The sequence below is a fragment of the Triticum aestivum genome, chromosome 7D, assembly GCF_018294505.1.
Source record: "Triticum aestivum cultivar Chinese Spring chromosome 7D, IWGSC CS RefSeq v2.1, whole genome shotgun sequence".
Classification (NCBI taxonomy): Eukaryota; Viridiplantae; Streptophyta; class Magnoliopsida; order Poales; family Poaceae; genus Triticum; species Triticum aestivum.
In genome coordinates this window covers 395111085-395183173 of record NC_057814.1, presented here as the reverse complement: position 1 = coordinate 395183173, position 72089 = coordinate 395111085, and the positions used below count along the sequence as shown (strand labels likewise).

The following is a 72089-nucleotide window of genomic DNA, read 5'->3' as shown; positions in this document are numbered from 1 at the left end:
TTGGTGTTTGCGTTGAGCATGAATATGATTTGATCATGTTTATTGCAATACGGTTACTCATTTAAGTTAGAGAATAATTGTTGTTCTGTTTACATGAATAAAACCTTCTATGGTCATACACCCAATGAAAATGGTTTGTTGGATCTCGATCGTAGTGATACACATATTCATAATATTGAAGCCAAAAGATGCAAAGTTAATAATGATAGTGCAACTTATTTGTGGCACTGTCGTTTAGGTCATATTGGTGTAAAGCGCATGAAGAAACTCCATGCTGATGGTATTTTGGAATCACTTGATTATGAATCACTTGATGCTTGCGAACCATGCCTTATGGGCAAGATGACTAAGACTCCGTTCTCTGGAACAATGGAGCGAGCAACTGACTTATTGGAAATAATACATACTGATGTATGCGATCCGATGAGTGTTGAGGCTCAAGGCGGATATCGTTATTTTCTGACCTTCACAGATGATATGGGTATATCTACTTGATGAAACATAAGTCTGAAACATTTGAAAAAGTTCATATAATTTCAGAGTGAAGTTGAAAATCATCGTAACAAGAAAATAAAGTTTCTACGATCTGATCATGGAGGAGAATATTTGAGTTACGAGTTTGGTCTTCATTTGAAACAATGCGGAATAGTTTCGCAACTCACGCCAGCTGGAACACCACAGCGTAATTGTGTGTCCGAACATCGTAATAATACTTTATTAGATATGGTGCAATCTATGATGTCTCTTACCTATTTACCACTATCATTTTGGGGTTATGCATTAGAGACAACTGCATTCACGTTAAATAGGGCACCATCTAAATGCGTTGAGACGACACCATATGAACTGTGGTCTGGCAAGAAACCAAAGTTGTCGTTTCTTAAAGTTTGGGATTGCGATGCTTATGTGAAAAAGTTTCATCCTGATAAGCTCAAACCCAAAGCAGAGAATGGTGTCTTCATAGGATACCCAAAGGAGACAGTTGGGTACTCCTTCTATCACAGATCCGAAGGCAAGACATTCTTTGCTAAGAATGGATCCTTTCTAGAGAAGGAGTTTCTCTCGAAAGAAGTGAGTGGGAGGAAAGTAGAACTTGATGAGGTAATTGTACTGAGGGAGTCCTGGACTAAGGGGTCCTCGGGCGTCCGGCCTGTTATCCATAGGCCGGACTGATGGGTTGTGAAGACATGAAGGCCGAAGACTGTACCCATGTCCGGATTGGGATCTACTTGGCGTGGAGGGCAAGCTTGGCGACCGACTATGAAGATTCCTTCTTATGTAACCGACTCCATGTAACCCTAGATTCTCCCCTCCCCCCCCGGTGTCTATATAAACCGGAGGGGTTAGTTCGGAAAATTTATTCATTACCAGTCATATAGGCTAGGCTTCTAGGGTTTAGCCATTACGATCTCGTGGTAGATCAACTCTTGTAATACTCATATTCATAAAGATCAATCAAGCAGGAAGTAGGGTATTACCTCCATAGAGAGGGCCCGAACCTGGGTAAACATCGTGTCCCCCGTCTCCTGTTACCATCGATCCTAGACGCACAGTTCGGGACCCCCTACCCGAGATCCACCGGTTTTGACTCCGACATTGGTGCTTTCATTGAGAGTTCCACTGTGCCGTCGACGAAAGGTTTGATGGCCCCTTCGACCGTCTATAGTGACGCTGTCCAAGGAGAAATCTTCCTCCCCGGACAGATTTTCATGTCCGGCGGCCTCGCACTGCGGGCCAACTCGCTTGGCCATCTGGAGCAGGTCGATGGCTACGCCCCTGGTCATCAGGTCAGATTTGGAAGCTTGAAAAACATCGCGGATATCCGTGGAGACTTGATCTTCAACGGATTTGAGACCGCGGCGATCGCTCCCCCTCGCTCCGATAAACATGACTTAAATCTGTCATCGGATCACATCCAGGAGATGATTCCTGTCACTGCAACGGCCTTAACACCAGAGCATGTTGCGCCATCCGAAACCATGGAGTCCGCAGCGTTGGAGCCGCGCACGGACTCGACACCCTGCAATTTTTGCATCAACGGAACTTCGGACTCGTCTCCGGCTATAAGTTCCGGACCATGTACGCCTACGGACACCGAGCTAGATCGGTTATCGATCTTCAAATTCAGCACCGCAGACGTTTTCCAGCACTCACCTTTGGGCGATGTCCTGAAATCTTTAAAGAATTTCTCCTTAGAGAAGGACTCACAGCCGAACTATATTCGGTTCGAGCTAGAGGCCGATGATGGGGAATTTCGTTTCGCCACCCACTTCATAGCCACTGTCGACGACTTAACCGATGTGCTTGATTATGACTCCGAAGACATCGACGGTATGGACGACGATGCCGACAAGGAGCAAGGCCAAGACCCACCATTCACTGGACGTTGGACGGCCACCTCTTCATACGATGTGTACATGGTTGAAACACCTAAAAAAGCTAGCGACGACGATAAAGAAGACCCAGTTGCGAATAAACCTTCTGAGACACAGTCCAAGCGCCGGCGTCCTAAACGCCGTTCTAAGCCCCGTTGCTCAAAAACGGCAACACTGGCACCGGAGAAAATAGTACTCTGGGCGACGCCGAAAACAATGAAGACCCCGTCCGGGCTGCATCCGAACAGGAGGAACAAGACAACGGGCAAGATAACCGTGATAAACAGGCCATGCCCAATGACCCAGACGGTGATAGTTATCGTCCAGTCTCCGAGGATGATGAGAGCCTCGGAAATGAGGACTTCGTCATGCCTGAGGCACCCCTCGAGCAGGAGCGCTTCAAGCGCCAGCTCATACCACTACAAGAAGCCTGAAGAAGAAGCAACAACAGCTCCAAGCTGATCAAGACCTGCTCATTGATAGGTGGACTGATGTCCTGGCAGCCGAAGAATACGGCCTCGAGCGCCCAGCCAAGAGTTACCCAAAGCGCAGACTGCTACCTTAGTTCGATGAGGAGGCACCAGATCGTATACCTCCCTCGCGCAATGCGGACCGACCACCATGTGGTCGGGATAGTGCGGCAGACCGACCACCCCACGGTCGGGATAAAACGGCAACTCAGGCTGAACAACAGCCCGCCCCACCACCTCGCAAAAACAGGGACAGAACAGCTCGGGACCATACATACGACCTTCGACAGGACCTGGACACCCTCTCTACTTCACAGATGAGGTGTTGGATCACGAATTCCCCGAGGGGTTCAAGACCGTCAATATGGAATCATACGACGGAACAACCGATCCCACAGTGTGGATCGAAGATTTTATTCTCCACATCCATATGGCCCGAGGAGATGACCTCCACGCTATCAGGTACCTCCCATTAAAGCTCAAAGGACCAGCTCGACACTGGCTAAACAGCCTGCCTGAAAATTCCATCGGCAGCTGGGAGGACTTGGAAGAAGCTTTTCTTGACAACTTCCAAGGCACTTATGTCCGGCCACCTAACGCTGATGACTTAAGTCACATAGTTCAACAACCTAGAGAGTCCGCCAGAAAATTCTGGACTAGGTTCCTAAGCAAAAAGAACCAAATCGTCGACTGTCTGGATGCCGAAGCCCTAGCGGCCTTTAAACATAGCATCCATGACGAATGGCTCGCCCGCCACCTCGGCCAACAAAAGCCAAAGTCCATGGCAGCCCTCACGGCACTTATGACCCGCTTTTGCGCGGGAGAGGATAGTTGGCTGGCTCGCAGTACAAACACAGCCAACAAAGCAAGCCCCTCCGAGGCCAAAAACAGCACCGGCAAGCTTCGGCGCAACAGACACAAACGCCGGAGCAATGGCGATAACACCGATGACACTACAGTTCATGCCGGATTCAGTGGCTCCAAGTCCGGCCAGCGAAAGAAGCCCTATAAAAGGAATGGCGGAGGACCATCCAGCTTGGACCGCATACTCGATCGTCCGTGCCAAATACATGGCACCCCAGACAAACCGGCCAACCATACTAACATAGATTGTCGGGTCTTTAAGCAAGCCAGCAAGGTAAATAGCGGAAACAAGGAAGGGGAATCGCAGAGCGAGGTTGATGACGAGGAGCCCCGGCAGCTGAACACTGGGAGGCAGAAGAAATTCCCGCCTCAAGTCAAAACGGTGAACATGATATATGCTACACACATCCCCAAAAGGGAGCGCAAACGTGCACTCAGGGACGTCTATGCGGTAGAGCCAGTCGCCCCAAAATTCAACCCATGGTCGTCATTCCCGATCACCTTTGATCGTTGTAATCATCCAACTAGCATCCGTCATGGCGGTTTGGCCGCATTGGTACTCGACCCAATCATCGACGGATTTCACATGACACGAGTCCTAATGGACGGTGGTAGCAGCCTCAACCTGCTCTATCAGGATACAGTACGCAAAATGGGCATTAATCCCTCACGAATCAAGCCCACGATAACCACCTTTAAAGGAGTTATACCAAGCGTAGAGGCCCATTGTACGGGCTCGATCATGCTGGAGGTGGTCTTCGGTTCCCCGGATAACTTCCGAAGTGAAGAGCTAATCTTCGATATCGTCCCCTTCCGCAGCGGCTACCACGCACTGCTCGGACGAACCGTGTTTGCTAGATTCAACGCGGTGCCACATTATGCTTATCTCAAGCTCAAGATGCTCGGTCCACGCGGCGTCATTACAGTAAATGGAAACACAGAACGTTCCCTCCATACAGAGGAGCATACCGCAGCCCTTGCAGCAGAAGTACAGAGCGGCCTTCTGAAGTGGCACCATAATCCGGCCGCCGAGACCCCGGACATCGTTAAGAAGGTCTGGACTACACTGCAATAGGGCAGCTCGGTTCTTCAAGAGCTGAATTAGTAAATTAGGCCTCCGTCCCAGCCCCGATGAGGAAGGGCATCCGTACCACACGTACATAACTACGCACTCAAAACCCCATGGGTACCGACGGAGGCATAACTCGCTCGCGATCCACAGTGCGGCTTGACCGACCCTGGGATTCGCACACCTTTAATTTTTCTTTTTATTACGGGTTTTTTCTCTTTTCGAGGTCTATGCGGACGACCCGCTTGCAGAACACACCAAGGAGGCAAGGAGCTCTGGCATACAAGGGAATCCCCAGGTGATCTCTACTAAACGATTGCCATACTTGTTTTACATACCCGCACGCAGCTCGCCCTTGGTTGCGGCATGTTAAATAGCTTTACTTGCTTATCGCATTGCTTGCACAAAGTACGCCTCGACGTACTAATTACATCACAATGGTGAATAAATGGTGGCATCAGCTTATTACTTAATTCTCCTGTTTCCTCACCTTTGTATATATAACTTATTGCACACGTACACCATGGTAAGTATTACTACGCCAGGGGCTTCATTACACCCCGCATTACGGCAATAAAAGTCCGAACACTTTTCCAGTATAGTTCGGCACCCCGAACTTATAGCATTATATGCATCAGCTCCGAATCATGTCTATGGTCAATAGTTGGGTTGCCCGGCTCCTGTGCTTACTACCTTACGTTCCGCTATATCAGCTAGGGTAGTAACGGGAGAACTACTGCGATTGTGTCCCGGTTCTTCCGGACGAGCACCTCAGTAGAGAAAGCCAAAAACTGACTGTCATGATGCGGCGAGAGCTGGTCAGCTGTTCGAGAGGTTCCAAATCGTTAGAGATCTTTTCCGCTTCTTGCGAAGAATCGGTTCCTCCGATTAGGCGTGTACAATGACCCTAGTTCGGCCTTCCGAATACCAGGGGCTTCGCCAACTTTTTTAATTGTCAAACTCCTATGGCTAAGTGAGGGAGGTAAAGGCCGCATAGTCTGATTGCCTTGTTCATTGCGCTAAACACCTCTTTTAAGGACCAGAATGTGGAGTAAAGAGTGTTTAGATTTATCCCGAACACCCCTGTATTACCTATGTGGGGGCAGAAGCCGACGACTGGTCAACCCTCAGATTTCATAAACGGCTGCACAGGAGGTAAAATGTAAATCGCAAGCATTATAATACATAACATCATTGTTCCATATTACAGGACAGGATAATACAAATGTTCTCATGGGAATATGACATCCTTCGAACATTGCTCCGCCACAAGGCGAGACCCCTCCAGGATACCATCAAAATAGAGCTCGGGTCGACGATGCTCCTTGCCCTCCAGCGGCCCCTCAGTCATCAGCTTCTTGGCATCCATCTTTGCCCAATGCGTCTTGACGCGGGCAAATGCCATACACGCACCTTCAATACTGGTCGACCGCTTCACGGCTTCGAGCCGCGGACAGGCACTTACAAGCCGCTTAACAAGTCTGAAGTAGCTGCTACGTATAGGCTCGGCAGGCCACAGACGGACTATCAGGTCCTTCATGGCTAGCTCTGCCGACCTGTGCAGCTCGACCAACTGCTTTAGCTGGTCGCTGAAGGGCACCAGATGTTCGGGTCCAAGATATTGGGACTAGAATAGCTTCTCCATAGACATCCCTTCTTTGGCTCTATAATGCTCGGCAGCGTCTGATATACTGCGCGGCAGATCCGTAAACGCCCCTGGAAAACCCAAATTCGGATAACTACAAGGAACGTTTCTTCTACATACTTGTTTTGCAAGGTGAAAGACTTACCCGCCGCAATCTTCTTGGCCGCCTGAATTTCCTGGAGGGCATTCTGGGCTTCAGCTCGTGCATCCTGTGCGCTCTGGCAAGCCTTCGCCAGTTCGGACTCTTGCGCCTTACAATCGCGCTCCAAGGACTCAAATCTCTCGATCGTGCCCTGGAGCTATTGATGCGCCTCGCCAACCCGGGCCTCGTGCTTCTCGCGCACAGCGCGTTCCTTGGCCGCTTTGTCCTCGGCCTCGGCCAACGCCTTCTTGAGGGCTGCCACCTCGGTCATGGCCCCTAATAAAGTTGATGACACCTTAGTCCGAGCGGAATATTCATTTTTTCTTAAAATGTACCCGCATGTTACTTCATACCTTGGCTATCCTCCAGCTGCTTCTTCACGAGGCCGACCTCCTCCTCGGCCCGCTCCAGTTTCCGCTTCAGTCCGGAGACCTCCGCAGCATGAGCGATGGCAGCCTGCAGCGATACCTGCTTATTCACATAGACAACTTATGTTAGACTCCTGCGATATTTCTTCTTGATCCTCTGTTCGGCTTTTTCTTCCCGAACACCAAACAGAGCATCAGGGGCTACTGTCTATACTGTGATATTCTTCCTACAAACACATTACTTTACCTCAAAGCCCGATAGAAGGCTAGTGCAGGATTCAGTCAGTCCACTTTTGACGAACTGAACCTTCTCTATTACCGTGCCCATAAGGGCGCGGTGTTCATCCACAATAGAGGCGCCTCGTAGCGCCTCCAGCAGATTATCCGGTGCCTCTGGTTGGACAGAGGTCACCGGCGGAACAGACACATTCCCTCCTTTTGGGGAATGCCGTTCGCTGGACTCCGGAGCTGCTTAGATCTCCGGAATGGTATCCGGCTCAGGTCCGAAGGGAACTCGGCCCCCGTCACCAGTCCTCATAGTGGCTTTTTCCCCCATGTGTCCGGTGACTGAGGAATCGTCCTGGGGTGCCACCAGGACGATCTCCGGAAGCTCCCCCCGGTCGGGGAAGGTCTTTTGCGACACCACCTCGTCATCACCCTTGGGAGAGATGGAATGCGCAGGTGGCGGAGACATGCTAGCCATCTCCTTTGAGTCTAGCGATCCCTCTGTCGAGGATCGCGGGGAGCCATCGCGTGCCAGACTGCAATGATAAGGTTTGAGATATATCAATATTACAAAACCAGGAAAGCCAGACATTTTCGGATTCTGGTACTTACGAAGCGGCCCGAGGCTTGGTCCGGCGAGGTCGCTCCGGACTGCTATCAACATCCCACGCGAGGTTATCCGCGAGGGATCCTTTAACCCTCTTAGACGCTTTCGCCTCTGGGCTTGTGGGGGCCACTCTCTTCTTCCTCCCCACTTTAGGTGGGGGGTCGTTTTCTTCTTCCTCTTCGTCGTCGTCATCAGCAGACGAAGAGGAAGTCTCGCTTTTGGATGTCACGTCTGGAGTGCCTTTTCGGCGAGGGCCCTTCTTGGCCCCTTTGGCCGCCTTCTCTGGCACCTCATAAGGTGCAGGGAAAAGCATTTTTGTCAGTAATGGGAATTCTTGGTCTTCGGGCAGCGGAGCCGGACAATTAATATCCTCTGCTACCTTGATCCAGGCCTGAAAACAGGGGTAGGAGAGCTCAGGCTTTTTCTCAAAATATGCTAGTAGAGAGTACTCCTTGAAAACATTAAAGGAACTTACTGAGTTAGCCTGGCGTTTCAAGCTAAGCCCGCGATCTTTGGTCATGGGCGGTGGCTCTCGCCGGCCTTGAAGAGCACTTTCCAGATTTCTTCGTGCGTCGTGCCAAAGAGCTCTAGCAGCGTCTGGTGCTTGGTCGGATTGTACTCCCATAGATAGCAAGTCCGGCGTTGGCACGGAAGGAACCGACGAATGAGCATGACCTGGACCACGTTGACGAGCTTGATCTTCCTGTCTATCATATTATGGACGCACGTCTGGAGCCCAGACAGCTCATCCGAGGGACCCCAGGTTAGGCCCCTCTCTTTCCAGGAGGTGAGCCGCATCGGGATTCCAGATCGGAATTCGGGGGCCGCCGCCCAGTTGGCGTTGCGCGGCTCGGTGATATAGAACCACCCCGATTGCCACCCCTTCACCGTCTCCGTGAATGTGCCTTCGGGCCAGGTAACGTTGGGCATCTTGCCCAGCATGGCGCCTCCGCACTCTGCTTGTTGGCCGCTCACCACCTTTGGCTTCACATTGAAGGTCTTCAACCATAGGCCGAAATGAGGCAGTATGCGGAGAAAGGCCTCGCACACGACAATGAATGCCGTGATATTAAGAATGAAGTTAGGGGCTAGGTCATGAAAGTCTAGCCCGTAGTAAAACATCAGTCCACGGACGAAGGGGTGAAGAGGGAAGCCCACCCCGCAGACGAAATGTGTCAGAAACACAACCCTCTCGTGGGGCTCCGGAGTAGGGACGATCTGTCCCGAGCTATCTCCTTGGCCAGATATCCGGCCTCCCGGAGCTCTTTGATATCGCTCTTCTTGACGGAGGAGGCCATCCACTTGCCTCCAGCCCCGGATCCGGACATCTTGGGGGTACTTTCTCGGACGAGGGAAAAACTAAAGACTTGGGCGCTGGAGCTCAAGGACGGAAGGACTAAGGAGGAACCGAGTTGTGGGAGAAGAAAGGGAATTCTCATCCCCTTATAAAGGCCATGAATATAAAGCGCCTCCTCGCTCGCCTTAAACTCGCCTATTCCCAAGGGCCGTGCGAACGGCACGGTTGGGTCACCGACACCCGCATTGATGAGAATCCCGCAATATGGGGACACGATCTCTGCTTCAACAGGACGTGCCAAGGGCAACTGCGTCTCGAAACGTGGAGTGGCAGAGGAAAAACGGTTCGAAATTGTGACCAGTCTGGCGTGATCTCGCGCTGCAAAAAAGTTGTCAGCGGATGGAACTCGTGTAAAAATATATTCTCTCTGCGGTTGTGTATGGTGTGTGACAGGTTCGGATATTATCATCGCATCCGAAGACTATCTTGGAGTTCGGAAAAAGGGGAACCCGCCTTGCAATGCCGAAGACAATCAGCGCGCCGGACTCCTCGTCATTGAAGCCAGGTTCAGGGGCTACTGAGGGAGTCCTGGACTAAGGGGTCCTCGGGCGTCCGGCCTGTTATCCATAGGCCGGACTGATGGGCTGTGAAGACATGAAGGCCGAAGACTGTACCCGTGTCCGGATTGGGCTCTACTTGGCGTGGAGGGCAAGCTTGGCGACCGACTATGAAGATTCCTTCTTATGTAACCGACTCCATGTAACCCTAGATCCCCCCCCCGGTGTCTATATAAACTGGAGGGGTTAGTCCGGAAAATATATTCATTACCATAGTCATATAGGCTAGGCTTCTAGGGTTTAGCCATTACGATCTCATGGTAGATCAACTCTTGTAATACTCATATTCATCAAGATCAATCAAGCAGGAAGTAGGGTATTACCTCCATAGAGAGGGCCCGAACATGGGTAAACATCGTGTCCCCCGTCTCCTGTTACCATCGATCCTAGACGCACAGTTCGGGACCCTACCCGAGATCCGCCGGTTTTGACACCGACATGTACCTTCTCCCGAATTGGAAAGTAGTTCATCACAGAAATCTGTTCCTGTGACTCCTACACCAATTAGTGAGGAAGCTAATGATGATGATCATGTAACTTCAGATCAAGTTACTACCGAACCTCGTAGGTCAACCAAAGTAAGATCCGCACAAGAGTGGTACAGTAATCCTATTCTGGAGGTCATGTTACTTGACCAAGGCGAACCTACGAACTATGAAGAAGAGACAGTGAGCCCAGATTCCGCAAAATGGCTTGAGGCCATGAAATCTGAGATGGGATCCATGTATGAGAACAAAGTATGGACTTTGGTTGACTTGCCCGATGATCGGCAAGCCATAGAAAATAAATGGATCTTCAAGAGGAAGACAGACGCTGATAGTAGTGTTACTATCTACAAAGCTAGACTTGTCGAAAAAGGTTTTTGACAAAGTTCAAGGTGTTGACTATGATGAGATTTTCTCACTCGTATCGATGCTTAAAGTCTGTCCAAATCATGTTAGCAATTGCCGCATTTTATGAAATCTGGCAAATGGATAACAAAACTGCAATCCTTAATGGATTTATTAAAGAAGAGTTGTATATGATGCAACCAGAAGGTTTTGTCGATCCAAAGGGAGCTAACAAAGTGTGCAAGCTCCAGCGATCCATTTATGGACTGGTGCAAGCCTCTCTGAGTTGGAATAAACATTTTGATAGTGTGATCAAAGCATATGGTTTTATACAGACTTTTGGAGAAGCCTATATTTACAAGAAACTGAGTGGGAGCTCTGTAGCATTTCTAATATTATATGTAAATGACATATTGTTGATGAGAAATGATGTAGAATTTTTTGGAAAGCATAAAGGAGTATTTGAAAGGAGTTCTTCATAGAAAGACCTCGGTGAAGCTGCTTACATATTGAGCATCAAGATCTACAGAGATAGATCAAGACGCTTGATAAGTTTTTTCAATGAGTACATACCTTGACAAGATTTTAAAATAGTTCAAAATGGAACAGTCAAAGAAAGAGTTCTTGCCTGTGTTACAAGGTGTGAAATTGAGTAAGACTCAAAGCCCGACCACGGCAGAAGATAAAAAGAGAATGAAAGTCATTCCCTATGCCTCAGCCATAGGTTCTATAACGTATGCCATGCTGTGTACCAGACCTATTGTATACCCTGCCCTGAGTTTGGCAAGGGAGTACAATTTTGATCTAGGAGTAGATCACTGGACAACGGTCAAAATTATCCTTAGAGGACTAAGGAAATATTTCTCGGTTATGGAGGTGATAAAGAGTTCGTCGTAAAGAGTTACGTCGATGCAAGCTTTGACACCGATCCAGATGACTCTAAGTCTCAATCTGGATACATATTGAAAGTGGGAGCAATTAGCTAAAGTAGCTCCGTGCAGGGCATTGTAGACATAAAAATTTGCAAAATACATACGGATCTGAATTTGGCAGACCCGTTGACTAAACTTCTCTCACAAGCAAAACATGATCACACCTTAGTACTCTTTGGGAGTTAATCACATGACGATGTGAACTAGATTACTGATTCTAATAAACCCTTTGAGTGTTGGTCACATGGCAATGTGAACTATGGGTGTTAACCACATGGTGATGTGAACTATTGGTGTTAAATCACATGGCGATGTGAACTAGATTATTGACTCTAGTGCAAGTGGGTGACTGAAGGATATGCCCCAGAGGCAATAATAAAGTTATTATTTATTTCCTTATATCATGATAAATGTTTATTATTCATGCTAGAATTGTATTAACCGGAAACTTAGTACATGTGTGAATACATAGACAAACAGAGTGTCACTAGTATGCCTCTACTTGACTAGCTCGTTGAATCAAAGATGGTTAAGTTTCCTAGCCATAGACATGAGTTGTCATTTGATTAACGGGATCACATCATTAGAGAATGATGTGATTGACTTGACCCATTCCGTTAGCTTAGCACTTGATCATTTAGTATGTTGCTATTGCTTTCTTCATGACTTATACATGTTCCTATGACTGTGAGATTATGCAACTCCCGAATACCGGAGGAACACTTTGTTTGCTACCAAACGTCACAACGTAACTGGGTGATCATAAAGATGCTCTACAGGTGTCTTCGATGGTGTTTGTTGAGTTGGCATAGATCGAGATTAGGATTTGTCACTCCGATTGTCGGAGATGTATCTCTGGGCCCTCTCGGTAATGCACATCACTATAAGCCTTGCAAGCAATGTGACTAATGAGTTAGTCACGGGATGATGCATTACGGAACGAGTAAAGAGACTTGCCGGTAACGAGATTGAACTAGGTATTGAGATACAGACGATCGAATCTCGGGCAAGTAACATACCGATGACAAAGGGAACAACGTATGTTGTTATGCGGTTTGACCGATAAAGATCTTCATAGAATATGTGGGAGCCAATATGAGCATCCAGGTTCCGCTACTGGTTATTGACCAGAGACGTGTCTCGGTCATGTCTACATAGTTCTCGAACCCGTAGGGTCCGCACGCTTAACGTTTGGTGACGATCGGTATTATGAGTTTATGTGATTTGATGTACCGAAGGTAGTTCGGAGTCCCATATGAGATTGGGGACATGACGAGGAGTCTCGAAATGGTCGAGACGTAAAGATCGATATATTGGAAGGCTATATTCGGACATCGGAAAGGTTCCGAGTGATTCGGGTATTTTTCGGAGTACCGAGGAGTTACGGGAATTCGTCCGGGGAGTCAATGGGCCTTAATGGGCCTTAGTGGGAAGGAGAGGCAGCAGCCAGGAGGTGGCGCGCGCCCCTTCCAAGCCCAGTCTGAATTGGACAAGGGGTTTGGGGCGCGGCCCCCCTCTCCCTTCCTTCTCCCCCCCCCCTCCTTTCCCCCTTCTCCTAGTTGGACTAGGAAAGGAGGAAACCTACTCCTACTAGGAGTTGGAATCCTACTCCCTTGGCGTGCCCCTCCTAGGGCCGGCCTCCTCCTCCCTCCCTCCTTTATATACGTGGGGAGGGGGCACCCCATAGACACAACAATTGATCATTGATCTTTTAGCCGTGTGCGGTGCCCCCCTCCACCATAATCCTCCTCGGTCATATCGTAGCGGTGCTTAGGCGAAGCCCTGCGTCGGTAGCATCATCATCACTGTCATCACGTCGTCGTGTTGACGGAACTCTCCCTCAAAGCTCTGCTGGATCGGAGTTTGTGGGACATCATCGAGCTGAACGTGTGCTGAACTCGGAGGTGCCGTACGTTCGGTACTTGGATCAGTCGGATCGTGAAGACGTACGACTACATCAACCGCGTTGTTCTACTGCTTCCGCTTTCGGTCTACGAGGGTACGTGGACAACACTCTCCCCTCTCGTTGCTATGCATCACCATGATCTTGCGTGTGCGTAGGATTTTTTTTTGAAATTACTACGTTCCCCAACAGATGATACCAGAGGAGTGGACGTGACGTTGTCAACTTCAATTTCTTCATCTATCTGCTCTAACGAAGCAGCAGAATGATCTTCTTCATTGGACTCGCTTGGAATCACATATTCCTCACCAAAGGGAACAATCTCCTTTGATGGCATGCTTGAAACAGGAACATCATCTATGGGATTTTCATAAGAGCTTGTCAAGTTCTTCACTTTCTTTGGAGCTGAAGACTCTGAGGAAGCAGATGCTTTCCTTTTCTTCACGGCTGCTCGCTTCACAGTTTTGGTTTTCTTTGCTTATGATGCAGAAGGAAGGATAGGACTTGGTGTTGGTGCAGGAGGAGCAGAGGAATCTGGTGCATTTTTCCTCAGGCGCAACGGATGCAGTTGCCCTGGCTTGTTCAGTGTCTTCAGGCTCAGCAGCAGATGCTTCGACTGGCCTGGCTTGATCTTCAGGCACAACACTAGTGGTTGCCCTGGCAGTTTCTTTAGTGGCTGGAATAGCTTCATCAGCCCTGGTGCTCTCATTTTCTTCAGCAACCTCATCTTCATCAACGGTGCTGGCATGTTCTTCAGTAGACTGTGCAGATGCTTCAGCCTGAGGAGATTCACGTTGCATTGGGGCTGCAACATTTGAGGTGAATTTTTCAGCCATTTTTGACAAATCTGACTTTGGCTCCCAGCCAATCTGCACAGTAGGCGTCAAATTCATCATTGAGGGTTTTGATCTCAGCTTGCATAGTCACAAGTTCATCAGTTGTCATTTTGACTACATTCTTCTTCAGAAAACGCTCCTTCTTGTACCGAGCTTTCTTGAGCTGCCTAGCCTTTTCAAACCTCCATTTTTCCTCTCCTATGAAGGCAGTCAGCATGCGACTTTGGCCAGGTGTGAGCTTGAAGTCGGGCATAGGAGTGTTGGGGTCCTTGTGCCAGAGATTAATGAAATCTAGGATCAACTTGGGATCCAACAGAAGAGGCACATATGTGCCTTCGGCTCTAGCGGCCCGTTGTTGTCTGTCTCTGATGATATCAGCAAGTTCATCATCATCAGCTTCGTCTTCACTTGACGGAACGTGGAAGGCAACCTGCTTCTTGTGAGGACTTGGTCTAGTGGCTCGTCCAGTAGTGGCCTTGGTCTTCACCAATGTGGGGCCTGTTGAGGACTGAGGAGGAGCTGAAGAACTTGCAGATGCTCCTAAAGCAATTGAGACGCATGTGGTCCTTTGGCAAGAGGCGAGATGCACAGGTGCTGAGGACTTTGCAGGAGCAGCTGAAGATTTTGCAGCTGGAGGAACTGGTGCAGCTAGAGGAATTTGCTTTGAGGGCACAGAAGAGCTTGGCCGTGAGGGCATTGCTGAGGAACTTGGTGGTTTGCGAGCTGGCTTCTTAGGCATAGCCTTCATGGGCTTGCTAGCAGAGGCCTCAGCAGCGGCGGCAGCAGAGTCTTCGTTGAATTTCCTCACTGCTTCCTTAGCCAGTTTGGCCAATTTTGCTTGCCGCTTGGCCCATTCATCAGGATTATCCTCACCGCGCTTGAGGCTAGTGGGATCAGCTTCTTGGCCAGGTGCCAGTGGAGGTCTTGGGCAAGGAGGGTGTACTGCGAATTTCTTCATGTACTTAGGAGTGACATATCTGTACTCCCTCCATTCTCGTGCCCATCTTCTTTCAATCCTCTGAATGCGCACCTTGCGCTCATTCTTCGTTTCCTTTCCATGAATTTCTTCATCGGGAGTGCAGTACCCTGCATAGATATCATCAGGGATTTCAAAGGCAGTGTTCACTTCCAGTTTCTTGCCTCCCTTCTGAAGTTTCTTGCCATCTGCCATTATCTTCAGCTGAGGATTTTGAACAATTGAGTTCTCTAAAGAGGTATGCAATTTGTCTTCAAGGAACGCTGCAAATGAGTTAAGTTGATGAGAACCTAGTGATTCAGTAGCAGACATGTGTACCTGTGGACAGAGTATAGGTGCGAAGAATTTGGAGAGGTCATATGCGTTCTTAGAAGTTTTTACAAAAATGAACAAGTTCGAGGAATTTGACCAGAGGTGTCTTGAGGAATTTCACTAAGCGTTCTTTAACTTAGGTTCCAGAGTTGTATAGATTGAAAAATCCACACAATTGAGGAATCTTGAAAAAAAATGTTGCTTAGAGAAACAGATCAAGAACAGATGCTTGTGTGAGGTGTTTAAAGTGTGGAAGTTGAAGAATAAACACCTTTTGAAGATTTTGTGGAAATCATCAGAATCAACAAGGGCAGTAAAAGTAACTTTTAATTACCCTTGACGAAGAACACGACGAACTGGGAGTTGTAGATTGGAAGTTCGTCAGTCCAGATCTTCCACGCCCTAACTTGGCAGAGGAAGACAGCTACGGCGGCGGCGGAGTGAAGATATCCGCGGCCGCCGTGAGTACGATGGCGACGAGGTCGAGGTAGTAAAGCTCTTCCTCACCGGCGACGATGGAAGTAGCGGCGGCGCTTGGTCTTGAGAGCTCGAGCGAGGGGAGAGAGGTTGAGCGGGGTAAATGAAGTCTGAGGAGGGTGAGGGGTATTTATAACCGAGGTGAAAAACTGTTCGTCCGAGGAAAATGGACGACCGTGCCCCTGACCCTTCTCATCCTAGCGACATGTGTCACCCACGTACAGAGCGACACGTGTGAGATCGTGGGTGAATAGATAAATCCTATCACGGGATGTGGAACGGTTTGAGCGGCAAGAACCAAAAATTCAGATAAGAATATTTTAACGATTCGTTCGCAAATTCTTCAGCTGACAAGGACACAGTGAAGATTTTGAACGGGTTTCAAATAGAACGCACATGAAGAATTTGTGAACAGATTGGGTTGAGTTTAGCATAGAGGGGGAAGGGTCCGATCACATTCACTTAGCAGAAAAGGCAACTTGAAGAATTAGCAATAAGTGAATGTTGTAGAGGACTAAAACTCAAATCTATATATATATATATATATAGTCAATGAAGAACAACAACAGGAAGAGTGAAGACACTGCAAAGTTGAAGAAATTGAACAACTGAGGAATTTCAAAAACTGAAGAAAAACTCAAATTGAAGATTTTCAACTTTTGTTGGTGGCGTGACCCGCCGTATAAGAATGATGATTTTAGACGCCGCGTATAATTGTCGTAGGGCTCTTAGAATCAAATTCTTCGTTAATTTCTTCACACTTAGAGGGTTCTTCATTGATTGAAGAAAAACGTTACTTCGTGTGTTGCACAACTAAGTCATCAATTTTGCACAAGTGTTAGGATGTGTCTCCTTTTCAAAGGACATTCAAAGATTCTAAGACATTTAGCTCACACCGCAACTTGATAAATCTCTTCTCATCCAAGGGCTTTGTGAAGATATCGGCTAGCTATTCTTCAGTCTTCACGTGCTCGATAGAGATGTCACCCTTCAACACATGATCACGAAGAAAATGATGACGAATCTGAATGTGCTTTGTCTTCGAGTGCTGAACTGGGTTATGAGCAATCTTGATGGCACTCTCGTTGTCACAGTAGAGAGGCACATTCTTCACGTTGATGTTGTAGTCCTTGAGGGTTTGCTTCATCCATAGCAATTGAGCACAGCACGAACCAGCAACAATGTACTTAGCTTCAGCAGTTGAGAGTGATACGCAGTTCTGTTTCTTCGAGGACCAACATACCAAGGATCGTCCGAGGAAATGGCATGTGCCTGATGTTGACTTGTGGTCCACACGATCACCAGCATAGTCAGAGTCAGGATATCCAATAAGATCAAAAGCCGAGCCCTTGGGATACCATAATCCAAGTGTTGGAGTGTGAGCTCGATATCGAAGAATATGCTTCACAGCCTTATGGTGTGATTCCTTCGGTGTAGCTAGAAAGCGGGCACACATGCAAAAACTAAGCATAATATCTGGCCTAGATGCACATAGATACAATAAAGAGCCAATCATGGAGCGGTATACCTTTTGATCGAAGTCAATACCATTTTCATCAGTGCATAGATGGCCATTTGTGGGCATAGGGATTTTGACGCCTTTGCAATCTTGCATGCCAAATTTCCTCAATACATCCTTGAGGTATTTCTCCTGAGATATGAAGAAGTCGTTGTGCTGTTGACGAATTTGAAGACCCAAGAAGAATTTCAATTCTCCCATCATAGACATTTGATATTCCTCACTCATCATATAGGCAAATTTGTCACTGTAACGTTGGTCAGTACAGCCAAAGATAATATCATCAACATATACACACAAATAATTCATCATCATAGGTTTTGGTGAAAAGTGTTGGGTCAAGTGAACCGGGTTTGAAGCCTTTCTTCATGAGGAATTCCTTCAAAGTATCATACCACGCTCGAGGGGCCTGCTTGAGGCCATAGAGGGCCTTATTGAGTCTGAAGACTTTGTCAGGATGCTTTGGATCTTCAAAACCTGGGGGTTGAGCAACATATACTTCTTCCTCAAGCTTACCATTGAGGAATGCACTTTTCACATCCATTTGATATAAGATTATATTATGATGGTTAGCATAAGCAAGCAATATGTGAATAGCCTCAAGTCTAGCAACAGGTGCAAAAGTTCCATCGAAATCAATTCCTTCAACCTGTGTGTAGCCTTGAGCTACAAGCCATGCCTTATTCCTCACCACAAGGACATCTTCATCTTGCTTGTTGCGGTAGATCCATTTGGTGCCGATGATATTGTGCTTGCGAGGGTCTGGTCGTTTGACAAGTTCCCAGACATTGTTGAGCTCGAACTGATGTAATTCCTCTTGCATACCTTGAATCCACTCAGGCTCCAAAAAATGCCTCATCTACTTTGGTGGGCTCTATGATAGAGACAAAAGCAAAGTTCCCACAAAAGTTAGACAAATGTGAAGCTTTTGAGCGTGTGAGAGGACCTGGTGCATTGATGTTGCTGATGATTTTCTCGATCTGCACTTCATTTGCAACGCGAGGATGAGCGAGTTGGCGACGTTGAGTTGCCTCAGCATTTTCTTCAGAGCCATTTTCTTCAGGTGCACCAGCATGATGTTCTTCACGTTCTGGAATGATTTCTTCAGCAGATTCTTCAGTAGGAATGACATCCTCAGTAGCCTTGAACTTGATGGTTTCCTCATGTGACTTTTCATCTAGCACAGGAGGTAGGTGCTCTCTTTGCGAGCCATTAGTTTCATCGAACCACACATCTACAGTTTCAACAAGCAATCGAACAAATAACAGTATGAGGACGTGAGAAATGAAAATTAATTTCTTCATGATTAGCTTGCGTCCTTTCAAGCATATTCGGGTCTCCAGGAAATTCTTCAGACGATTAAGTTCGTCTGGAGACCTGACCCTGCATGAGAAATTAGTTCTTTTTCTTCACCACCCACATCTGGAGGGGTGCAAAAAGTTCATCATTCTGCGAGCTCCATAAGAGAAAGGTGGCATAGATGCGAGTCCACTTTGTTTCACATAAGAGGGGTTAGGGTAAGCATATGAATAAGCAGAGAAATTCTTCAAGGACTTATGAACATAATGGTTTGAAGAATAATGCACATATTCATAGCCCTTAGATCTTTCCTGCAAAACAGAAGTGTTAGCATGATGATGTTCATATGAGGACTTTGATCCATATGAGGAATTTGGTCCATGTGAGGACTTGGATCCATATGAAGACTTTGGTCCATATGAAGAATTTGATCTGGGGTTCCTGTTCTTCACAGGTGGTGTCATGATGACATTCACCTGAAGACTTTCAAGGCATCTTTTGGGAACCCAGATTTTCTTCATAGAGGGGTCGTTCCTGCAATTAGTGCCAACATATCTAGCAAATACTTCACCATTCTGATTTTTGAACAGCTTATAGTTGGAGTCAAATGACTCATCAGAAGAATATGAAGATTCACATGTAAAGCCAGATAAAGTAGATGGATCTACTGGAGGTCCTTTAGCAGCAACCCATGAGTTTTTCGGATACTGCTCAAGCTTCCAGTATGTTCCATCAGCATTAAGTTTCCTCTCAAAGGCAATACCCTCTTTCCTAGGGTTCCTGTTGAGGATCTGCTTTTTAAGCACATCACAAAGAGCCTGATGCCCTTTGAGGCTTTTGTACATGCCTGTCACATACAATTTCTTCAGCCCTGCATTGTCAGTGATACTAGCAGTATCCTCAGATGAGTAATTAGTGATAGCAGAGACAGTCGAAGAATTTGCAGCAATAGAAGCATTTGAACTTTCAGGTGAAGAATTAGCAGATTCACGTTCAATGCATTTCAAACATGGTGGAATGAATTCCTCCTGAGCGGCATTGATCTGCTGAGCAAGCAATGAATCACTTTCCTTCTGAAGATCTTCATAACTCCCCCTTAGCTTCTCAAGATCTTGCTTCCTTTGAAGAAATTCATAAGAAAGCTTCTCATGATCAGATAAGAGAGTGTTATGATGACTCTGAAGGTTATCAAACTTGGACTAAAGTCTCTGAAGATTATCAGTCAAGGTTTGAGTGCGATCCATTTCTTCACCCAACATACCATCGCTCTCATTAAGCATATTTTGAACTTTTTCCAAAGCTCTTTGTTGTTTAGTGGCAAGGGAAGCAAGTTTGGTATAGCTGGGTCCAAATTCATCACCAGATTCAGCATCACTAGACTCAGATAGGTAGCATTCAGTTACCTTGGCACCTTTTGCCATAAGGCATGGTGCAGAGGATGATGATTCTGGATCGAAAGTCATCGCCTTGAGCGTTTCCTTGAAATCCTCAAACCAGGGATCATGCTGAGTTCGATGACCTTCATAGACCTCACAGAGTTGGTCCCGGATAAGCTTCGCATGGCTGAGATGCATAATGTTCCTGAACTGATTTTGGGACAGACATGAGCAGATGATGTCCTTTGCCCTGAGGTTAAGTAGGGTGTACTTGCGAATATCATCAGCCTCCGCCATCTTGCATAGATCGGTAAGACCAATCTCAGTGATGGTCCACAGCTCGCTGTTCATTGCCATGAGGCGCTTCTTCATGGCCTTCCACTTGGGATAATCATGACCGTCAAAGATGGGGCATGACACAGTCTTCATTCCCGCGGTCGACATAACTAAAAATCCAGGCGGTTAAACCAAAATCACACAAAACAAGGGAGTACCTTGCTCTGATACCAATTGAAAGTGCGTTATATCGACTAGAGGGGGTGAATAGGCGATTTTTACAAATTCGTCACTGAGGAATTCCAGGGTGAGGAAATTCCTAAGTCACGAACGACTAGCAGCGGAATAAGTACTCAGATGCAAGCATAGCAGAACAGTAGCATAGACACCATGATGAAATGAAAACAAGCACAGAGTACAGTAGCGTAAACACAGGATAAGCAGGCTAAAGACAAACTGACTGAAGAAATTGAACTGAGGAAATAGAGAAAGTCTTCAGTCAAAGTCTTCAAACAGTAACGATCAAGAACAACAACACAGTAATGAGGAAATGAAAGGGTTGAGGAAATAGAACCAGTAGCTCGGTGAAGACAGTGATTTGGTAGACTAGTTCCAACTGTTGTGACAGTTGTACATCTGGTTGGAGCGGGTAGGTATTTAAACCTGAGGACACACAGTCTCGGACACACAGTCCTCACTGTATTCTCCTTGAGCTAAGGTCACACAGACCTCACCCAATCACTCGTGGTAAGTCTTCAGGTGACTTCCAAACCTTCACAAACTCGGTCACTCGGCGATCCACAATTTCCTCTTGGATGCTCTAGACCATGACGCCTAACCGTATGAAGGATGCACAGTCCTCAAAGGTAACAAGAGTTGGATCTACATAGGAACAATCTCTTCAGTGATGCTCAATCACTTTGGGTTTGTAGGTGTTTGGGTTTGGGTTTTCCTCAATTGATGATTTTCGCTCAAAGTCCTCGGAGGATGGGATGCTCTCAATGACAAGTGTCAGTTTCTCTCGGAGCAGCCAACCAGCTAGTGGTTGTAGGGGGCGGCTATTTATAGCCCAGGGAGCAGCCCGACATGATAAGACATAAATGCCCTTCAATGATATGACCGATAGGTGGGTAGATATTTTGGGACAGCTGGCGCATAGCACATCAACGGTCGGAAATTTGGCTATCAAATTCCTCAGGGCTATCATGATCCTCACTTGTAGGCAATCCGCACTGGCGAATTCCTAACTCCTCAGTCAGAACAAATTCCTCAGAGACCAGAAGAACTTCGTCTCTGTCACTGAAGAAATTGACTGAACTGTATGAGATTTCCAATGGCTTCACTCGAAAGGATTGGTAGGTGTAGGATTTTTAGATGAGCATCACTTGGAAACTTTTCCTTAGTTTTTCCTCGACGCCCTTTAACAGTACGATGTTTCCTATGACTCAAGAAAGAGAAAATGAAACTACGAAAACAAAATTCTTCACGCTTCATGTTCCTCACATGAATATCAAGTCTTCACAGTCACACCAATTTCTTCACTTTCAAAGTCTTCAGAAAGCCAAAGTCTTTAGTTGAAAACACTCATTTTTAGGGGTTGACTTTCTCTGTAAATATCAAACTCCTCATAGACTTATAGACCTGTGTACACTCACAAACACATTAGTCCCTTAACCTATAAGTCTTCAATAAACCAAAATCACTAAGGGGCACTAGATGCACTTACAGTAATAGGCACACACATGTAGAGAGAAGCAGCGAGAGAGAGAGAGAGAGAGAGAGAGAGAGAGAGAGTCACATGGATAGAGAGCAGCAACAACCTGCACTTAGAGAAAGAAGCTACATTAGTTATTGAAAGAGAGCAGCAACAACGCCGCACCATTAGCATTTACCAATACATAACACCAACACGCGGGAGCACTATTTTTTTAGGGGTGCGGGAGCACTAGCTGAGAGAAGGAACGATCCACAACATCCACACTCAAGAAGCAGTGGCAGCATGCTAGGCATCAGAAGTGGGCCGTTCACCAGCCGGAAGATGGGCAGGTCACACAGAGCAAAAGTAGCAGCAATCCGGATGAGTACAATCCAGATGACCCAAGAATATCAAGAGAAGCAGAGAGAACGAAGGAGTTTCTCTCCTCACCTACGGGAAAAACTTCTCTTCAGAATGCAATTGTTTTCATAAGCGAAATATACAGATACATTTTTTGCAGGCAATTTTCATGCAAATTCAAATAAGTTCAAATCCTCATGCGGAAAGAGTTCAACGTAGAGGGAGGGCAATAACTCGCATTGAATAGGAGCACGTGGTTCGAGTGGAGCGCCACGACGCGTGGTTGTACAGCGCGTCGCGATGGACGGCTGTTGAATGGGGCTCGAGAATGGTGCGACGGCCGAATCCACTCGCAGGGGCGGTGCGGCTACTGAATCCAGGCATGCGGCAGCGCTGGTTGATGGCTCGTATCCGTGTCAGTATTTCCCCGAAGAGGAAGGGATGATGCAGTACATCTTCGTTACGTATTTCCCCCAGTTATGAAACCAAGGTTATCGAACCAGTAGGAGAACCAAGCAACACTATGTAAACGGTACCTGCACACCAAGAACAAATACTTGCAATACAACGCGTAAGAGGGGTTGTCAATCCCTCTCGGGGAAAAGATAGATTGGTTTGTATAATTTTGGATAAATAGATCTCGCAATAAAACAAAATAAAATAAATAAAGAAAAGTGTAACAATATATTTTTGGGTTTTTAGAATATAGATATGAAAACAAAAGAAAATAAAAATAGATCTCAAAGCAAATATGATAAAGAATAGACCCGGGGCCGTAGATTTCACTAGTGGCTTCTCTCAAGAACAATAGCATACGGCGGGTAAACAAATTACCGTTGGGCAATTGATAGAACTTCAAATAATTATGGCGATATTCAGGCAATGATTATTATATAGGCATCACGTCCAAGATTAGTAGACCGACTCCTGCCTGCATCTACTACTATTACTCCATACATCGACCGCTATCCAGCATGCATCTAGTGTATTAAGTTCATGGAAAAACGGAGTAATGCAATAAGAATGATGACATGATGTAGACAAGATCTATTGATGTAGGAATAGACCCTATCTTGTTATCCTTCATAGCAACGATCAATACGTGTCTTGCTGCCCCGTCTGTTACTGGGAAAGAATATCGCACGACCGAACCCATCACAAAGCACCTCTTCCCATGGCAAGAAAAATCGATCTAGTCGGACTAACTAAACCAAAGATTTGAACAAGAAAGACGAGGCTATAAGTAATCATGCATATAAGAGATTAAAGAAACTCAAATAACTTTCATGGATAAATAGATCTGATCATAAACTCAAAGTTCATCGGATCCCAACAAACACACCGCAAAAAAAGAGTTACATCAAATAGATCTCCAAGAGACCATTGTATTGAGAATCAAAAGAGAGAGAGAGAGAGAGAGAGAGAGAGAGAGAGAGAGAGAGGAAGCCATCTAGGTACTAACTACGGACCCGTAGGTCTACAGTGAACTACTCACGCATCATCAGAGAGGCACAAATGAGGGTGATGAACCCCTCAGTGATGGTGTCTAGATTGGATCTGGTGGTTCTGGAACTTGCGGCGGCTGGAATTGTATTTCGTCGACTCCCCTAGGGTTTTGGATTTTCGGGGTATTTATAGAGCAAAGAGGCGGTGCAGGACGAGGCCGAGGTGGGCACAACCCACCAGGGCGCGCCCTCTGGTACCCCCCTCAGAGCCAGACTCTGGTACTTCTTTGGCCCAACAGGTGTCTTCTGGTCCAGAAAAATTCTCCAAAAAGTTTTGCTGCGTTTGGACTCCGTTTGGTACTGATATCCTGTGAAGTAAAAAAACAAGCGAAAGAACAGCAACTGGCACTGGGCACTATGTTAATAGGTTAGTCCCAAAAAATGATATAATGTTGTTATAAAATGATTGTAAAACATCCATGAATTATAATATAACAGCATGGAACAAGCAAAAATTATAGATACGTTGGAGATGTATCACTGGTGCCGGATCCAGGCGAGGGGGTAGAGCCACTGTCGTTTCCAGGCATGGGGCGGCGCCGATGCTGGATCCGAGCGGGGGGAGGGGGCAGGGCGGGGGTGGCTCCAGCGTTGATGAAAGGCCGCCAGCGGCCGCCAAAGTGCAACCACTGGAGGTGGTGGCCTTTGGCGTCGTTTCTGTGCTGCGGGTCAGGGCGTGGCGACGGGTTCGGAGTGGACAGCGGCGGGAGGTGCGCCAACATCAGCAGTGAGAGGCACATCAGGGGGCGATGACAAGGCCGAGGAGGCCGGCGGCGGGAGGCGCGTTGGGGCCAGGGGCGGCGGCGCACCCAGGGGGTAGGCAGCAGTTATATATACGAAAGTAACTGCAGTAGGTCACTTCCGGCGTGCATCTTAAAGATTTCAGTAGCAACTACACAAAACGTACGGTAAGTCTAGTAACGCGTCCTAATTAGAAATAACCTTTACAAACGAGAATTGATGTTTTGAACACACAATACCACACACGACCAGACATTCACTCCTTCATGGATGGCAATGAGTCGGGCATGTTGCAAACTTAGGCCACATCTATACGACGTTGCTCCTGAACGGAGGATACCCCATTGTTGAAGCTTCATCTCTCACTGAGGACGTCTTTGTAAATGATTTCAATCAGTGCATGTTGCATCCCTCTGAGCTTTGTTGTGCAATCATCATGTGTGAGAAGGGCAAGGGATTGACCCCATTCGGTGACCTGGTCTTTATTTTTTAGGCCAGCATGCTTCCGTATGAAGTCGTCCATGTGGATCATGTCATACCAAGTGGAGGTCCTTGATTCCTCTTGTTGCATGAAGCTAAAGGATGTCTTATGCTCAAACCGTACCATGTCATCGCTGTCTAATTTTTACTAGCAGGGCTAATGATCCCTCCATTGGGACCAAAAATTAGTAGAGCTTTATCCAAAAAATTCTTCAGCTTGGTGAAGCTTCTCTCGACTGCACGGTTGGAAGCCAAGAAATAGGAACAGGGGGTCTTTGGGGATATAATTATTAGTATCCAATGCTCCTATGTGCGCTCGTCGCCACGCAAACAAGAGACCACAAAAAGTTGGACTCAACCTAGCTTGCACATGGAACGATAATGCAAATCTACGAAAGGTTAGCTATTCAACACCATACAGACGGGCATTAAGTTGCCCTCTGCCTTCTTATTTTGAAGGAGAAACTGGCCTAGGTATTGGATCAGTTTGTCTAGAGTTTGACCGTTCTCAAGGTTAGATGTGTGCATGTAGTAAGGGTCAGCCACCGCGATCTTCGTGCGCTTCTCGTTCTTAACCTTACTTACTAGATGACGCCCATAGCCTAACTATTTTGATGTCCTCTAGGTGCTTCGGGTGCAAAATGTTGAAGATATGATAGAAACCAATATAGAACAAGTTTGGGGGATGTTTTCTATGAAGCCGAGAGCTTTAGGTACAATGTATACATGGAACCCTACATGAGGAGTTCGATATGTGACCTTGGGCGCCAGCTCTTTCTTTAGGACATTTTCATGAACATGCCTCATGGCCAACCCTATGCTTTCATACACATTATCCGATACCATTGGCTTGCCAGGGTAATGGACAATGCCGTGGTTTTGTCACGGCAGATGTCCTCGTGAAAGGACTTGGTCGTGAGGCCATCGCTGCTAGGTGATTGCTTGAACGGGGTTGGTCGGAATCAAGAGACGGGGTTTACCCAGGTTCGGCCCGTCACAGTGGAGGTAAAAGCGTACATCCTGCTTGATTGCTATTGATGATGATGATGATGATCTCAATTACAAGGGCGGTGTTTCCCTACCTCTTTCTCGAGAGCATCTACTTTGATCTTGTCTAAGACTTGTCTGTTTGTCTAAACTTGTCCCTCTTGGGGTGCACCGCCCCTCCTTATATAAGTTGAAGGGGTCGGCTTACGTGTAGAGTCCTAGTAGGACTAAAATTAATATATTTCCTATTACAAGTCGGATCCCAGACCGGGTCTTCTATCCGGGACGGGTCATCTCTCTTGGTCGGGTCTTGCTTCCCGTGTGAGGGAATGCTCCTCTTCTTGGACCTTCTATGTGAGCTGGCGCCCCAGGCACTGGGCCATGAGCCAGCCTGCTTCATGAGTTTTCTCCCAGGCCTTGGGCCTCTTGATCATCGCAGCCTATCTATTGAACTTATTCTTCAAGCCGCCACTGGATGACCCAACCCTGAACGGGCAGGTCATACCGTGGGGTTATATCCCCAACATTAGCACCCAGTTTAATTGGGATTTATCCATGTTCAACTTATCCTAAAAAATAAAACAAGAACAAATTTGTCAGGTTGTGCACCGGGTCGAGGGTTCTTCTGAGCCGCATTTGTTCATCCTTCAGTCCTTGTCATTTCCTTCTTGATACGTGCACATGATCTTATAATAGATCTTCTTTAGCAGATATGTCAAACTTTGTCAATGCTGAAGGAAATATGCCCTAGAGGCAATAATAAAGTTATTATTTATTTCCTTATATCATGATAAATGTTTATTATTCATGCTAGAATTGTATTAACCGGAAACATGATACATGTGTGAATACATAGACAAATAGAGTGTCACTAGTATGCCTCTACTTGACTAGCTCGTTGATCTAAGATGGTTATGTTTCCTAGCCATAGACAAAGAGTTGTCATTTGATTAATAAGATCACATCATTAGGAGAATGATGTGATTGACTTGACCCATTCCGTTAGCTTAGCACTCGATCGTTTAGTATGTTGCTATTGCTTTCTTCATGACTTATACATGTTCCTATGACTATGAGATTATGCAAATCCCGTTTACTGGAGGAACACTTTGTGTGCTACCAAACGTCACAACGTAACTGGGTGATTATAAAGGTGCTCTACAGGTGTCTCCGAAGGTACTTGTTGGGTTGGCGTATTTCGAGATTAGGATTTGTCACTCCGATTGTCGGAGAGGTATCTCTGGGCCCACTCGGTAATGCACATCACTATAAGCCTTGCAAGCATTGCAACTAATGAGTTAGTTGCGGGATGATGTATTACGGAACGAGTAAAGAGACTTGCCGGTAACGAGATTGAACTAGGTATTTAGAAACCGACTATCGAATCTCGGGCAAGTAACATATCGATGACAAAGGGAACAACGTATGTTGTTATGCGGTCTGACCGATAAAGATCTTCGTAGAATATGTGGGAGCCAATATGAGCATCCAGGTTCTGCTATTGGTTATTGACCGGAGACATGTCTCGGTCATGTCTACATAGTTCTCGAACCCGTAGGGTCCGCACGCTTAACGTTTCGATGACAGTTATATTATGAGTTTATATGTTTTGATGTACCGAAGGTTGTTCGGAGTCCCGGATGTGATCACAGACATGACGAGGAGTCTCAAAATGGTCGAGACATGAAGATTGATATATTGGAAGCCTATATTTGGATATCGGAAGTGTTCCTGGTGAAATCGGGATTTTACCGGAGTACCGGAGGGGTTACCGGAACCCCCCGGGGGTTAATGGGCCATAGTGGGCCTTAGTGGAGAAGAGGAGAGGCGGCCAGGGCAAGGGCCGCGCACCCCTCCCCCCAGTCCGAATAGGACAAGGAGAAGGGGGCGGCGCCCCGCCTTTCCTTCTTCTGCTCCACCTCTTTCCCCCTCTTCTCCTAATCCAACAAGAACAAGGGAGGGAGTCCTACTCCCGGTGGGAGTACGACTCCTCCTGGCGCGCCCCCTCCTGGCCGGCCGCACCTCCCCCCTTGCTCCTTCATATACGGGGGCAGGGGGCACCCTAGAGACACACCAATTGATCGTTTGATCTTTTAGCCGTGTACGGTGCCCCCCTCCACCATAGTCCACCTCGATAATACTGTAGCGGTGCTTAGGCGAAGCCCTGCATCGGTAGAACATCATCATCGTCACCACGCTGTCGTGCTGACGAAACTCTCCCTCAACACTCGGCTGGATCAGAGTTCGAGGGACGTCATCGGGCTGAACGTGTGCTGAACTCGGAGGTGTCGTGCGTTCGGTACTTGATCGGTCGGATCGTGAAGACGTACAACTACATCAACCGTGTTGTGCTAATGCTTCCGCTTTCGGTCTACGAGGGTACGTGGACAACACTCTCCCCTCTCGGTGCTATGCATCACCATGATCTTGCGTGTGCGTAGGAATTTTTTTGAAATTACTACGTTCCCCAACAAATGCAAACATCCAAGCGCTTTATTCCATGGAATCCCTCCTGGAAAGTCTGGGTCTCTTCGTTATATCAATGGGTTGGTTTCAAAATCAACTTGTTGACGCTGGTTTCTTGCAGAAAAATATTGGGAAAAAAATAATCCATTTGAATTGGCTTGCAATGCTTTGGCTTGACAAAAATATTGGATTTTAACATATCCTTCTGATGTTGAGCCGGCTTCGAATACTCCGGCTTGTTAGAAATATTAGACTTAAGATATTCGTCTGATGTTCTCCCGGCTTGAGGATGTAAAGTTTGTCGAGTTGCGGTTGTCGAATTTGTCGAGTTATAGAGATTAATGATGCCAGGTCATGATTGTTGCTGACACCGGGTCATGTAATAATTGGTCTTCCTTAGTTCTTTAGGCTATGTCCTTATAGGATGGATCCTCCTAGACCGGGTTTTCCCAGCCTGGGTGAATCTGAATTTTCTTTCCTTGTGATGACTTGGTGCTTGCTTTTGTAAATATAGCTTCCAATCGTTAAGTCGGCTTTTCGGGCCTTTCTATGAATAACTTGGAGGAGATAAACTTTGCAAATTTCTCCACTACGAATATGATGCCCAGTTTGCTCAAAACTTGACAACTTGAAAGTGTACCTCCCTTATATCCATATTAATCCATATTACCTGTAGCCCCCAAGTATTAAGAGGGGAACAAAATGATAGCTTAAGACTTGCTTCAATATAAATGTTACAACTCTGAAGAAATCCAGGTTGTTCATCTGAGCCGCCAGTCATAAACTGAATGTTTTGCATTTCACATGTATAGCCCCCAAGGGCCGACTCGTCAGTACATGATGGGTCGGGTCTTCAATTTGGACCTTATGATCTGTTAAAACAACTGAACGCTGTAGCCCCCAAGTGCCGAGTTGTCTTGCCTGTAGCAACCTAGGACTTGTAATCGTCTTATGCTCATAGAATATCAGCATGTGTAGCCCCAAGTGCCGGGTTGTCTTGCCTGCAACAACTTGGGACTTGAACTGAATCTTCAATGTTGTAGATATGTAGTTGAATAAAGAGCAACCTATAGCCCCCAAGGACCAGGTTGTTATGAAAATGATGAGCCGGTTCTTCCTTGAATCGACACTTAAATAGAAAACAACTTGTAGCCCCCAAGGGTCGGCTCATCTCCTTGAGATAGCCGGGTCTTCTGATAATGTGATGATTTGAAAAGAGACTTGCATTAGCCCCCAAGTGTCGTGGTGCATGCTTGCAGCGACATGGGACTTTCGTACTTGATGTAATTTTTTATTTGAATAATGTAGCCCCCAAGTGCTGGGTCATGTGCCTGCGGCGACTCGGGACTATTCCTTCCATTGTAAAATAAAATCAGATCCACTATTTGGATGATGTTGCTGAGTGCTTTGCATATCAATGTTGAACTTGTTGCTAAATCCATCAAGAGTGTTGCCTTGCATAACACTTCGTATTTCATTGCCTTTGATAAAGCCGGTTGCCATGATCTTTCCATGATATCCTTGCTTGAATTTTTGCTCTTCTTTATAACATTGCAATAATCCAATTTATGAATTGCCACTAGCAATTTATTATACCATGCTCCTTACTGTAAACCGACATTCTGGACTTAAAAGAATATATCCATCTCTCTGAGCCGAGTTTGAAAACCTCAATCATTCAGTACTGGTTGTGATAAACCATGATGAAGACCCGGCTCTCAATTGTAAGCCGGTCTTGTAGATATATACCTGCAATTGTTTCAAAGTCGGCTTTGATAGCCATTTTATTTGAAACTAGTTTCGATAAACCATATAAGATCCGGCCATGTTGGCCATCAAAGATTTGTTTATTCCTGCAGAGTTACAATGTAACCCGGTTTGAAAACCGGCTCCTGCAACAGATATATACATGGATATATGATGCATTTGTATGATGATGCAATGTATGATAATGTATGTGTATGATAACAGAGTATAAAAATGTCGGCTTTCGAGGCTCGAGTCTTGCTTCAATGAAGCTGGCGTGATAGCCTTTGGTTTATCCTAGCTTTCTGTAAGCCAGCTCTCACATGACATAAGCCGAGGTTTTAACCTTGACAAATTCATGGTCATAATAGATTGACCGTCAAGAGTACACCGGGCCATCTTGGCGGATGAGCATCAAGTAAACAGGCAGGTTTAACCAAGATGTTTAATGACATATGCCGGGTCAAGAGGGATGTTAATAGCTAAACTCGTTGAGTTGAGAGCCCCCAAATGACCATATGTTTGATTTTTTTTTTGCATGACCTAATCATGCATGTGATCACTAAAATATGTGGTTACAAATTTAATGTGTTACACAAAAGTTATGAGACATGTTAACGACCTATCGATGTCATGAGAGATTTGTAGGTTCGAAGGGGGTGAAGTGTTCGATTTGTGAGGTGGCAATGCAGCGTTGCTATTTTTGTAACCTAAAAATATTGTATACATGTAATGCACACAAACAAAGTTTTCCAATTTTGGGATTTATATGAGATATGGTTTTGCTATACTAGAACAAGATAATAGATTAGTTAATTTAGCAGTGCCCGGGCAACGCCACATGCTGGTAGTGTGGAGCTTAGCAGCGTGTCGGGACAGACTATACACTGATTGTTGTAATTGCCGTTTGAAAAAAAGAGAGTAAACTTTGCATGGTGCCATTATGCATGTCATCAGTGCAATATGTGGCTCAAAATTCAATTTGTTACGCAAAAGTTATGAGATATGTCCATGGCTCGACTGCTTCTGTTAACCAAGCTAGCACTTATTTTTGTTTTAGAGAAGTCATTAGCAGCGATTCAAATGGCCAAGGGCTGATAATTGTCGTAGCAACGTTTGCTTTGCGTAATCACAACTGATTTCTTGAACCCAAATATGCATCTGGCTGGTGTGGTGATTGCTTTTAGTTTTGTCCCATTCCCGCTGGGTGGAACGCTGGTAGTTCACTTCCAGCTTGTGGCGTCCGCTTTCCTCATATGCTGCCGGTGTTTCTAGGCAGAATACCTTCCTTTGTGTACATCATGAGCATCATGTTTTTTCATCAAACGCTGCTAGTTATGTACAACTAGAAGCGGCCGTTATTTTCATGGACGCCGTTGGTATTTGGTCAAACTAACAGCCGTGTCTTGTTTTGTAGAAACGCTGCTACTAGCAAAATCCTATAATTCGTTTCCCTACTAGTGATTACGTGAAGATTCTGGAAGACTTGAAAACAATTCGGAGATACTGTAGTCGTGGAGGGCTCTGCCTCCACTGACGCGCAGCTGACCTAGTTGTGTAAACCATAGGCCACTGGTGTGTTAGATAAGCAAGGGGTCGAGCTAGTCGTTGATCATATTCAATCCCTTGATACTTCACTTGTACTTTGTATATACTCCAACACAATAAAACATAAGCATGGAGTAGAGTATTATCTCATCTTGAGAGCCGACCAGGGTAAACCTCACCTCATGTTACCATCATGCCAAGTCACCTAGCTGGGATACTCTACCAGGGAATCTGGCGGATTTAGCTCCAAACTAAGTATCACAACCCGTTTGGAGGGAAATGAAAACACATATGAGCACTAAAATGATTTTTGAATAGAAAAAATAGTATAGTTGCCTCCTTCGGATATTCATCGCGTGTGCACCCAATGAATAAGAAAGTCACATAAAATCAATACATTGCTAATCTCTAAGTCCAGTGTGGGAATCCACGATTCGATGAAGCACCCATACAAAGACTTCCAATAGCTGATATATCCATAGGCAGCCTACTCGCGTAGTTGTGCAGGGTCACTAATGTAAAATAAATGTTGGGACACCATCAAAGTCCTCTTTTTTTAAAGGATTTTATAGAAAATTTGAAAAATTAAAATTCTTGAAATATTTTGTACGTGTGTTGGTTCATTTGTAAGAGAAGGAATTACATTAGCTTTGCAATGGAGCCAATTGCCAGTTGATTTGGAAAGCGACCGTTTGCAGTCAGTCAATATGGTGAGAAGTGGAGAAGTCAACAAATCAATGTATGATTTTCTTCGAGCTCTTTTACAGGACCCTTAAATTAAACAGGACCGTCTATTCTTTCTAATCTGACGGATAAGATGGATTGGTACACCAATAATTTAATTCGGAGTACTGACATAAAAAATCATGGCGTACCATGGCTTGAGGGGTAAAACTGTAACTCTGATGTGCTAATTAACGCGAGTATCTTGCTTGGTGGCGCCGCCGCGCAGACGGGCGGCGACTGTGGTGGCGTGGTCCTCGCACTGTCAGCACCATCTTTTCCGATCTTGTGGCGGCAGGGACATGGCTGGATTGGGTATATAGATCGAGAGACACCCAAACGATCGGTGTATTCTTTTCTCGTAATCCATGATATGCAAATACAAGTACCAAACTATCAAAGCATGTTTGGGCTGTCAAAGTTCCTTTGAAAATAAAAGTGTTTATGTGGTTTGTTCATAAACAGGTTATTTTAACCAAGGATAATTTGATTAAGCGTAATTGGACATGACCTACGAGGTGTAGCTTCTGTGATCGGGACGAGACAATCAAGCATCTCTTTTTTGATTGCCCGCTTGCCAGAGTACTTTGGCGGACGGTTCACATTGCTTTTAATATTACTCCACCAAATTCTGTCACCACGTTATTTGGGACATGGCTCACTGGGGTTGAGCCTGAATTAGCGAGACATATTCGTGTTGGAGTCTGCGCGTTGTTGTGGACTATCTGGACTTGCAGAAATGATTTGGTTTTTAACAGAATATCACGTATTCATTTTTTGCAGGTTATTTTCCGAGCCACGGCCATGATCCGTTCATGGTCACTACTCACTCCGATGGTGGCCAGGGAGCATTTGGTTACTGGATCTATCCGCTGGGAGATGGTAGCTCGGGATATCTTCAACCGGTTTGGATGGCGGTCATGTAATAGGATAGGCAATTAGTTTACCTATCTATATTTAGCCAGCCGGATGTGGCGTCTTTTCTTGGCTAGTCTGTGTGTCTAGCCTCTTTTGCTCTGTGTGAGCTGTATTTTTATTTCTTTTCTGTCGGAGACTTTCGAACCTTGTTGGAACCTTTTCTTTCGTTAATAAGATGGCCGTATGCATCACTCTGATGCAGAGGCCGGGGAGACCCCCCTTTTCGAAAAAAAACAAGTACCAAACTATCGATCTATATATATACTGCTGTTGCAGTTTACAACAAACAGATGCAGCAAACAATACATGACGAACTGTCTCGTAGATGCATCATAATCTATCTAGAGTTTGTTCGTTCCTAATGACGAAGATATGTATCCTCTAGTCATGGTCCCGCAGCCGGTCCTGTGTGTTTCACAAAGATCAACTAGGCCATTTTCTTTTGCCAATTCGGGCATGCGGCGAGCACGCCAGATCCATTGATTCTGGCCACGAGCAGATGGCGGCGACGCCGGGCGGACGATGAAGAGACAATGACGACATATATAAGGGTTCATGTTAATTTTGGTAATTAGATTAGATTAGATCAGACGAGATTAAGGATGAGATCTTTTTTAGTAACAAGGGGAAATGACTAAGATACCCCTTAAATTAGATGGCCAGATTTAGTTGGTACTCCCGACCCTCCCAGTGGAGTACAAGGGTACCGTAAAAGAGCTTCTTATTAGGGATATTAAGGACAATTTGTCCGAGCATAGTTTTTGTATTGCTCATATTTCTCATACTCAAAATTCCTCTAGCCACTCTATGGCAAATTTTAGTAGATCGCAAGGTCGAACTACTGTGTGGCTTGGATCTGGTCCAGAGCCTGTTCTCGACATTGTTAAGCGTGACTGTAATATTTTGGTTGATTAACACAAGAATTATCCCGCAAAAAAAGTGGACCATGTTTTTCTAAGGATTTCTTTGCACCATATATTGTATTATTTTCTTCTTCATTGTATCAGTTCAAATCCCTTGAAAATATTTATTTCCTTTTCCTTATGATGTAAACCAAATTTTGGGTGCAAATTTAATCTTATGAAAATCCAGTGCATGTGACATTGTAATTATTCATGGGATTCCTTTCTTTTATTTTCTAGAAACCGTGACACATATACTACCTTTGTAAACTTTTATAAGATGTTTTAGGTCACTAAAATAGTGACTAAAATGTCTTATAAAAGTTTATAGAAGGAGTACACTCTAAACATACTCCAATCTCTCATCAAGGCATGTGAAAGTTTCAACGAAAAGAATATCATTTTGCTCCAGTTAATTAACCCATCACCCGTGTTCACTTGGGACAGTTCATCAGAATTCAGAAACATAGAGAAAAAGAAGGAACATAGTAGTGGATGCTAGTCGATGGATGGTGATTAGTTAGTCATAGAGAAAGATGGAGACAGCGAGTGAAGGGGAAGGGGTAGCAAAAAAGTGGTTAGCTATATGGATAACCTGCCTCTCGTGTCACTGTTATGACTTATGCCCCAAAGCAAGTAAACAGTTGGCTCAAGGAAAAGAGAAGACGGAGAAGAGATGGATGTCACCTTCATGGCAATGTAATAAAGTAAAGGCCTGTGTTGCGCCTTGCCTGACTAGCAGCTACCGTGTCCAACTGCTTTTGCAACTAAGCAAGCAGCTTTTACCTAACTCGTGTCCTTCACTGTACTGTTAAGCAAAATTCAGTCGAGCAAGCAGCTACTAGTTACTCCGTCCGTCCCATAATTTAAGATGTTTTTCGGCGCTAGTATCGAAAAACGTCTTATATTATGAGACAGAGGGTGTTTTTGAAGAGGCTGTAGAAAGTTGATTCAATGCATGCAAGCACTTAGAATAATCTAAATCAAATTCATATTATCTCTGTGAGTTTATTAGTCCCATTGTATTTTGGGTCAAAATTTGACCATATATTTGACTAGCAAAATGTTAACCCATGACATAAAAAATTATGTTGTTGAATTCGTATTTGAATGTAATTTTTAATAATATTATTTTTGTTACGCATAACTTATATTTTATTAGTTAAAATTATGGTCAAAATATGATCTAAAATAAAAAGGAGACTAATAAAATAAGACAGAGGCGGTGCTTTCTACCACGTCCTCCATTAATTCATTGAAATGAGATCATTCTTACACAATATCAACTAAGTCAAGTTTTTTTCCTTCCCCACCCATACTCACATCAAATTAAATGTGATCAAAACTGACCTAATACATAGGTTGGACAAGATTAATATTGAACCACTAAAGTACACGCCTATTACAATGCACAGGCAATTAGGTAGTTTAGATAAATGCAGCAAGGCCGACTTGTAGGGTCTAGACCATCTATGGCTCCCACTTCAATTTGGTTGTGTGATGTGGAATGGATGGCCCGTTGGTGTGCATACTTTGTACTTTGGTGGTGTTCCATGCCTCCTTGGCTCCTTGCCTATCGTGCACGGCATCGTAGCTATCAACCCGAAAATCCTACACCTTTTTTTCTAGAAAAGGAGGAGGACCCCGGCCGCTGTATCTGAACTATGCATGCAGTCACTTTATTAATTATTCGCACAAGACCTTACAAAGTCATACAACAGTAAGACTAAAGCCACCGTCTAGATAACATCTGTCGCTACTCCTATCCAGTTGATGAAGGGATGCTGATAGTCTGGGCCTAATACCAAACAGACCTCGCAGCTAAACCTAACATCTAATACCTGAGGTCCCAACCAGGACTCCGGGTATGGGGCACCCACCAATCCGGCGCACTCCTCAACTAGGACGCCTGCCGGGTATGAGACCGCCGCAACCACCTGCCACCAATCCATCTTCAGTGTTGTACTGCTGCATCTACCTTGCCCGGTCTAGCTGCCGTCGACGCCACCACGACGCCAGACAACGCCACCATCCCGCGCTCGTCCATCATCACACGCCCACCGACGAGACCCCGCTGTTCCATGCCGCTGAGACCCGCCGTTGTCGACGTGCCAGATGCCACGCCGCTCCTCCGTCACGAACACCGCCTGTTGTCACTGGTCCCATCCCCTCCGCCTGCAGTTCCTCTAACCGAGCACCCAAACGCCCCAGGCTACGAACAAGTATGTAAGATTTACGAACCTACCATTTATTCTCTCTTCCTCATGAATTCAACTGCGGGCCGGGGCAGGGCGGGGTGGGGGGTACTGCTAATCCTGGTCCAATTAGTTTGCTCCACAACAGCACGTATGATTAATTGCATAGAAATTGTATGCAGGTATAGCATTGCTCCTATTAACCTACAGTCCGTGGTAGAAAACGAGACAACTGAAATCTACAGATTTATATAAAAAAGAAAATCGTAACCATGTATGTACACTTGAAAACCACGTTTTAGAAGTATGTGCGTACAGCGGGCCAACATGTGGTTGGATGGATAGGTGGACAGTGGTATCCCCAGTTCACCAGGGTTCGACGATACGCGTTCAGTGAGAGGAGACGTTTCCGTCGACTACGAGGCGTCTACGGTGACTTCGTAAAATCTCAAGATGATATGTCGGCTCAGTCCCTCGGAGATGCTCATAGGAGTATGGTGTGCGTGTGTGCATTCACAGGGTGAGTATATACGTGTATATATGAACGCGTTTATTTTGTGGGGAGCGGTACGATCAAAATTGTGTGTAAAAGGGAGTAAATAGCATAAAACTACTAGTTTACAGGCTATAGTTCCAAAAAACTACCACTTTTTAATTTTTCTCAGAAACCTACCAGTCGCGCGGTCCGCTGTTTCAAAAAACCCAAAACGCCCGTGACTAGCGATTGAACCGTTTTTCTGACCGTCTGGACCCACATGTCAGGCCACCTGGCCACGCGCGCTCACGGCGCGGCCGTTGACGGCCGTTAGCCCTCGTGGTCCGATCGGAACGAACCAGGGTAAATTCCCCACCATGCTCCCACTCGCTGCTCACTCACTCCCCTGCTCGCTCTCTCCCCTGCTCCCACTCCCCTGCTCCAGTACGAGCTCGCCGCCGCTCGCCGTCTTTGAGGTCGGTCGCCGTCGACCTCCTTGCCGCCATGCCTTCCTGGAACGACGAGGAAACGAGCTCGGAGGAGGAGTGCGAGGTCGTCGGCATGGACATGGGACTTATGGTAAGTTCTTTGCCACCTAGGGTTAGGGTTAGGTGCTAGTAGGCCTAGGCTACCGCCATGGATCTTGCTAAGTGTAGTGTTGTTGTTGTAGGATTCTTGTTCAATAGTGAGGCTGGGGTTTGATTGTAGGATTGATTTAAGCTAGGGTTCATCTCTATACAGTGTTAGGATTCATGCTGAGTTGGGGATTTTTTTAGTGTTTAATGAACCGTGCAAGTTGATTCTGGTGTTGAGTGCAGATTGAAACTAATGTTTGCTGGTTATTTTGGTTGCAGGAGGAACCAGACACCACTGTGGGGCCCCTTTTCTATGGCCAACTTGAGCTTGCTCATCCCAAGTGCATTCTGCATCAATTGAGGCCTATTAAGCGTGTTGCTTTTGAAGGGCCTGTAACAGGAAGGCGTTTCTATGGCTGCCCAGTCCAGGTTAGATGCCAATAAACTTTTCTGCTATGTATGTTCACTGATGTTTTATATGATGCAGCACTTTGTTTGATATGACAGTCACATATGTAATAACTTATCATATCTCATTTATGTTATTCATTGTTAGAAATTATGAAGTCTATACAAGTTAATCATGGAACTGAAATAAGCTCCTAGTCCATTTGTAATAACTTATCACATTTATAAATGCAGGAAAATGGTGTGAATTGTGGTGTTGTAGAGTGGGTTGATGGGCCTTGGCCAACTGTTTTTCAGAGATGTCTGTGCAAGCTATGGGAGATGTTCCATGAGCAGAACTTTAGAAGGGTACAGGACATGGAGAAGTTTGAGAAGGAGTTGGCCAGGCTTAAGAGTGAACATGAAAGGGAGCTGGCCAAGCTTAGGACTGAAAATGACAAGCTTTGCATTGAGTACACCAAGCTTGTTGATGATGTATCCAAGATGTTTGATTGGCAGGATGGTAGGGTGGACAAGAAGGTGTACCAGAAACAAGTGGAGGAGGAAGAACTTGAGAAGAAGAAGAAGGAGCTAGAGGAGAAAGCTATGTTGGAGGTGCAGATGAAAAAGCTCAAACTTGCAAAAGAGCATAGGTGCATTTTGCAGAGCCAAGCTGATATCATCAAGAACACCAGGAAGGCTATGAAGGCTGTTGAAGTTGACAGAGATGTTCTTAAGAAGGAGAAGGCAAAGCTTGAGCTTGTTGTTGCTGAGCTGCTGAAAGAAGGGTATGGCAGCAAGGAGAAGTTAGAGCAAATCAAGGCCATCCTTGAGTCTTGAACTTGTTGTGATATGTTGGTGAAGTAAGTACATCCAAAGGCCTTTATATAAGGATGTGGCCTGGCATGACTGCAAGTGATTATGGGTGTACATTTTGGGGGAATGTGAAGTTTAACCTAGTGTAAGAACCTTATTTCCTATGTTGTTAAGTTGTAATGGATCTCCTATACTATTAAGTAGTGGAAATGGATCTCTGATGCTACTAAGTTATGGAAATGGATCTTGTATGCTATTAAGTGTTCAACTTGATCTTCTATCTTTTATATGTACAGAGATGAACCCTAGCTTAAATCAATCCTACAATCAAACCCCAGCCTCACTATTGAACAAGAATCCTACAACAGCAACACTACACTTAGCAAGATCCATGGCGGTAGCCTAGGCCTACTAGCACCTAACCCTAACCCTAGGTGGCAAAGAACTTACCATAAGTCCCATGTCCATGCCGACGACCTCGCACTCCTCCTCCGAGCTTGTTTCCTCGTCGTTCCAGGAAGGCATGGCGGCAAGGAGGTCGACGGCGACCGACCTCAAAGACGGCGAGCGGCGGCGAGCTCGTACTGGAGCAGGGGAGTGGGAGCAGGGGAGAGAGCGAGCAGGGGAGTGAGTGAGCAGCGAGTGGAGCATGGTGGGGAATTTACCCTGGTTCGTTCCGACCGGACCACGAGGGCTAACGGCCGTCAACGGCCGCGCCGTGAGCGCGCGTGGCCAGGTGGCCTGACATGTGGGTCCAGACGGTCAGAAAAACGGTTCAATCGCTAGTCACGGGTGTTTTGGGTTTTTTGAAACAGCGGACCGCGCGACTGGTAGGTTTCTGAGAAAAATTAAAAAATGATAGTTTTTTGAAACCATAGCCTGTAAACTAGTAGTTTTATGCTATTTACTCTGTAAAAGGCCACATGACACGTGTACAATAAAAAATCCAAACAATTAAAAAAGTTACGTGTAAAAGAGAGAGCAAGGGCGAACGGATAATGCAGCACCCATTTCGCAATCGGCGAGATGAGCCAGGATCTAGAATTAATGAATTCGCGTACGCGTGGAGCCCGAAAAGTACCGCACCTTCCTTCTGTCACCAGATCGTTGTCGAATGCACGGTTGTCACACGCTTTTCCCACCTGCAACTGCAACAAACTAATGAGTTTCAGTCTCATCCAGCCGTGCAATTATGCAAACAGACATGGTGCCTGTCAGAGGAGACAAGTCAAAACACGATTGAGGGGAAATGAACATAACCAAACAGAGAATTATGCACTGTACGGAGTACATCTCAATCATAGTTATCGATTTTGGAGGATGACGATCTCTCGTTGCCGTCAATAGTAATCGCCTGATGTAGGTAGTACTGTACATGATCTCTTTATCGACCCCACCGTGGCGTCGCCAATTTGCAGCCGCTAGATATGCATAATATGACAGCTACAGAGGAATGTCCTGGGAACTTCTACAGTAACGTTTTTACTACGTATGCAGTGTACAGTAGAACACTCGATGGTGGTGTGTATTCGAGTGGACTTCGGGTTACTTATTTCGGCCGCTCAGTAGTTCCGTTTTGGCTGATTCTTAGAGAATAGGACCTATCTCTAGCTTTTTTCAGAATCTTCAGCCCCCATTCTTTTTACAATCCATGGCACAATACGATGCTTAATACTCTGTTTCGGGCTGCGAGAGAATAAAAAAAAGACCGGTGAGCCGTTTTCTTAGAAAAGAAACTAGAGTAAACCAATCTGTGATTGGATGTTTGAAGGGACAGTGGTATTCTCACCTCATCAGATTCAAGTCCTGATGCTCACATTATTTCTGGATTTATTTCAGAATTTTTGGTGATGCGCTTTCAGTGGGAGGAGACGTTTCCGTCGACGACGAGGCGCCTATAATGACTTCTTAAATCTCAAGATGATATGCCGGCTCAGTCTCTCGAAAATGCTTATAGGGATAGGGTGTGCGTGTATACATTTATAGGGGGTGAATGTATGCGCGTCTGTATGAGCGCTTGCGTCTGTATCGTGTTAAAAAAAACCCAGATAGCAGCCTAATATCTTCTAAGAAAAGGCCCTGGTTTTCTTTTTGAGTTGATAAAAAAGGCCCTGGGTTAGTTGCACCATTAGTGTTTGGGCCATTATAGCCTTCTCCAAGTCCACTCAAGGCCCTGCCCGGCCCGGCTTAACTATTAGTAGCCCACACACCATTTCCTCGCACATTTTTCCGCTTTCCTCCATCTCAGGAAAGGACCACGATGGCGTCTTTCTGCCGCTCCGCCGCCGCCGCGGCCAGGTCGGCTGCGCTCCGGTCCAAGTCCCGGATCGCGAGCCCGTTCCCGGCGACGAGGTCTCCCGTTGCCGCTCCTCGCCTCCGCAGGTCATTCCTGAAATCCCCAACCCTGTGTCGTCCCACCACTAAACTCGCTCGAAAGCTGTTCCCAGAGGTTTTCAATCCTGCTGCTCCTCCTCTCAGGTCCACGGTGAAGATGCTGGCGGGCGCGGAGTCGCTGATGCCGCTCCACAGCGCGGTGGCTGGCGCGCGGCTACGGTCGTGCATCGCCGCCGACTCCTCCTGCTGGAGCTGCCTCTCCCAAGGTGAAGTCCACCCCCTGCATGCATCCAGTTCGTTGCGTTTCTGTTATTATTGAATGCCTAGTCGTGCTAGTTTGATTGGCTCTGCTTGTGATGATGATTTTCTACTATCTAATGCTGGAATTGCAATGCTTTGTTTCCTGAGAGACTAGTCAGTTGAGATGTCTTAAGTTCTAGGATATGACATTTCTGCGCAATTTGTCTAGCGTGTGCGCATAAGATATATCATTAGTTCATTACATTGGTGCGATTGTGTCGTAAAGCTGTTGGGCTTATCAGTTTATCTATGGCTCTCCTCTATGGATTCCAGTTGGCCTTGGAGAGCATTGTCAGGCTTGTCCATGGTAATTATAAATTAGATGTGAATATTTCTGTCTCTCTGCCTATGTATGTTATGTTTTTGTACTAAGCTAAGCACCATTGTTTGTTTGCAAGTAAGAGCAAATGATCAATAGCTCGGTCTGTTGCCTTTAGCTGGATATGTATAGCTGTTTATTGTCTAATTGTGCTTCTTCTTGCATAAGGGTTTTAACCAGATATGTACAGCTTTTCATTGTATTTTGGAGAAGACAAGGTTGCAGAATTATTGGGCTAATTTTTCTTCTTCTTTAATGGTGTTTTCTAATCCGAGGAGTCAGTTTCCAAAATTCACCCTCTGAATATTTAAAGCTATCTAGTTTTGCTATATGAAAATTATATCACTAGCTTCTTAAAGTTTTTCATAATCTTATATTTTATACTAACGTATATGCTGTGTAATGAACAAAAAGTGTGTCTCAGAACTGTGAAAACTGAAAGTATGTTATTACATCATTTAAAAAAGAATAGAAGGAGTAACTTTTAGTATATAATGCATCAATTGCATACTTGTTTACTTACATGTTCAACATTCTCATTTCTGTTTTGGTAATCATCCTGGTAGGTTTGATCAAGCGCATCTGATAATGGCTAGGAGCGTAATGTTGAAGAGCATGGATCACTTGCTCCTGTGTCATTTTCAAGATATTTTCTTTCTTCTCTGAAGAATAGGATATGTCAGTGTGCATTAATCAAATTTTGTTGAAAAAGTTGCAGATCTAATCTGTTGGTGACTCGTTCACAACTATTGTTTAATTTCACTCTATGCAATAACAGAGTTACCGCAGTTCCTTAACGTAATGTTCGTTTTGTGGACACCTTGAATCTTAACACTGGGTGGTATTACGCTGTTTGTCGTTTTCCAGCCTTGCATGTATATTGGGTGGGTCGTTTGTGTGTTTTAAATTCATCTGATGTGTGCCATTCCTACAAGACAAAAACGCCTATAAATTGAAAAGGTCCAGGTCAAAATCCTACGGTGGTGATCATGTTTACAATTCCTTTTGTTTATTTATTGTTCCTCATTGGTTGGTTTCTGATATTCAGTAAGGAGCCATCTCTTTTTCTTCTTCTCTTCTCATTGAGCTTTGTTGTTTTGTTTTGATACAACGCATTAGACTTTGCTCTTCCTCGGTGACGAAGGCTGAAGAGGTGGGCATCCTACTAGGAACAGCACTCAGGATGGATCTTGTTTATCTGTTAGATGCTTGGCTTGGCGAGTCCATGGCTACAGAGATACTGAACTTTGTTTGGTGACTCGGTGTTCGGGTGCGCTCTTTAACTAGTAGGGTTCCTGGTGGCTGAAATGTCCTTTTCTCTGTATCAGCTGTTGATCTCGTGCCTAATCTGAACACGAGTTTCGTTCTTCATGAAGACAAAAGTTGAAGTTTCTCCTTCATCCTGATCACGCGTTCACCTCACTCTTTGTTATTTTCCTAAAAATAAAAATCTCATGCTGACAGACCAGTTATTTTTAATGCCGGCTTGCCATTATTATTCAGTGATTATGATTAGTTAAGTTAGCAGACTACGGCAGGTTTATTATTTTGTATTTGGCCGGCTTACGTTTGTCCTACATAATTACCCGTTCCTTTGCCGGCCTACCTGTCCCCTCACATCGAATCAATAATCCGTCCAAATTTCCCCAATTGGAAAAGGAAGGGCGGTACTACTAAGAAGTGAGCTGATACATTCTCTTATCTTTACGTGCTATCTCCCAATTTTGCCATTTGCCAACTACAAGCATCGGCGATGGCCAAGATCACAGGAACAGCCATATGTGCTCTCTTCATCTTCTTCTCCTTCACTTGCTGCCTGCCTCCTCTTGCTGGATCCTTGTCCTTCGACTACCCAACCTTCCGCTCGGAGGACCAGAAGGCCATCAAGATCGAAGGTAACGCTTCCTTCAGTGTTGGGCACATCGACATTAGCGGCAACAACTGGGACGTCCGTAAGAGCCAGGGGCGGGCGTCGTACAGTACCCAGCCAATGTTGCTGTGGGATGGGCACACAGGCGAGGTGGCTAGCTTCACCACCAGCTTCTCCTTCATCATCAAGCCCAAGTCCAACAGCAGCAGGGGGGCTGGCATGGCGTTCTTCCTTGCCAGCTACCCGTCGAGCTTACCGACTGGGTCAGCAGGCTACTACAACCTCGGTCTCACGAACCAAAAAGATGGCGCTGTGGCGGCAGGCGACAACCGGTTCGTGGCGGTGGAATTCGACACCTCCAATGAGACCGAGGTATCAGATCCCGACACCACTGTGGACCACGTTGGCATTGACATCAACTCGTTAAAATCGGTGAAAACTTTGCCCCTGCCAAACTTCAGCCTCACTGGAAACATGACTGCCGCTATCCAGTATGACAACATTTCAAGTATCATGTCTGTCACACTATGGCTTGGTGATGGCCATGGCCCGATTTACAGACTTAGCTCCAAGGTTGATCTCAAGAGCGCACTGCCGGAGCTGGTTGCGGTTGGCTTCTCGGCGTCGACGGGCAAATCCGTTGAGCTGCATCAATTGCTTTCTTGGCACTTCAACTCATCGCTGGAGGGCAAGACGGCAACAGTAGTAGCACCGCCGGTACTACCACCACCCTCCTCGAGAACTTCCAGTTCCGGAGTCATAGCAGGAGCCGTTGCTGGGGCATCGCTGTTCCTCGTGGTGTTCTTCTCCATGTCAGCCTTCTTGCTACGTCGCCGCCAGAACAAGAAGAAGAGGGAGGCCAAGGACGAGGGTATGGACTCGGAAGGCGAGGTGGTCATGGAGATGGAGTTCGGGACGGGGCCAAGGAGGTTCCCGTATCGGCAACTCACCAACGCGACACGGAACTTTGCAGCAGAGGAGAAGCTCGGGCAAGGTGGCTTAGTGCAGTGTACAGAGGCCACCTGAGAGAGCTTGGCCTCGCTGTGGCCATAAAGCGATTCTCAAAGGAGTCATCCATGCAAGGGAGAAAGGAGTACACGTCGGAGATCAACGTCATCAGCCGGCTGCGCCACCGAAATCTGGTGCAGCTTGTGGGCTGGTGCCACAATCATGATGAGCTCCTGCTGGTTTATGAGCTCATGCCCAACCGTAGCCTCGATATCCATCTCCACGGCAAGGGTACCTTCTTGACATGGGCGATGAGGTAACATGCCTCTTACTTGCACGGTGTTCATCTTAACATGAATTTGGCATCTCTTGGAGCTCATGAATGGATGTTCATGGCAACAGGATGAAGATAGTCCTCGAGCTTGGCTCTGCACTGCTCTACCTCCACGAGGAATGGGAGCAATGCGTGGTGCACCGAGACATCAAGCCCAGCAACGTGATGCTGGACGAGTCCTTCGGTGCCAAGCTTGGCGACTTCGGGCTCGCGAGGCTCATTGACCACGCCGTCAGGATGCAGACGATGACCATAGTGTCGGGGACGCCGGGCTACGTGGACCCCCAGTGCCTGATCACCGGCCGCGCCAGCTCCGAGTCGGACGTGTACAGCTTCGGCGTGGTCCTGCTGGAGGTGGCGTGCGGGAAGAGGCCGATGAGCACGTCCGCTAACAAGCAGGGCGTCTCCCGGCTCACCGAATGGGTCTGGGACCTGTACGGCGAGGGAGGCATTCTTGAGGCGGTGGACGAGCGGCTGAACGGCCACTACGATGAGGCGGAGGTGGAGCGTGTGATGGTCGTGGGGCTCTGGTGCGCGCACCCGGACTCGAGCGTGCGGCCGTCCATCAGGACGGCCATGGCCACGCTGGTGTCCAAGGATGCCAAGCAGCTGCCCGTGCTGCCGGCCAAGATGCCCGTGCCCACTTACGCGCCCCCGATGGCACCGTGGGACGGGCAGTCGTCGTCTTCAGGTTTGTCGACGTCCACCGTGACGCGATCGTCGACGACTAGCGGCTACACAGGGCCAGCGCCAATGGTGACACCCAGGGCATGAGCACCGGCAGGTCCATGTCGAGATCTCTTTGTGGCGGGTCTGAACAGAGATGTCTCCGTTCTTCAGGGCTCCATTGTGAGCTAACATGTCCAGCATGAGGGCTTCATTAATTTAAAGCCGGACGCCAGCCTTCTGTTTAAAAAAAGCATGATCGAAGATGCGCTCGCATCAAATGCTCATGACTTCTTGAGTTGTATCATAAACGACGATGTGTGTTTTACCTTTACAACTTGCATTGCTCCTTCCAGAGAAGGAACGGTGTTAGATCATCTCCGGTTCTCTTTTAAGGAGTCAAGCCGCATTTAGTCCAACTCCTATTTTCTTAGCTGCTCAATGTTTTTAGGAAAGGCATCTGTCAGCTCTTAATTTCGAGTGTTCGAAAGGAGTTGTTAGCGGAAGGTTCCCTCAAGACTCTCTCTCTCTCTCTCTACCGCCTCTACGCCGGCGTTGCCTGTGCCGCGATCATTGCAGTCGATGACCACCCCACACCCGTAACCCTGCCGACTTTCAGGCGCCAAATTCCGACGAACTTTTTTGTCACCTTTTCATCTTTATTTATCGTCTCCAGCCATGGCGATGCTCTTCCCTATCGTCCCCATCTACGAGCGAAGTTGCAGCATCTGTGAAGGAACACCTACAGAGAGGAAAAGCTCACCTAGAGGAAGAAAAGTGGTCGTCGGCCGCCATCGCCGTTTTTGATGAATCCTTGCGTTCTGGACAACGCCATCATGCCACTGGGAGGAGGATGAGGGGAAGAGCCCATTCACACAAAGAAGCGCCCAAGACATTGCCCCACGGAGGACGAATTTCACCTACTTTCTTGAGTACTTTGTCGCACGCTTACGCCGCGCACGGTGAATCTCTATCATGTTACTTTTGCAGAGCATCTATCCTTGGACCTAACTATCTCATGGATATCATCTAGTGACGAGAAGTCGTTGTTAGTCACCTGGAAGGAAGAGGAAGGAAGAAGGAAGAAGAGGAAGAGAGGATTCCATGTGGGGTCTAGCTCATTGTAGGAGATCGGGAATGTGGCCGTTGGAATTTGGCCTCAAATTTCGGAGAACTCTAGAAGTCTAGAGAGAGATAAGCCCTCGGATGCCTCTGCTGCCGGACGCAGGCGCTGCGGCGTGCATCTGATTCATGTTTAATGACTGTTACTGCAGCCACGGTCGGCGCGTGCACTCCGATCTGAGGCCCGATCGTTGATCCATGTTCAATGGCATGGCATGCGAGGGCGAGGTGCAGGCCTCGTCGTCGTACCATGTACGTGTTGGCCTGTTCGGTGCCCAGGCGTACTCCAGGCGTTAATTCTCTGGAGAATGGGTACATGCACGGGGAGAAGTTAAATAGGCTTTGACGTTATGGGCACGCATTCGACGTGTTACGTCCAGATCAAGGAAGAGTGTCCATCGAATCAGCTACGTAGCACACAGAGGCTAAGATTGAAAGTACATACGTGAATCTGCACGGGGAGTAGTTTAACTGTCGGATTCTCTGCCACGCTTCCTTCGATCCATATACCTCGATAACTGAAGCCTACCATAGTAGCAATGATAGCGTGCCCCCCCCCCCCCCCCCCCCCCCCAAAAAAAACAATAATAGCGTGCTCAAATCGGTCAAGCGTACGAGCACAGCATTTCCAGATGAACCGATCCAATGGATCCCAGAATTCGCACAAATTCACGCGTCAAACCGGATGCACGCACCGCAAGACAAATGCAGAAACATTACGATCGAGTTTCCGCTCCCATGAGTAGATGGCCAATTCTATTCCAGGAATCGAAAGCCCGAATTCTGAGCCTCGGATGCCACCCCGACACCGAAATGAGATGTCCTCTCTCGGATGCTCTGTTACTCGCTCCTGCAGGCTGCAGCTGACGTTAATGACTGCCGCCTGCGTAACGTTAGCCACGGTCGGCGCTCTGAATCCCGATCGCATCTGCTCATCGATCCATCCATACATCGACCCATGCATCTGGTAGCAGCAGCAGCAGCAGGCGTATTACGTGAGCTTAACAATATCCCATCTTTAATTCTCTCAAGGTCAACACAGTGCAAGCTTAACTGTCAGCTTCCCCGCAACGCTTGGATCCACATGTAATGGATTCAGGACGGCTTGCCTCGATAACTGAAGCCCACCACAGCGTATTCAAATCGGTGAAGCGTACACGCGCATCGTTTCAGGATGAACAGATCCAATGGATCCCAGCAGATGGATCGGAATTGGCACAAATTCACGCGTCAAAACCAGATGCACGCACGCAAGCACCGAGCAGGGCAAGACAAACGCAGGAGCATTCTGATCGTCAATTTGCACTCATCTCAAGTAATCCATGGAGATAAGCTTAGACCAATCAACGGGAATCACTGGGTGTGTTACACGTCACGCTGTCACGCACGTAAAAAAATGGATGCACGCTCGTTTAAAAAAAAAAGAAATGGATGCACGACGCGACGCGACCCTCTGGCCGCCCGCTTATAAAAGGAGCGCCGTGCGGTCTCGTTCCCGGCGAACAGCAACAGAGTGAGGCGCTCACCAAATAGACTTCACACACAGATCGAGATGGTGCACAGGCTTACACACGACGAAGGTGACGAGGCTGCCGCCACCACGGAGGGGAGGAAGAGGGAGACGACGGCGACAAGGAGGAGGAGGAGGCAAGGTGGCGGAGACGCCATCGCGGCGATCAAGAGGAGGATGCTGCGGTGCAGCGAGGCCGGAGAACGGGTGAGGTTCAAGCGGAGCTACTTGGCAGGCGCGGGCGGCGGCGAGCAGGGCGACGGCGCCTCCGCCGTCTTCTTCTACCTGGCCTGCATCGCCTGTGCGCCGGCTTAATTAGTTCATCAGCTCCTCTTTCCTGTGTTCTACACAGGTTGTAATTGCCTGATTGGAATCATATATAGTCCGCGTTAGCTCACTACTCCGTTGTCAGTGGTAGGCTCTCAGGAATCAAGATGAGATGCTCTGGTCGTAAATATTTCAGTTATTTCTAAGTTTTCTCTCTCAATTTTTACTCCTCCGTAGTAAAATTTGAAAATAGGGCAAAGAAGGATTAAGCTTACATATACTCCCTCCGTTCCTAAATACTTCTTTCTAGGCATTTCAACAAGTGACTACATACGGAGTAAAATGAGTGAATCTACACTCTAAAATATGTCTACATACATCCGTATGTGATAGTCATTTGAAATGCCTAGAAAGACAAGTATTTAGGAACGGAGGGAGTAGTAAGCACTACAACGAGTCGCAAAAAAAAAAAGTAAGCACTACAACTCTGATGCCATAATATCAAGTCGTCTAGCAAAATTGTACAGAGCCAAGTGACTTCAAAGCTCTGGTTTTATCACCTCCGATATCTTAAACCACCGAGAAAATCTGACCCTCTCTCTGGAATCTTGCAAACTGCCGGTTGTAATTAAGGATTTGCAGCATTGATGCGACGCCTCGTTCGCCTCTCTCTCGAATCAGGGCCTCTGTTATAACCTACTTTCTTCATAGCTCTGCCCTCCAGGCCAATATCCACTTTTGGAGGGTTCCTAAAGCAGAATGATGCAGCTACGTCCTGCCAAATTATAGTGAATTTGACATTAGTCTCCTTTTTTCGTCTTTTTTGTCAAGTCCCAAACTCCAATTTGGGGGTGATGAAAATAATATCAGCAAGTACTTCCGAGAGGTGCTCACCGAAAAATAAGAAAAAGACAAGTGTGCTTCTAGTACATGCTAGGTAGAACAATTGAAATTGTAAAACAGCCAAATGAAAAAAATACAGATCCCGCAAAAAAGTTCGACAAGCATTTTACCTTCAAACTGAGACTATGAACATTAAAGATGTCTTTCATGGCGTGTGAGTTGTATGCTAGAATGTAGGATCTGTAGGCTTGTTGAGCTGACTGGTGTAGGAAGTAGTTCTCGCCAACGATTTTCTCCTGCTCAACAAATTGAGTTGTAACTTGTTATTAACATATTATTAGAGAAAAGTGGATAGGAACACTCAAGAGTGGTAAAAGATACACTTACAAAATGTGCTTGCAGATTTGGCACATTCTTGTTGTTAAACTGGTGTTCGGTGAGATGAATGTTGGCTGCCTGCAGGCACACTAAATATGTGATTTCGCTAACTTTAGAGGGAAAGAAATGCCATATTATCTCGGTGCAGAATTGATTACCCTCAGGGAGATAAGAAACTCTAATTCTTGGGGCAGTAAGAATAACAATACAGTTGGTTTTCCTTTATCACCAGGTGCAGTACGCCCAACATGATGAATGTAATCCTGAAAGTCAAATTCGAATAGCTTAGCACAGTTCAAATATGAGAGGAATTCCTGCAAGTCAAATTCAGATCATCAACGTACGTACCTCTGGTTCATCTGCCGGAGGATCGTATTGCACAATATAATCCTAAAACAAGGCCACATATCATCATTAGGTCAGCACGAGGAAAAATATTTCGGTCGCACTCAATTAAAGATACACTGCCATTCAAAACCTCACCACATGAGGAAGATCAAGTCCACGTGCTGCCACATTAGTGCATAATAAGATACTCTTCTCTGCCGCGCAGAAGGCAGAGAACGTTGCGGTTCGGTCGTGCTGCTCTTGTTTCTCGTGGATATCAGCACACTCTATCTGAAGAAAATTCAGAAGTTGCACATGGAACTTGACTGAACTACGTGATGAAAACAGCACCATGACCTTCTTGCTAGACTGTTTCCTCTTCAGGAAAGCGTGTAGAACCAGGAACCACTTCTCGCTAGGAACCACACTGTATCCCAGCTGCAAGCCTTCAGCATTAGCCTGTCTCTGTCAAAGCATCGGCGTTATTTTCGCAAAGATGTTTTCTAATTCTGAAAAAAGAGTTGAACTGCTATATATGCGATACGATGCCCTGCAGGTCTCCTGCTCCTCGTCCACCGTTTGCTCCGCCGGCTCCTGCCCGGTTTCCACGGTGGCAGCGGTACAGTAGACCGTTTGCTCCGACTCCGTCGGTCGCTCTGCGGAGCCCGTGGATGAGGCTGCGGGCGACATGGCGGAGTTCCGTTTTAGGGTTTTGGTGTCGTGGGGGTGGGGCTTCGCTGTTATTACGACACGGGGAACTTCTATATATGCAGAGGTACATATATATAGAGATAAGAGCATCTACGGCCGGAGTTCAAACCAGGCTCGCATGGACGGTCTGGTCACCCGGACTGACCGATACCTTTTATATCCAGTTCAAATTTGAGGTGGATATGGGGACACCCGAGCGCGCCGGTTACATCAGACCCGACAAGCTTACCCCACCATAATTTGCATCAAATCCATCAAACTCTTCTTCCTCATGCCGCCTCCGTCCTTCCTTTGCTGCGTCTGAGCCCTGGCCGTCCACCCTTGCTTCCCATCCTCACCGTCGGTCCCGATCCGCCGCCCTAGATGTCTTCTTGCCCGTCCCCGACCGTCGCGACAGAAACTGCGTCCGCCTCATCCATCATCGTCCCGTCCTCGGCTTCGTCGTGCAAGCCGGAGAAGAAGCTGGAAATTGAGGGGAGAAGATTCAGTTGAAGAAGTAAGAGGCGGATCAAATGGGAGCTCAAGAAAACCAAGACATTTGGAGAGATTGAGTTTGAGAAAGAGATGTTGCAACTCGCACTGGATGGGGAAGATGAGAAGATCATGTTAAAATTAGGGAATAATGCTCGATACCCTAATACGGGTGTGGCTCTTTATATATATAAGGGTGCAATATGTACACAGATATAAAATACGGTTACGTAGAGAAGCCTATACATACAATCTAACACCCTCCCTCAATCTTAACTATGACCCGAAGTGCAAAAGCAAGTTAAGATTGCGCCTACAACCTTCAAACTGAGGTTGTGGAAGTGGTTTCGTAGCAAGTTGATCTTTGGAGGAGATAAACTTGATATGAAGAAGTTTCTGTGCAACACGTTCCCTCACAAAGTGAAAGTCAACTTCGATGTGCTTGGTGCGAGCATGGAAAACTGGATTAGATGAAAGATAAGAACCGGTGGCTACTCTTGAGAGACTCCCAACTCTCTCAACACAGACTGTACCCAAATGAGCTCAGCTGTGGCATTGCAACTGCCTTGTACTCTGCTTCAGTGCTACTCCGAGACACTGTGGCCTGCTTGCGCGCACTCCAGGCGATAAAGTGTGACCAAAGAATACAGCATAGCCCCCCATTGATCGCCGGTCATCCAAGATCCCAGCCCAATCTGCATCAGAGAACGCCGAGAGAACACTCGAGGAGGTAGACCGAAGATGCAAGCCATAGGAGACAGTATGAGCGAGATAGCGCAATATACGCTTCACAGCTGACCAGTGTGAAGTCCGAGGAGCATGAAGATACTGGCGCACACGGTTGACCGCATAGGAGATATCCGGCCGTGTGATAATCAAGTACCGCAGGCCACCAACAATACTGCGGTACTCTGTAGCATCATCTGAAGGAAGCAAGGCACCATCCAAGGCCGATAACCGATCAGTCGCAGACATAGGGGTGGTAGCATGCTTGCATTGCAACATACCAGCACGTCGCAGCAAGTCCAAGGAATACTTATGCTGAGTGAGAGTCAGGCCAGCAGTAGACCGTGAAACCTCCAGACCAAGGAAGTAATGGAGAGCACCCAGATCCTTGACAACAAAATGACCACCCAGAGCAGACAACAGACGATCAGGGGCAGTCACTGAGGAGCTGATAAGAAAAATATCATCAACATAAACCAGCAGGTACATAGTAACCTCAGGACGATGGAACAGGAACAGAGGCGTGTCAGCAGTGGACGGAGCAAATCCAAGACGTCGAAGAACCGAGCCAGGTCGGGCATGCCATGCACGAGGAGCCTGCTTAAGTCCATAAAGCGCCTTAACAAGACGACACCAATGATGTGGACAAGTAGGATCAACAAAACCTGGAGGTTGCTGCATGTAAACCTCTTCTTCCAAGACTCCATGGAGAAAAGCATTCTGAACATCAAGCTGACGTAGAGACCACCCTTTGGCAACAGCCAAGGACAGAAGCAGACGAATGGTGGTCGGTTTGACAACTGGACTGAAGGTATCCTCATAATCAAGACCATACCGTTGTTTAATACCTTTGGCCACCAACCGTGCCTTGTATCGCTCAATAGAACCATCAGCATGCTTCTTTACCTTAAACACCCACTTGGAGTCAATGATGTTGACACCAGACATAGGGGGAACCAAGCGCCAAGTATCATTCCTCTGTAGTGCATGAAGCTCCTGCTCCATGGCACTGCGCCAATGAGGAATCCGGAGAGCCGCCTGAAAATGCCGAGGCTCGGCAGTGGAGTCAGCATCTGTCTGTGCCATACACGCCGCAATCCACGCAACCGTGCCGTCAGTGCGCTCCTTCAGCCGAACAATACCACCCTGACTGTGCGTACGAGGACGCAGAATAGTGGTAGGCGGCGGATGTGGCAGCGGAGACGGAGTCGATGAAGATGGCGATGACGACGCAGACTGCTCCCAGACGCAAAGCCAATCGTGTCCCATGTTAAAATTAGGGAATAATGCTCGAATAGATGATTAGCTTATATATCCTTTATTTTTCTCCATACTGATTATTAATTTGACTTTCCATAGGTTTAGACAAACTTTCTGTCCAGCTACAAAATTTTAGTTTTTTTAAAATCGTGTATAAACGTCTGCTGCCATATTAGGCAGTTTTAAGTTGAGACAAGTCAACTAATAATTACCCTTCGTCCTTTGATCAGCTAGATGAGAATAGTAAGAGTGGGAGAGAGAGAGAGAGCATCCACATGGTTACAACGAGAACTTGAGAGAGAGAGAGAGGTGGGGGGGGGGGGATTAATGGTGAAACATCAGAAAATATATATGCCCAATTAGCACAAGAAGCAAATAAAAAAGTACAGGGAGTTCACATCCATGGTTCGTTTCTCTCCTCTTGATTTTGATTATCAGCTACATATACAAATGCATCTCCCAGCATCCGTGATGCTGTAATCTTCTACGAAGACCACTTCTAACATGCCAATTATAAATTGTGTCATATGGAATTAAGATGTCTATTGACCTATCCATGTGTATAATTTCAGATTATAAAATTTGGCATTTCAAAAGTTAAGCATTTGCCAATATATGCATGAAAAGGAAAGGGTGTTTCGTGGGGTAGGCTTTCTGTTTCTTTGTGCTTCAGTCGGTGCATACGGACTGAGCCCTTCTTGGATAAGTTTCACATCACCAACGACATGAACAAGTATGATGTCACTGCCAATCCTGGCACCTGGTTGGATGATTACTTAGTGGCCCGCAACATCAATGGAGGAAATGAGTGTATTGCTCTCCGTAATATTTCTTTGATGCTAGAAGGTTCAGCACGAGCATGGCTCAATAGCTTGCCTGAGGACATTATCTATGATTGGGACGACCTGCACGAAGCCTTCATCAAGAACTTTGAGGGCACCTATACAAGGCTCGACAATGCGTATGGTATCTCGAATTGCGCCTGACATGATGGAGAGTCAGTCCGTGAATACATTAATCGTTGGAATCGGCTCCGCAATTACATTGAGAATGTCACCGAGCCACAAGCTATGCAAGCCTTTGAGCAGGATTGACCTATGGACTCTTGAAGTTCAAGTTGGCCAAGACGGAAGTTCAGACCATGAGCTGGCTCATGGAAATCGTCAATATGTATGCTACTGTAGCATATTATATTAGCCAAAAGCCACTGACTTCCCAGGACAAAGGGAAGGCAAGTGACGAGTCTGTAGCATAGAAAAAACGCCCCAAAATACAAAAACCGTAGTCAGAAGTGAAAAGGAAGCGGCGGTGATGGTGTCAGCGGAGCAGAACTAGTTGCCCCCTCCCCCAAATCAAATAGGGTGGCGGTATCTCAGTGGTATCTGTATGTGTGCGGTCATACGCATGAAGGGAGTGGAGCAGAAGCGGAAAGGCCTCCATATTGATCATCTTCGAACAGAGAGGTGACGGCTGTGAAACAATCCTCAGTAAATAAAATCAAGGCTTCCGGGAGTATATAAAGGCAAGGGCGACGAGAGGCAGTGGAGGCGACCCCCCCCCCCCCCCCCCCCCCCCGGCCTTCAATGCTGGTTGGCTTTGTTCTAACTTGACACTTTGCGCCGTATTTTTTTATGATTTGTTTGGTCCCCCAAAATAGATTTTCCTAGTCTAAAAAATCAGAAAATTTCAACTGGCTCTAGGCACTAAATTAGTAAGTTAGTCCGGAAAAATGATAAAAGTTGGTGCCCAAACTATGCAATTATGATATAAAATATAATATGAAACAAACAAAAATTACCGATATGTTTAAGACATATTAGCATCTCCAAGCTTAATCTCTGCTCTTCCCCGAGCATATAGATGATAAACAAATAATCTTTTATTGTAAATGCTATCTTAGCATGAACATGATCAGTCGGATATAATTTATGTTTAACTCAAAAGAATAGCGATGCAATGCAATAGTCTACAATTGATAGCAAGCAAGTAACATTAAAATGTGCTAATAATAAACATACTTTGATTTCATGAATCAATGCTTCCAATAAATGTTCTCATTGCCATAGAGTTAGACTACCCACAGTGGGAGTAATATAGGTGGTAACATCACATATCTCTAGGCAAAACAGATGATGTGACGAGTAATTAATGAGGAAAGAGAGGCATGTGGTAACATAGCTAGTTACTGTAACATCACACCTACCAAGACAAGATGAGTCTACAACCTAATAAATGAAGTGTTTCATGGCACCACACATATGTTACTCCCCACTATAGAGGCAGTAACATAGACATGTTACTAGTCTATGTTACTACCCATTGTGACTAGTCTTAGGAAGAACGTCAAGAATATATTAAACGTAACAGTGCTTGGTCATCATTATATAATGACAATCTTGTCATAAACACTAAGAGTACATTGATTATGCAATACCATGCAACACATAATACTCGTGCAATACTTGAGCGTGAGTATAGCCATATCACTTTTTAATGGAAAAGGAGAATGATGATGATGGGAGTTTATGAGAAGTAAAAAAAGAACAAACTCTTGCATCAACGAGGCTTGATCATTAGGTATGAGAGGCTTTTGTCATACATACTAGATTGCGCGCGTGGGCTGGATCCTGAGTAAACTTAAAATTGTTGTAATCATGCATATCAGTTGATCCTGCAAACACAACAGTAATACAAATTTTGAACAAAACGAGATCCTAGTCATCTGTCTTTGTCGAGCAATCCTCAGATCGGAGGAACCAAATGGACCAGGAGGAAGAAGATAGGAGCGGAAAGAACACACAGTGGAATTGTTTATACCGCATATTCACAGGAGCAGAAGGGGCGAACCGATGGCCACTGCTGCTCCACAAATTGATGAAACGATGGCGAATGCCGTGCAAACCAATGACACGACACCACGCCGCCACCAGGCAATCAATCCAAGAAGGTTGAGGAACAGGGGCGTGAGTGCAGCCACTGCTGTCTCCATCGCGTGGTGTCTTCTATTGGGGAAGGCGGAGGGCGACAGTGGAGGCCGATGGAGAGGATCCGCTGCCGGGCAAGTCGCCACCACGGTGTCTGAGTCGTGGATACGAAACCAAGGGCATGGGTGGGAGGCGAGGAAAAACATGGTCGAGGAGGAGGTCCATGTCCCTTCGTGCTCCAGTTGATGGGCCTTGCTTTCTCTTGCTGCTTGCTAGAAGGGCTACCGGGCCCAATCAACCAGAAGCGTCAAAAAAGGCCACGGGAGTAGCTGCCCCGAGGACAACAAACCCAGTTTATAGGAAAGCTATGTTTCACGTGCATCCAACGGACAAAAATGGCCAGATCGGGACAATGGACGGCTGAGAGAACTGATGGCATGAGAGGCCTCGGTTTAGGCTCAGTTTTACTGTCCTTAATGTTAATGCAAGGAGTATGGATTGAAATGCAACGCGTGCATTAGAGCTTTAAATGTATTAAAGCTCCCCTATGGACTAGTGGTGTGTGCATCCAGTGTGCTTACTCACTAAGACCTAGAGCATTTGAGGAGACACATCATTGGTATGAAATATGAAATACGTGAAAACTCTCTATATGAATGCAGTGGTGCTACTTTGAAACACTTTATGATATCTGCTAAAACCAGGTGCTACTTTGAAACACTTTATGACTGCTAAAACCAGGTGTTACTTTGAAGCACAAGTATATACTGAAAAAGGATAGCTGTGATGCCCCACTCTTTCTTATTTTTCTGTACCTCACTCTTTTTATTATTTTTTAATGAGACACTTCTTTGGTGCTCACATATTGATCTCTCAAAGGCCAAGCCGCACTCTTGAAAGGATCAATATGGTTGACTAGAGGAGGGGGGGGGGGGTGAATAGGCAACTAACAATTTTTTAACTTTTCTTTACCAAATTAAACTTACCATCAAAATAGGTTGTCTAGATATGCAACTAGGTGAGCAAGCTATATGATGCAACAACAACAAGCACACAAGCAAGCAAGGAATACAACACAATATAAGCTTGCACAAGTAAAGGTAAAAGATAACCAAGAGTGGAGACGGTGGAGACGAGGATGTGTTACCGAAGTTCCTTCCCTTTGAGAGGAAGTACATCTCCGTTGGAGCGGTGTGGAGGCACAATGCTCCCCAAGAAGCCACTAGGGCCACCGTATTCTCCTCACGCTCTCACACAATGTGAGATGCCGTGATTCCACTATTGGTGCCTCTGGAGGCGACGACCGAACCTTTACAAACAAGGTTGGGGCTATCTCCACAACTTAATCGGAGGCTCCCAACGACACCATGAAGCTTCACCAGAATGGAATATGGCTCCGCGGTGACCTCAACCGTCTAGGGTGCTCAAACACCCAAGAGTAACAAGATCCGCAAGGGATTAGTGGGGGTAATCAAATTTCTCTTGGTGGAAGTGTAGACCGGGGCCTTCTCAACCAATCCCTAGAAATCAACAAGTTTGATTGGCTAGGGAGAGAGATCGGGCGAAAATGGAGTGTTGAGCAACAATGGAGCTTGGGGAGGGAAGAGGTGGTCTTCTTGGGGAAGAAGACCCCCTTTATATAGTGGGGGGGGGGGAATCCAACCGTTACCCCCTCACTCAGCCCGCGACACGCGGTACTATCGCACACGCTTGTGGTTCTACCGCAAGGGGTTGCGGTACTACCACTGGACGGTGTGGTACTATCGCTTGCGAGGTAGTGACCAGACGAGGCCCTGTTGCGCATGGCAATGATACGTCTCCGTCGTATCTACTTTTCCAAACACTTTTGCCCTTGTTTTGGACTCTAACTTGCATGATTTGAATGGAACTAACCCGGACTGACGCTGTTTTCAGCAGAATTGCCATGGTGTTATTTATGTGTAGAAACGAAAGTTCTCGGAATGACCTGAAACTCCACGGAACTTATTTTTGGAAAATATTAAAAATACTGGCGAAAGAATCAAGGCCAGGGGGCCCACACCCTTGCCACGAGGTTGGGGGGCGCGCCTGCCCCCCTGGGCGCGCCCCCTGCCTCGTGGCCCCCCTATTGCTCCACCGACCTCAACTCCAACTCCATATATTCGTTTTCGGGGAGAAAAAATCAGAGAGAAAGATTCATCGCGTTTTACGATACGGAGTCGCTGCCAAACCCTAAAATCTCTCGGGAGGGCTGATCTGGAGTCCGTTCGGGGCTCCGGAGAGGGGAATTCGTCGCCGTCGTCATCATCAACCATCCTCCATCACCAATTTCATGATGTTCACCGCCGTGCGTGAGTAATTCCATCGTAGGCTTGCTGGACGGTGATGGGTTGGATGAGATTTATCATGTAATCGAGTTAGTTTTGTTAGGGTTTGATCCCTAGTATCCACTATGTTCTGAGATTGATGTTGCTATGACTTTGCTATGCTTAATGCTTGTCACTAGGGCCCGAGTGCCATGATTTCAGATCTGAACCTATTATGTTTTCATGAATATATGTGAGTTCTTGATCCTATCTTGCAAGTCTATAGTCACCTACTATGTGTTATGATCCGGCAACCCCGAAGTGACAATAATCGGGACCACTCCCGGTGATGACCGTAGTTTGAGGAGTTCATGTATTCACTATGTGTTAATGCTTTGGTCCGGTACTCTATTAAAAGGAGGCCTTAATATCCCTTAGTTTCCATAGGACCCCGCTGCCACGGGAGGGTAGGACAAAAGATGTCATGCAAGTTCTTTTCCATAAGCACGTATGACTATATTCGGAATACATGCCTACATTACATTGATGAATTGGAGCTAGTTCTGTGTCACCCTATGTTATGACTGTTACATGATGAACCACATCCGGCATAATTCTCCATCACCGATCCAATGCCTACGAGCTTTTCACATATTGTTCTCCGCTTATTTACTTTTCCGTTGCTACTGTTACAATCACTACAAAACCCAAAAATATCACTTTTGCTACCGTTACCGTTACTTCCATATTACTTTGCTACTAAATACTTTGCTGCAGATATTAAGTTATCCAGGTGTGGTTGAATTGACAACTCAACTGCTAATACTTGAGAATATTCTTTGGCTCCCCTTGTGTCGAATCAATAAATTTGGGTTGAATACTCTACCCTCGAAAACTGTTGCGATCCCCTATACTTGTGGGTTATCAAGACTATTTTCTGGCGTCGTTGCCGGGGAGCATAGCTCTATTCTTTGAGTCACTTGGGATTTATATCTGCTGGTCACTATGAAGAACTTGAAAGACGAGAAAACAAAATTTATCCCTCAACTACGAGGGGAGGTAAGGAACTGCCATCTAGCTCTGCACTTGATTCACCTTCTGTTTTGAGTAAGCTTGCGACACCTAAACCTGCTTCTGCTATTAATTCTGATATGTCGCATGTTATTGATGATGCCACTTCTGCTATGCATGATACTTATGATGAAACTACTTCTATGCTTGATACTACTGTGCCACTTGGTGAATTTCTTGATGAACAACTTGCTAGGGCTAGAGAGAATGAAATTATTGAAACTGATAATATTGATGAAAGTGATGATGAAGGCTCTCCCAATAAATATGAATTGCCTGTTGTGCCTGAGGGCTATGTTATGGATGAAGAAACTAAAAGAGACTTTCTTGCTTGCAATGATAGAAGTGATCTTAAGAAATTATTAGCTAAGCTTAAACAAAAAACTCTGAATGCTAGAATGAAATATGATCCTGCTTATGCTACTTCACCTATCTTTGTTACTGATAAGGATTATGAATTCTCTATTGATCCTGATATAATTACTTTGGTTGAATATGATCCTTTCTATGGCTATGAATCTGAAACTGTTGTGGCACATCTTACTAAATTAAATGATATAGCCACCCTGTTCACTAATGATGAGAGAACTCGCTACTTTTATATCCTTAAAATATTTCCGTTCTCATTAAAGGGTGATGCTAAGATATGGTTTAATTCTCTTGATCCTGGTTGTGTGCGTAGTCCCCAGGATATGATTTATTACTTCTCTGCTAAATATTTCCCTGCTCATAAGAAACAAGCTGCTTTAAGGGAAATATATAATTTTGTGCAAATTGAAGAAGAGAGTCTCCCACAAGCTTGGGGGAGGCTTCTCCAATTATTTAATGCTTTGCCTGTTCATCCTCTCAAGAAAAATGAAATACTTGATATCTTTTATAATGGACTAACCGATGCTTCCAGAGACCACCTGGATAGTTGTGCTGGTTCTGTTTTCAGGGAAAGAACACCGGATGAAGCTGAAATTCTATTGAATAATATGTTGACCAATGAAAATAATTGGACACTTCCTGAGCCAACTCCCGAGCCAATTCCTAAACCAACTCCGAAGAAGAGGGTTGTTCTATTTCTCAGTCCTGAAGATATGCAAGAGGCAAAGAAATCTATGAAAGAAAAGGGTATTAAAGCTGAAGATGTTAAGAATTTACCTCCTATTGAAGAAATATATGGTCTTAATTCATCACCTGTTGAAGAAACACATGGTCTTGATAACCCGACACAGGTAGTAAAGGTAAATTCTCTATATAGATATGATAAAGCTGAAATCCCTCCTACTAAGTTTGCTAGCCAATGTTTGGATGAGTTTGATAACTTTATGGTTAAGCAAGAAGACTTCAATGCTTATTTTGGTAGACAATTAAAACAAAATGCTTATATGATTGAACACTTGGGTGATTATATGTCTAGAGTTAAAGGTGAACTTAAACTCATTAGTAAACATGCTTCTATGGTTACCACTCAAGTAGAACAAGTACTTAAAGCTCAGAATGATTTGCTCAATGAATTGAATAGTAAGAATAATGATTATGCTGTTAGAGTGGCTACTAGAACTGGTAAAATGACTCAGGAACCTTTGTATCCTGAAGGCCATCCTAAGAGAATTGAGCAAGATTCTCAGAGAAATAATATAGATGCACCTAGTCCTTCTAAAAAGAAGAAAAAGAAAAATGATAGGACTTTGCATGCTTCTAGTGAACCTGTTGTAGACACACCTGAGAATCCCAATGATATTTCTATTTCTGATGCTGAAACACAATCTGGTAATGAACATGAACCTAGTGATAATGTTAATGATGATGTTCATGTTGATGCTCAACCTAGTAATGATAATGATGTAGAAATTGAACCTGTTGTTGATCTTGATAACCCACAATCAAAGAATCAACGTTATGATAAGAGAGACTTTGTTGCTAGGAAGCACGGTAAAGAAAGAGAACCATGGGTTCAGAAACCCATGCCTTTTCCTCCCAAACCATCCAAGAAAAAGGATGATGAGGATTTTGAGCGCTTTGCTGAAATGATTAGACCTATCTTTTTGCGTATGCGTTTAACTGATATGCTCAAAATGAATCCTTATGCTAAGTATATGAAAGATATTGTTACTAATAAAAGAAAGATACCGGAAGCTGAAATTTCCACCATGCTTGCTAATTATACTTTTAAGGGTGGAATACCTAAGAAACTAGGAGATCCAGGAGTACCACTATACCATGCTCCATTAAAAGAAATTATGTTAAAACTGCTTTATGTGATCTTGGAGCCGGTGTTAGTGTTATGCCTCTCTCTTTATATTGTAGACTTGATTTGAATAAGTTGACACCTACTAAAATATCTTTGCAAATGGCTGATAAATCAACTGCTATACCTGTCGGTATTTGTGAGGATGTGCCTGTTGTGGTTGCAAACGTTACTATTTTAACGGACTTTGTTATTCTTGATATTCCCGAGGACGATAGTATGTCTATTATTCTTGGAAGACCCTTTTTGAATACTGCAGGGGCTATTATTGATTGCAACAAAGGCAATGTCACTTTTCATGTTAATGGTAATGAGCATATGGTACACTTTCCGAGGAAACAACCTCAAGTCCACAGTATCAACTCTATTGGAAAAATTCCATCGATTATTTTTGGAGGTTTTGAATTTCCTCTACCTACTGTCAAGAAGAAATATGATATTCTTATTATTGGGGATGTGCATATCCCCGTTGAGGTAACATAGTGTTATTCGAAATTTCTCCGGTTTCATGTGATTCCGAATGAGTTTGTTAACAAGACCTGATCAACCTTGTTAGTGGATTCCTTTTGATGAGCATGAGATGGATGAAGTTAGAAAGCACAACCTTCTGTACCCTCCTTCTACTTTCTGTTATTTAGTTGAAATAAAGTAAAAATAGTATTTTTTTTCTGTCTATTTTCTGCATTAACCGTGCAATATAAAAATAGCCCGAAAATAAAAGTTCTCCAAATGCCCTGCCAATTTAATATGATTTTTTCTGGAATATTTGAGAATATCTGGCACTGAGAACACAGCAGGGGAGCAAGCACCTGGCCACAAGGGTCCAGGGCGCGCCCACCCCCCTGGGCGCGCCCCCCTGCCTCGTGGGCCCACGGTGGCCCCCCTCCACTTATTCCTGCACCCACACACTTCTTCTTCCTCCCAAAAAATCACCATCTAGCTCAAGCACGAGTTCTAGCTCATTTTGCTTCGATTTTCGATCTCCTTGCTCAAAGCACCTCTCACAAAACTGCTTTGGGGGATTGTTCCTTGGTATGTGACTCCTCCATTGGTCCAATTAGTTTTTGTTCTAGTGCTTTATTCATTGCAAATTTGTGCTGCCTAGGTGACCATGTTCTTGAGCTTGCATGTCAAATTTATATGGTTCCAAGTAGTTCTAATGCATGATATAGGCTCTAGGCACTTGTAGGAGTAGTTGCTATCAATTTTGTTGAGTATGGTTTACTTTTATTTGAAGTTACTAAAAATTTCAGAAATTTTGCAGAGGAAGAAATATGTTTAGGAAAATGTACCAAGGTGGTCCTTCAAGGAAGCAAGGACCCAGGCTTGCAATGCGTGATGCTGATGATGAGCCACCAAGGGACGCTCCAGTGCGGCCTTGTGAATGGCCTTCAGAGGACTTCATGGATCAAGCAGGAATTAAGGAAGAATTTAACGCATATTTGCGTAACGCTGATCTTGTGAGCTTCGAGGCAGAAAAGTGCCGCCAGTACCACTATCTCACTAGTTCCTTTGTGAGGACGTTTGAATTTTCATCTTCATGCAATTCTCAAACTATCCTGTTTGATCTTTATGAAAATTCGTATACTATGGACTTAGAGGATTTTACCACTACTTGCAAACTTCCACAATGGGGTAGTACTAGTGAACCTCGCAAATCTGAATTTAGAGATTTTCTTGCTAGTATAACTGTGGGGGAATCTAGAGACATAGCACAAGCTACCGTAGGGAGCATTCATGTTCCTGCCATACATTATTTTGCTCTCTTCATAGGTAGGTGCATAAATGGTAAGGATGAAGCATGTCACATGTGTGTCCCTGACCTCGGTATTCTTAGGAGTGCTGTGTTAGGAGATAAATCTTATAATTTGGGAGCCATTGTTGCACGTAGGTTGCATCATAATAGATTTAATGGAGATTTCTTTGGTGGAATTTATGCAACCCGTATAACTAATTTTCTTGGTATAACCATACGTGAGGATGATATTGAGTTGCCTCCTGCTTATTTGGATTATGAGGCTATGGTTCGTCATCATTTTGTTGAGAGGAACGATCAGTTCCTCCAGTACCGACTAATCTTTGACAGACGACGCACCTATCACGTCGCTCTCCCTGCTTCTACTTTCTTTGACTTTCAGGCAAAACGGAGATATTTTATAACCAGAGAGGAGGCGGAAGAGTATAAGAGGAGGGCTGAAATAGCTCGCCTCCAAGCTGCAGCCCACGATGCAATGACTGATGCATCTCAGTACGACCCCAACTACAACTTTGGATATCCTCCAGGCCATCCGTGGCAATAGACCAACTTAGGCCAAAAGCCTAAGCTTGGGGGAGTACGTATTTCTCACCGACATAACATTCATGTTCACACACTCATTGCTAGATGTCGGTATTCATACTCTTTCATTGTAATATCCATGCTAGTTTATTTTCTTTTTCTTGCTTTCTTCTTGTGTGTTTGATAAACCTTAAGAAAAACAAAAAAAATTAGTTGTAGCTTTTAGCTAGTTTACCTTTCTTGTTGTAGTAGTAATAATTAAAAGAAAACCCAAAAAGATTTCCTGTTCTTCTTTTGCTTGTTGGGAGCTTTCCCGTGTAAATAGTTTTATTTCTTTTCTTTTCTTTGGGGGTCCATAGGAGAAGACCATAATAAAATTGTTAAAGTGGCTCTTATATGCATGATTGTCGATTTAACCAAGAGCCCGTATTGCCTTGTCTTCTCCTGTTTATTGAATGCTCGCATATTCCAGCTTAGTCCAATGCATGTGCACTATTATTATTATTCACATCGTTCGGTCGTGCAAGTGAAAGGCAATTATGACGATATATGATGGACTGATTGAGATGGGAGAAGCTGTATGAACTCGACCTCTCTTGTTTTTGTAAATATGATTAGTTCATCGTTCCTGATTCAGCCTATTATGAATAAACATGTTTGCAATGACAATTAGAGATTATAGTTGCTTATGCCATGCTTAATTAGCTAGGAGTTTATAATGGTTTACCTTGCGTGCCAACATGCTATTAAAATGGTTGTGATGTGGTATGATGGGGTGGTATCCTCCTTTGAATGATTCAAGTGACTTGACTTGGCACATGTTCACACATGTAGTTGAAACAAATCAACATAGCCTTCACGATATTTATGTTCATGGTGGATTATATCCTACTCATGCTTGCACTCAATGTTCATTAATTTTAATGCATGTTCATGACTGTTGTCGCTCTCTAGTTGGTCGCTTCCCAGTCTTTTGCTAGCCTTCACTTGTACTAAGCGGGAATACTGCTTGTGCATCCAATCCCTTAAACCCCAAAGTTATTCCATATGAGTCCACTATACCTTCCTATATGCGGTATCTACCTGCCGTTCCAAGTAAATTTGTATGTGCCAAACTCTAAATCTTCAAATGAAATTCTGTTTTGTATACTCGAATAGCTCATGTATCAACTAGGGCTGTCCTTATCTTCCATGTTAGGCGGGTTATTCTCAAGAGGAGTGGACTCCGCTCCTCACTCACGAGAAAATGGCTGGTCACCGGGATGCCCAGTCCCATGCTTTATGCAAATCAAATCAAAATAATTGCAAACAAAACTCCCCTGGGACTGTTGTTAGTTGGAGGCACTCGTTGTTTCGAGCAAGCCATGGATTGATGCTTGTTGGTGGAGGGGAGTATAAACTTTACCATTCTATTTGGGAACCCCCTATAATGTGTGTAGCATGGAAGATATCGCCATCTCTTTGTTGTTATGTTGACAATGAAAGTTTGCCGCTCAAAATATTATTTATGTCTATTTCAAAATCGAGCTCTGGCACCTCTACAAATCCCTGCTTCCCTCTGCGAAGGGCCTATCTATTTACTTTTATGTTGAGTCGTCACCCTCTCATTAAAAAGCACTAGCTGGAGAGCACCGCTGTCATTTGCATTAATTACTGTTAATTTATGTTGGGTATGACCATGACTGGATATCTTTTACCATGAATTACAACGTTTAGTCAGTCCTTGAGCTTTAAAGGTGCTCTGCATTTATGTTTTGCGGTCTTAGAAAGGGCTAGCGAGATACCATCTTCTTATATCATATCATGATTGTTTTGAGAAAGTGTTGTCATCCGAGATTTATTATTATTGCTCGCTAGTTGATTATGCCATTGATATGAGTAAACATGAGACCTAAGAGTTATTGTGAATATGGTTAGTTCATAATCTTTGCTGAAAACTTGAATGCTGGCTTTACGTATTTACAACAACAAGAGCAAACATAGTTTGTAAAAGTTTTTCTTTATCACTTTCGGTTTATCAACTGAATTGCTTGAGGACAAGCAAAGGTTTAAGCTTGGGGGAGTTGATACGTCTCCGTCGTATCTACTTTTCCAAAAACTTTTGCCCTTGTTTTGGACTCTAACTTGCATTATTTGAATGGAACTAACCCGGACTGACGCTGTTTTCAGCAGAATTGCCATGGTGTTATTTGTGTGCAGAAACAAAAGTTCTCGGAATGACCTGAAACTCCACGGAACTTATTTTTGGAAAATATTAAAAATACTGGCAAAAGAATCAAGGCCAGGGGGCCCACACCCTTGCCACGAGGGTGGGGGGCGCGCCTGCCCCCTGGGCGCACCCCTGCCTCGTGGGCTCCCTGTTGCTCAACCGACCTCAACTCCAACTCCATATATTCGTGTTCGGGGAGAAAAAAATCAGAGAGAAAGATTCATTCTGTTTTACGATACGGAGCCACTGCCAAGCCCTAAACTCTCTCGGAGGGCTGATCTGGAGTCCGTTCGGGGCTCCGGAGAGGGGAATCTGTCGCCGTCGTCATCATCAACCATCCTCCATCACCAATTTCATGATGCTCACCGCCGTGCGTGAGTAATTCAATCGTAGGCTTGCTAGACGGTGATGGGTTGGATGAGATTTATCATGTAATCGAGTTAGTTTTGTTAGGGTTTGATCCCTAGTATCCACTATGTTCTGAGATTGATGTTGCTATGACTTTGCTATGCTTAATGCTTGTCACTAGGGCCCGAGTGCCATGATTTCAGATCTGAACCTATTATGTTTTCATGAATATATGTGAGTTCTTGATCCTATCTTGCAAGTCTATAGTCACCTACTATGTGATGATCCGGCAACCCCGAAGTGACAATAATCGGGACCACTCCCGGTGATGACCGTAGTTTGAGGAGTTCATGTATTCACTATGTGTTAATGCTTTGGTCCGGTACTCTATTAAAAGGAGGCCTTAATATCCCTTAGTTTCCAATAGGACCCCGCTGCCACGGGAGGGTAGGACAAAAGATGTCATGCAAGTTCTTTTCCATAAGCACGTATGACTATATTTGGAATACATGCCTACATTACATTGATGAATTGGAGCTAGTTCTGTGTCACCCTATGTTATGACTGTTACATGATGAACCGCATCCCATAATTCTCCATCACCGATCCAATGCCTACGAGCTTTTCACATATTGTTCTCCGCTTATTTACTTTTCCGTTGCTACTGTTACAATCACTACAAAACCCAAAAATATCACTTTTGCTACCGTTACCGTTACTTCCATATTACCTTGCTACTAAATACTTTGCTGCAGATATTAAGTTATCCAGGTGTGGTTGAATTGACAACTCAACTGCTAATACTTGAGAATATTCTTTGGCTCCCCTTGTCTCGAACCAATAAATTTGGGTTGAATACTCTACCCTCAAAAACTGTTGCGATCCCCTATACTTGTGGGTTATCAGGCAACAAGCGGTAGAACCGCCGGAGCGGTACTACTGCGCGCCCCTGCAGTACTACCGCAAGGCAGGGCTCTATTGGGCTAGAAAAAGCATGGACTAAATAAATTACGTCCGCGACTACTTCCGCTGAGTTTAGGACTGTGCGAAAATCCGGCACGGTACTACCGCTCGCAGGGAGAGGTACTGCCGCGTAGGGGCGGAAGTAAAAAAACACTTCCGCGCCTACTTCCGCATGCACCAGTGTCAGGGCCAGAAGCAGCGCTACTACCACTCACCACGAGCGGTACTACCGCTGGCCTCTGCGGTACTACCGCTACCTTGAGCAGTACTACCGCATGCCACAGACACTCTAGCATTTGAAAGCCTTTATTTCGCAGAGACAAGGATAAACGGACGGTGCTCCAATGAAGCGAAGGAAAGGTGGTGCAAATGAACGGACGTGTACGTGTTGATTCCACCCTAACCTTTCCGATGCGGACCCCCTCTTAATAGTATGGCTTTCCTACGACTCAAATGTTGGGGAACGTAGTAATTCAAAAAAATTCCTACGACCACGCAAGATCTATCTATGAGATGCATAGCAACGACATAGGGAGAGTGTGTCCACGTACCCTCGTAGACCAAAAGCGGAAGCGTTATGTTAACGCAGTTGATGTAGTCGAACGTCTTCACGATCCAACCGATCCAAGTACCGAACGTACGGCACCTCCATGTTCAGCACACGTTCAGCTCGATGACGTCCCTCGAGCTCTTGATCCAGTAGAGGGTCGAGGGAGAGTTCCGTCAGCATGACGGCGTGGCGACGGTGCTGGTGATGTGATCCGCGCAGGGCTTCGCCTAAGCACTACGACGCTATGACCAGAGGATTAAACTGTGGAGCGGGGCACCGCACACGGCTAAGACAAATCTTGGTGTGTCTTTGGGGTGCCCCCCCCCCCGCCCTCGTATATAAAGGGGGGAGGAGGCCGGTGGCCTAGGAGGGGCGCGCCAAGGGGGGAGTCCTACTTGGACTCCTAGTCCAAGTAGGATTCGGCCCCCCTCCTTCCTTCCAACGGAGAGGGAAAGGGGAAAGGGGGGAGAGGGAGAAGGAAAGAGGGGGGCCGCGCCCCCGCCCCTTGTCCAATTCGAATTGCGCAAGGGGGGCGTGCGCCACCTCCCGTGGCCTGCCTCCTCTCCTCCACTAGGCCCAATAGGCCCATTAACTTTCCTGGGGGGTTCCGGTAACCTCCCGGTACTCCGAAAAATCCCCAATCTTCTTCGGAACCATTCCGGTATCCGTATATAACCTTCCAATATACGAATCTTACTTCTCGACCATTTTGAGACTCCTCGTCATGTCCGTTATCTCATCCGGGACTCCGAACAAACTTCGGTGACCAAAACACATAACTCATAATACAAATCGTCATCGAACGTTAAGCGTGCGGACCCTACGGGTTCGAGAACTAAGTAGACATGACCGAGACACATCTTTGGCCAATAACCAATAGCGGAACCTGGATTCTCATATTGGCTCCTACATATTCTACGAAGATCTTTATCGGTCAAACTGCATAACAACATACGTCATTTCCTTTGTCATCGGTATGTTACTTGCCCGAGATTCGATCGTCGGTATCATCATACCTAGTTCAATCTCGTTACCGACAAGTCTCTTTACTCGTTCCATATTGCATCATCCCGTAACTAACACATTATTCACATTGCTTGCAAGGCTTATAGTGATGTGCATTACCGAGAGGGCCCAGTGATACCTCTCCGATACACGGAGTGACAAATCATAATCTTGTTCTATGCCAACCCAACAAACACCTTCGGAGACACCTGTAGAGCATCTTTATAATCACCCAGTTACGTTGTGACATTTGATAGCACACAAAGTGTCCCTCCGGTATTCGGGAGTTGCATAATCTCATAGTCAGAGGAATTTGTATAAGTCATTAAGAAAGCAATAGCAATAAAACTAAACGATCATGATGTTAAGCTAACGGATGGATCTTATCCATTACATCATTCTCTAATGATGTGATCCCGTTGATCAAATGACAACACATGTCTATGGTCAGGAAACTTAACCATCTTTGATTAACGAGCTAGTCAAGTAGAGGCATAGTACGGGCGCTCTGTTTGTCTATGTATTCACACATCCTATATACTTAAGAAGTTCACCCCCACTACTTGATTTATCTCAACATGCAAGCTATCCACATCAGCAGCTAACATGCAGCCATCCACACCTCAGCAAAACCGCCACATCAGAAAGATTATGTTCGTTCGCCTTAAGCCATGTCATCTCTTTTTATATTATACCAAATCAGGTTGTGTGCATGCAGACCTCTTCATATTCCATCTACTCTTATATCAAGCTAAATGCGGCAGCCACCCACCATACGGGGAGACAAAATGAGGCCCCTCCATATTCCATCCATTATCACGTCATTCATTGTTCATATGCCCATCTACTGAATTAAAGCCTAGCTCGGCTTCCTCATGCCCCCTGCTCTCATCTCCATAGCATGATTGAATCTTCTACCTACTAATTACCGGGCATGCGGCGGCGGCGGCGCCGGCAACATCGATTGTAGACTGAACTCTCCGGCTAGACCACCGAAGGTATGCCTAGAAAATCAATCAAGTTCTTTGCCTATTTTTTTACAATCCAAGTCAAGAAATCATAATTTAGATTAATTGTAGACTGGTTGGTTTGGTGATCTGATGAATGAGTTATCTGATCGGACCATAGAGACGATGAGGCGTAATTTTGATTTCTTGAACGATTTGTGAACAATTAAATTTTTGGCTGGTTCTTTTTACCCGTCTCTAGATGCTACTACAAGGTTGAACAAGCAGATCAAGAGGCACCAGATCAATCAAAGAGGAACGCCATACCGAGACGACGACCATCAAAGCGGAGCCGTGGGCTGCCATCACAATGATGAGTTTCGACGTGGACCTGGATTGCGCTAGATGCATTTATCTCCTCAAGCCTGTTCTGTGTTCTGTGGTGATCTTTTAATCATAAGTTGATTCCATTGCAAACAGAAAAGTAGCTCATCAGTTTTTTGGTTTCTCCTTTTACAAATCCAGCGCTAATCAGGCTTTCCTAGGATGGAACTCAGGTTCATCTATTGCAAATCATGCATGGTGCTGCATCATATAGGACAAACAAAAAGAATCAGATCTACATGGGCATACTGTTGTGAATGGCATCAGTACGCTGCACAGGGTTGATCAGGCGAGAAGCATGATTTAATCAATAGTGAGCTTCATGATTTATAAACGATCTTCTTTTTCTAAAAAATGAAACTATGAGAGAATTTATGTTTTATTTTTTCTTTGCAAGCTATGTTTTCCATAAATGCACAACTATAGCTGGGTTATTGTTGTTTTAGGTTTAGCCAAGCATTGAGATGTCTCTGTTTAACAAAGTTTTTGTCTCATCACCTCAATGATATATAGTCCAGGAAAGATATTAATAAAAAAAATCATATACACATACTCTTGGTCTTTCATCAAGTTTTCTCTAGATGCTTACTCCAAAGAAAATTTCTTCCAAACAAAATTCTTTGTCATCAACTTATACTACGTTTTCATAAAAACTCTTGTGTTTTTAAACATCAATTTTTTTAGCGATTACCGCAACAACGCGCGGGGTATCATCTAGTGTACTAAGTTTCCGGTTAATACAATTCTAGCATGAATAATAAACATTTATCATGATATAAGGAAATATAAATAACAACTTTATTATTGCCTCTAGGGCATATTTCCTTCAGTCTTCCACTTGCACTAGAGTCAATAATCTAGATTACATAGTAATGGTTCTAACACCCATGGAGTCTTGGTGTTGATCATGTTTGGATCGTGGAAGAGGCTTAGTCAACGGGTCTGCAACATTCAGATCCGTATGTATTTTGCAAATCTCTGTCTCCCTCCTTGACTTGATCGCGGATGGAATTGAAGCGTCTCTTGATGTGTTTGGTTCTCTTGTGAAATCTGGATTCCTTCGCCAAGGCTATTGCTCCAGTATTTTCACAAAAGATTTTCATTGGACCCGATGCACTAGGTATTACACCTAGATCGGATATGAACTCCTTCATCCAGACTCCTTCATTTGCTGCTTCCGAAGCAGCTATGTACTTCACTTCACACGTAGAACCCGCCACGACACTCTGCTTAGAACTGCACCAACTGACAGCTCCACCATGCAATATAAATACGTATCCGGATTGTGACTTAGAGTCATCCGGATCAGTGTCAAAGCTTGCATCGACGTAACCATTTATGACGAGCTCTTTGTCACCTCCATAAACGAGAAACATATCCTTAGTCCTTTTCAGGTATTTCAGGATGTTCTTGACCGTTGTCAAGTGATCCACTCCTGGATTACTTTGGTACCTCCCTGCTAAACGTATAGCAATGCACACAATAGGTCTGGTACACAGCATTGCATACATAATAGAACCTATGGCTGAGGCATAGGGAATGACTTTCATTTCTCTCTATCTTCTGCA

At 45.5% G+C, this 72089-nt stretch overlaps 2 protein-coding genes, 1 long non-coding RNA gene and 1 pseudogene across 4 annotated transcripts; 3 read left to right on the top strand and 1 right to left on the bottom strand.

Annotated features, from left to right (window-relative positions):
- The first annotated feature begins 41131 nt into the window (after positions 1-41131).
- LOC123168213 (protein NONRESPONDING TO OXYLIPINS 2, mitochondrial) lies at positions 41132-43412 on the top strand. Of its 2 annotated transcripts, none has more exons than XM_044586088.1 (3): positions 41132-41317; positions 41414-41535; positions 43008-43412. In XM_044586088.1, exons 1-3 carry the CDS (start codon positions 41196-41198, stop codon positions 43025-43027), a joined length of 264 nt encoding a protein of 87 aa, XP_044442023.1. In that variant the 5' UTR covers positions 41132-41195; the 3' UTR covers positions 43028-43412. The 2 variants fall into 2 exon arrangements, with proteins under 2 accessions (XP_044442023.1, XP_044442022.1); XM_044586087.1 differs by lacking the exon at positions 43008-43412 and adding an exon at positions 42455-42707.
- A 208-nt stretch (positions 43413-43620) lies between these two features.
- LOC123168212 (L-type lectin-domain containing receptor kinase IX.1-like) lies at positions 43621-46083 on the top strand (annotated as a pseudogene).
- Positions 46084-48336: 2253 nt separating this feature from the next.
- On the top strand, positions 48337-48808 carry LOC123168079 (uncharacterized). Its single transcript, XR_006484202.1, has one exon. It is a non-coding gene; the product is annotated as an uncharacterized lncRNA (long non-coding RNA).
- A 128-nt stretch (positions 48809-48936) lies between these two features.
- On the bottom strand, positions 48937-50843 carry LOC123171120 (DEAD-box ATP-dependent RNA helicase 27). The gene is made up of 7 exons (XM_044588757.1): positions 50703-50843; positions 50310-50618; positions 50175-50216; positions 49985-50089; positions 49836-49904; positions 49619-49744; positions 48937-49380 (listed from the first exon to the last, which is right to left on the bottom strand). The coding sequence occupies exons 1-7, from the start codon at positions 50841-50843 to the stop codon at positions 49234-49236; spliced, it is 939 nt and encodes a 312-aa protein (XP_044444692.1). The 3' UTR covers positions 48937-49233.
- Positions 50844-72089: the final 21246 nt, after the last annotated feature.

Bases quoted from the DNA above. Each gene is read 5' to 3' on its own strand.
- LOC123168213 (XM_044586088.1), top strand. From the start codon at position 41,196: ATGGCGTCTTTCTGCCGCTCCGCCGCCGCCGCGGCCAGGTCGGCTGCG. The intron at 41,318-41,413 runs GTCATTCCTGAA...TCCTCCTCTCAG, and splicing joins GCCGCTCCTCGCCTCCGCAG to GTCCACGGTGAAGATGCTGG. The intron at 41,536-43,007 runs GTGAAGTCCACC...ACAACGCATTAG, and splicing joins CTGGAGCTGCCTCTCCCAAG to ACTTTGCTCTTCCTCGGTGA.
- LOC123171120 (XM_044588757.1), bottom strand. From the start codon at position 50,843: ATGTCGCCCGCAGCCTCATCCACGGGCTCCGCAGAGCGACCGACGGAG. The intron at 50,217-50,309 runs GTGAGGTTTTGA...GCCTTGTTTTAG, and splicing joins GACTTGATCTTCCTCATGTG to GATTATATTGTGCAATACGA. The intron at 49,905-49,984 runs GTAATCAATTCT...GTGTGCCTGCAG, and splicing joins AGTTTCTTATCTCCCTGAGG to GCAGCCAACATTCATCTCAC.